This window comes from Juglans microcarpa x Juglans regia, chromosome 5S, assembly GCF_004785595.1.
Source record: "Juglans microcarpa x Juglans regia isolate MS1-56 chromosome 5S, Jm3101_v1.0, whole genome shotgun sequence".
NCBI lineage: Eukaryota > Viridiplantae > Streptophyta > Magnoliopsida > Fagales > Juglandaceae > Juglans > Juglans microcarpa x Juglans regia.
This window is the reverse complement of record NC_054603.1, coordinates 2,719,720-2,791,808: the sequence shown is the minus strand read 5'-3', so window position 1 is coordinate 2,791,808 and position 72,089 is coordinate 2,719,720. Positions and strand designations below refer to the sequence as shown.

At 35.2% G+C, this 72,089-nt stretch overlaps 6 protein-coding genes and 2 pseudogenes across 8 annotated transcripts in view; 3 read left to right on the top strand and 5 right to left on the bottom strand.

Annotated features, from left to right (window-relative positions):
* Positions 1 to 1,152, top strand: part of LOC121267937 (NAC domain-containing protein 2-like) — a 2,355-nt gene extending 1,203 nt beyond the window's left edge. The window contains exon 3 of the mRNA XM_041172035.1: positions 355 to 1,152. Within this exon, the coding sequence (XP_041027969.1) occupies positions 355 to 1,152 (798 nt within the window). The remainder of the gene's footprint in view (positions 1 to 354) is intronic.
* Positions 1,153 to 12,320: 11,168 nt separating this feature from the next.
* On the top strand, positions 12,321 to 16,379 carry LOC121268391 (leucine-rich repeat receptor-like tyrosine-protein kinase PXC3). The gene is made up of 2 exons (XM_041172651.1): positions 12,321 to 15,451; positions 15,560 to 16,379. Exons 1-2 carry the CDS (start codon positions 13,111 to 13,113, stop codon positions 15,883 to 15,885), a joined length of 2,667 nt encoding a protein of 888 aa, XP_041028585.1. The 5' UTR covers positions 12,321 to 13,110; the 3' UTR covers positions 15,886 to 16,379.
* A 1,210-nt stretch (positions 16,380 to 17,589) lies between these two features.
* Positions 17,590 to 20,915, top strand: LOC121267935 (annotated as a pseudogene).
* Positions 20,916 to 21,962: 1,047 nt separating this feature from the next.
* Positions 21,963 to 36,320, bottom strand: LOC121268390 (protein SEMI-ROLLED LEAF 2-like). 3 transcript variants are annotated; one of them, XM_041172649.1, is made up of 20 exons: positions 36,172 to 36,320; positions 35,689 to 35,983; positions 33,761 to 33,835; positions 32,239 to 32,354; positions 31,957 to 32,071; positions 31,691 to 31,819; positions 29,904 to 29,951; positions 28,201 to 28,400; positions 27,909 to 28,105; positions 27,507 to 27,799; positions 27,163 to 27,312; positions 26,637 to 27,059; positions 26,019 to 26,168; positions 24,859 to 24,931; positions 23,848 to 23,975; positions 23,360 to 23,560; positions 23,123 to 23,263; positions 22,933 to 23,046; positions 22,624 to 22,845; positions 21,963 to 22,317 (listed from the first exon to the last, which is right to left on the bottom strand). In XM_041172649.1, exons 2-20 carry the CDS (start codon positions 35,833 to 35,835, stop codon positions 22,153 to 22,155), a joined length of 3,087 nt encoding a protein of 1,028 aa, XP_041028583.1. In that variant the 5' UTR covers positions 35,836 to 35,983; positions 36,172 to 36,320; the 3' UTR covers positions 21,963 to 22,152. The 3 variants fall into 3 exon arrangements, with proteins under 3 accessions (XP_041028583.1, XP_041028584.1, XP_041028582.1); XM_041172650.1 differs by lacking the exons at positions 35,689 to 35,983; positions 36,172 to 36,320 and adding an exon at positions 34,505 to 34,817; XM_041172648.1 differs by lacking the exons at positions 35,689 to 35,983; positions 36,172 to 36,320 and adding an exon at positions 34,557 to 34,817.
* An 803-nt stretch (positions 36,321 to 37,123) lies between these two features.
* On the bottom strand, positions 37,124 to 39,646 carry LOC121268389 (zinc finger AN1 and C2H2 domain-containing stress-associated protein 16-like). Its single transcript, XM_041172647.1, is given in 3 exon segments — positions 37,124 to 37,936; positions 37,939 to 38,143; positions 39,225 to 39,646. Coding segments are annotated over 3 exon segments (873 nt in total). The 5' UTR covers positions 39,324 to 39,646; the 3' UTR covers positions 37,124 to 37,367.
* A 1,025-nt stretch (positions 39,647 to 40,671) lies between these two features.
* Positions 40,672 to 43,033, bottom strand: LOC121268388 (40S ribosomal protein S2-3-like). The gene is made up of 2 exons (XM_041172645.1): positions 42,278 to 43,033; positions 40,672 to 40,995 (listed from the first exon to the last, which is right to left on the bottom strand). Exons 1-2 carry the CDS (start codon positions 42,926 to 42,928, stop codon positions 40,837 to 40,839), a joined length of 810 nt encoding a protein of 269 aa, XP_041028579.1. The 5' UTR covers positions 42,929 to 43,033; the 3' UTR covers positions 40,672 to 40,836.
* A 5,032-nt stretch (positions 43,034 to 48,065) lies between these two features.
* LOC121268386 lies at positions 48,066 to 51,374 on the bottom strand (annotated as a pseudogene).
* A 1,887-nt stretch (positions 51,375 to 53,261) lies between these two features.
* On the bottom strand, positions 53,262 to 61,384 carry LOC121268383 (probable galactinol--sucrose galactosyltransferase 2). The gene is given in 15 exon segments (XM_041172640.1): positions 53,262 to 53,819; positions 53,908 to 53,996; positions 54,232 to 54,449; positions 54,535 to 54,669; positions 54,804 to 54,871; positions 54,955 to 55,469; positions 55,472 to 55,506; positions 56,207 to 56,329; positions 57,326 to 57,433; positions 57,542 to 57,633; positions 57,796 to 57,844; positions 58,057 to 58,147; positions 59,137 to 59,384; positions 59,731 to 59,951; positions 61,174 to 61,384. Coding segments are annotated over 14 exon segments (2,325 nt in total). The 5' UTR covers positions 59,922 to 59,951; positions 61,174 to 61,384; the 3' UTR covers positions 53,262 to 53,456.
* Positions 61,385 to 72,089: the final 10,705 nt, after the last annotated feature.

The following is a 72,089-nucleotide window of genomic DNA, read 5'->3' as shown; positions in this document are numbered from 1 at the left end:
TTATTAATTAAGAATTATCCAAAAAGAATTTGAAACAATATATATTATACGGAAATATATAGTTAATATTTTATTGCATATATAGAAAAGTAATTTATTTGAGGACACGATTAATTAATCAGGGCATATATAATATTAATAATATTATGATCTCGAAGGTTATATCATTTACTAGTTAAAGCAAACATCTACGTACAGATCGACAGTACGTACATATATTATACGTATTCCATCATGAACTAACTGAACTAAAATTGCCAAAAATAAAAAAAAATAAGCAAGTTATTCAATTTAATTCAATGATAACTTTATCTTTTTCCTGATATCTATCGATCTATATATGCATGCATGCAGTTGGATAAGTGGGTTCTCTGCAAGATATATGAGAATGTAAGGGGGCCAAAAGGAAAGTCGACTGATGAAATGCAAGATATTCCATCAAAAACCAGCTGCTTTCCTCATCATGATCATGCAGATCAAGGAGGTCGGGAGCGCTCGATTATTTCATCTCCACCACGCACGTTGTTGCTCATAAATCAAGTTCCTCCAGTACCTAATAATTATGATTTGAGCAATGCGCTTAACTCTCCATGTCAGTTTGATCAGTACTACTCGGGACAGATGATCTCAGCATTTGGTGAACATGATCATCATCACGATCTTCCTATAGCATTCGAAAATACCGGGCTGCATAATTATGCTAATTTGGCGGATGATCCGTTTTTCAACACTAATATAACGAGACCGGATGATCATCATCATCAGTTATTTGCAGCTCCAGTACCAGCTTATTCGGCCAACTCTGCACCTGATTGGTGTGATGTTGATGATCAAGGCCGGCGAAAGGATGACGATGATCGGCGCGGCTTTCAACTATCAGGTCCTGCATTTAATGATCCAGTACTCGATTATGTTCCACTCGGAAATCCAGACAACTTTGCTCATGATGTTGATGATGTTTTAATTTTCTACGATGCCCGACCTAGTTCTGGGTCCGCTGGTGACCTTGATCAATCTGATCAACTTTTGCTTATGTTCGATGCAAGCTGTGATGATAATCAAAACTTTGATTTGGGGAGTACTGCTCTTGACAACATGTTTTCAGAGAATAAGGAGGAGCCAGAGAATACGGAGCCAGATCGAACATCATGATCAGGAGTGCCGGCCCAGAACTACCACATTGTGATTTTTCATTTCTCGATAAATTCTAGGAAATTGCAATTTCACGTACAAGTCCTTGAGATACATATGCAATTACTATAGTAGATAAGCCATTTATCCTGTACCTATTTGTTCAAATTAAGACTTGTAATTAAGATATATTTGTAACCCTGGTATTTGTCTTGTTTTTGACTTGGTGTATAGGTTTTTTTTGAGGCATGGATTTTTGTCTTTCTTGAGTATTTATAATCCTCAAGTTCCTGGTTATAACCATGATTTTCTTTCGCCATAAATAAAAGTTATCAATAAAATTGAGATATTGTCATTTGTTTTTTAAAAAATTAAGATATATAATCAGTTTTATTTAATTTGTATGTTGTATTTAAATTATATATCATTTCTTTACCATTCACGTAATATTTCAAGTGGAAGTTATTTGTTGTACCATATATATGATTAAATGTTACACACACATATATATAGAAATACTATAACCACAAAGTGATTACACAAAAGTAATCTCACAAATTAATGTGGCTTGATATGGTTTGTCAAATTGTAAAATTACTTTTATTATAAAGCAAATATGACGGATCACATAAATTTATGTCAATTTATAGGATTACTTTTATGTAATCCATTTGTGGCTGTAGCACTCCTCATATAGAGAAATATATATATATCGAGAGAGAGAGAGAGATGGCATAATACATTATATTAATGCTAAATATTCTATATTAATATTAATATTCATATGTTAATGTTTTATATAATGGCAATCAACCAATCATTGCTAGACTGCAATGGCCTGATCAGAGGCACGACATATGGGTGGAGATCAAGCTGATTGACCCCCCACATATATTACATGATGAGAATTTTTTTTTTCATTTTTTGATATTTATTATCAGAATTTTTTAGGTAATTAATCATTTTGTAAGTTAAACGGGGAAGAATTACTATATATATAAGCATGCCGGATCATACTTACATTTACTTCATTGAGTTTTGCTATTCATCATCTCCACACACCACACCATACTTTTTTTTTTATTCTTCTTAAACTAATTGAATTTTTCTACTCATCAACTATACAGCACACATTTAATAAGATAAAAAAAAAAATTATATGTGGTGTGTGGTATGAAGATGATAAGTAAAAACTAAAAAATATTACGATAATCAGGAAAACTCAAGTAATATATTCAAATCAAATAAATTTAATTGAGAGCCGTTTGTTTATTTCTTGTTATTTATTTATTCTATATATGTTTTCTCTTCAGGTCATTTCTTTCTATTGGGCTTAGCCCAATCCGATCCATAGCCTTTTGGGTTTGAATTGAAAAAATACGAAACAAGGCTGCCTTTCGCGGGCCACTGCTGACATTCTGGATGACCGTACAATCTCTTCAATACTTCCTTGTTATTTCGGTATCCGCAATAGCGTTAGTACCAACCCCCAAGTACTGCTAAACAACTTCCCAATTTACATATTTTTGGTCAATATTCTTTTCTACGTTGTAAAATTTAATTAAAGAGAAGTAGAAAGAAAATTAAAAGATTATAATATAAAATTAATTTTTCAAGAGTTCAATATCATTCCTTTCGAATTTCTTGTATTAGAGAAATTATCATCAACACCCTTTTATAGGCATAAGAGCATAAGGAATATGAAATTATCGTGATACATGAATTAATGAAATATATTGACGAGTTCAATAGTTTCAAGTGTTGACATGAATCGGCGTCAAGTCTAAGAGGTGGAATCCAAATGGCTATCTATCAAGTTTTTGTATGCATTTATAACAGTTTAGTCTCGTTATTATAATTACACAATTTAATTATTTTCTCGATTATATCCTGAGGAAGGAATCTATTATTCAAAATTTTGACTATATTTAAAAATTAGTTTTTTTAAAAAAAAAAAATTTTGGTTGTTAGATAGATTAATTTATGAATTTTATTTTACAATTTTTATTTCTCAAGTTTTTAACTTTGATCAAATAAGTTCCTTCATTAATAAATAATTAGAATTCCGTCAAAAAGCCACATCATCACTAATAAATTACTATCGCTCGTCATCTAAAAATAAAATATATATATATATTAATACTAACATATGTGAAATTGAAAAATATTAAAAAAGAAAACTTAAACTAATAAGAGAAAGAATAAATTATGTAATTTAATTTAAATTCTAACATATAAATCTATACAATAAAAAACTATGAAAATTCCATGAATGATAGAATGAATGGCACATAGAAAGTGAGAGCTAGTACCCCTTGATGCCCCCAAAGAGGTGGGACAATCCATGATACAAGACTCATAATGCATTGTCTAGTAAAGGTAGAGCCCAATCTCAATCAATAGAGATTCTACAGGGAAATGCCATTTGCTTTTTCAGACTCCCTTTTTTTTTTTTTTTTTTTTTGGTCATATGGATGACAATCACCAAAAGTGGCTTACCCCCCACAGCCATCACCCATGCACATGCCATTGGTAGAAGGTATGGGAGTGGAGTCATGTCCTTTTGAAAGTGGAAAAAGATGTCAAGAGAACACAAATAAATAAAAGGTAGAATTGGATCTATTTTAGACTTTTTATACAAGCAAGAGGCCGCTTCTTTCTGTCCATGTAATCGCCCCTATTATTTGAGTGAAAAACATGTTGCACTTTGCATGGTTTTTAAAGTTCTAATATATGGAAAAATTATAATTATTAATCGATATGTAAAATATATATATATATATATTCTCTTCATATTGTTGACATTATAAAATTTTATTTGCAAGAAAATAACTCTATATATAATTACGACTCTTAATTTTCTAATTTATAGATTGTCCCAGAATAAATCAAAGTTCCAAAAACTAAATAAAATTACCCATCCATATAACTTCTCATCTCATAGTACCTCCATTTCTAAAACCATATTCATATGCATTATGTAATGGACAAAAAAATATTTGAAATTATTTAACTTTTTTCACGAATAATTATTCTCATCAGTCATGATTCACTATTCTACACTTCATACCTTATGAAAAAAATATTATCAGGTGTGAAGTATAAAGATAAATAGTAACTGATGTATAGTAAAATCTTTTTCCCATATACTCAGCACATAATTGAATGGATCATACATAATAAAAAGTATTGTTGTTTATTTTTCTTTTTCTTTTTTATAAGTATAATAATAATAATAATTTGACCCACCAAATTTTCAATTTTGCTTTCAACCTAAACAAATAAATTAAGGGTATATTTTGGGGCACAATTATTTTCAAATTATTTTACTATTATTTTACTATTATTCGTACTCAGATAGTTTGAGAACTACAAAGTACAAATCCCATGTGTCGAAGAACGTATGCAGTACGAAGTGATATACCTAATACGATGGAAGTTGTCCCAACTTTCTTTCCGACCAGCTCTGATGATATTAGTGATGATGGGGCTTGTACGAAAAGATAGTCTCGTGATCCTTTTTATGTAGTCAATGGCTGTGTGCTACTAATTATTATTTCCTGCCACCTTTTAATTAATTTTACTGTTGCCTCTATGTTGCTTCGTACACTGATTAATTAGCACCAATATCAGACCCGTCTACTAAGTTCTTTTTCCCCCCCATTAATAACGCTGCTTTTGGAAAAAAAAAAAAAAAAAAAAAATCAAATTCCCTTATTTGATGCTGTTTTTGGCAAAATCATCTGCCCTCCGATCTCTCTACCGTTATTTCTCTCTTTCGTTGTCGCATTTACATGATTAATTACGTTTGAAAAAATTAATATTAAATACAGTTTTAGAATATATAAGTTTTACAAATTATTTAAAAAAAAATATAATTTATTATTAAAAAATTAATTTTTTTTATATAAATCTTATTATTACTCACTTTTTTAAAAGAAAGGCGCACATACTCTTTATAACTATAATTATTACTTATGATGAAGAAGAAACAAGTGATAAAAGAAAAAGGAAAAATTTTTCTTGCAAAAATTAACAAAAATAAAATAAAAATCATTAGAACCCGCCCTTTGTGTTGGTAAAGTGGTGCCATGATGGCATTGCCATGTCTATAATACCACCTTTTTTACACATTCCTTGATTCTTGCACAATTCCCGCCTTGATCTACGTTTTGGCGTTTCTTAAATTTGATTAAAGTGGTGATTACTTAAAAAGGAAGTACAAGGCAGCATTATTAATTTCTATGACTTACATAAAGTTTAGTTTTAAATTTGGTCTCAAAAAGTTTGATTTTCCCCCACTTTTCCTTTTAGAACAACTGAACAAGGTCACACATGCCCCTCGCCTCGGGGGGAATCAACCCATTAAGCCATCATTCATAGATAAATTAAAATATGAAAAGAAATGATATTTATAGTTTTAAAATTGTAAATTCTTTTGTTTAAAAAAAAAAAGATAAATATGAGATACACGTAAAAAAATAATTTTTTTAACAATAAATTTTATGTTTTCTAAAAGTGAATGCCTGATTGTATCTAATATTATTTAAATATAAAAATAGAACATGATATGCTTAAAAATAGCACCTTATCTTTAACCTTTTTGTATTCTATTTTCTTGTTCAGATTCGAGACTTAAATATTTTTCATAATATTCATTAAATAAATATTTTTTTCACATTAAATTTTATCATTTCGATCACATTAATTGATATAAAATATATTTTAATAATTTTATAAATAATAGAAATATAAAATAGATAGTAATATTATTTTATCGGTAGCGATCCATAAGCAAAAGGTACTGAGAGCACATACCATGATTTTTTCTTTGCTGTCATTTTCCTAAAGTTAATGTAGCCGAAAGATTTTTCTCAGAACATAAATTTTAAAACGTTTTGCTGCTGTCTTTGTCTTAAAAAATTTGTATGTTTTTATTTATTTATTATTATTTACCATAATATATGTTGGTGGTCAGCCTACTTTGCCAATCTGTCATGCAGACATGTCCTGTCCCTGCTTGTCTGCAAGATGCCACGACCTTTGCCCATTACCAGGGCCCCTTCTTCCTATACGAAAATAATTCACTTTGCCTTCCCTTTGATAATAGTCCCTAAATACTTCACACCCAAAGTTCGTAGATATTAGATTCATATCTTACAAGAAGAAGGAGGAGGAGGAGTGAATAGTGAATGACGTGCTTCTTAAGAGATGTTTTGGTTTTCTTGTGCAAAAAAATGTAGAGAAGTACTATATATAAAAATAAATTTATAAACTGATATGATTTTATATAAATTGTTAGATTTATTTTATGATAAAAATAACTTTACAATCTGACGTACCACATCAAATTTCGTTACTTTATAGATTTATTTTCTTAAAAATATAAATTTGATTTTTTTTTTCCTTTTCAAAGTTGGTTAATTAATAATCTTTCCAGAACAATCATTCCCTATATATAGACACACACGATATGTCATCTTTTTAGCCACCTTTTGAATAGAAGACGTGACATTACTATAATGGTAGCACGAGAAGTGACTATGTGCAATGTCACTGAAATGGTTGCTTTCTTTGGTAAGTTGTTATGGGAACAATTTCAATCTTTACTTTCGACATTTTTCTTAGACATAAGGGGAACTGATTGGACAAATTGATTGGATCTTTAACATCTTCGTATGGGTATGCCCTCAAGGTGGGAAAAACTTGTAATTTTCTACAATTATTTGTGTAACCTAATCCTTCCTTGCAAACAATCCATGTGTGAATGGATATTGATTATACAATGTTTTCTCCAACCACCCTTAAGTGTAACATAGACGTGACTAGCACATTCCTTTGTCATGAGAATTCATATTTTCCCAGTTTCTACATTTAGAAATTAGTACTTTAAATCATGTTGTTAGGATTCATTGTCTTACTCTTTTGTGAACATTTAGAATAGAATATTTTTAAATAACTCACCTTTTAGAAATTTAAAAAAAAAAAAAAACATAAAAATTGGCTCCCTAAAATAATTTTAAAAAATATTATATATCATCATTTATTATTATTATTATTATTATTATTATTATTTTGATATATAATGTTATTAAAATGATTAAAAAATAAAATAATATTTTTAAAACAATAATTTACAGCAAAGTTTGAGTACAATGATCATCATATTTCACCAATTGAGCTAGATTGCAACTTTGTTTCCATGAAATATTGGAGATTTTTTTTCCTTCAAGGACTAAAATTCAACACTTTATTGGTGCAAATAATACTTTTAAGGTCATACCCCCTAATAAAAAATTAGAGATTTAATCAATTTCGTGTAAGAAAATTTTGAGAATGAGATTCACGAAATCGAGATTTATTCTATAGAAATGGATCCAAAAGACCCTGCTTTAGAGAGGTTCACGGAATAAAAAAAAAAAAAAAAAAAAAAGAGACTTTCAATTTTTAATGAAAAGTTTATAAAGAAAAGATATTAAAGTATTAAATAAAAAGAGAGAATGATAACGCGTGAGGAACAATTAGACGACAAAGTTTGCTTTCGAAGTGATTTTGAAAATTAGGAAATAAAATAAAAATAATATCGACATTTCAGAGCAAACAAAAACTAAACTATTTGTTGAGATTAATAATTAAAAAGACCACCAAATCACAACAAATTAACTACAACCACAGCTTGGACTACTAAACATTTTGTAGTTCCTAGGTTTGTCCCAATTCTTTCCAGCAGGGCAGTCCTCCTGTCGTGGACTACTGTATTTATATATACGACAGGACGTATAGTTTCCTTCCTGCCCTTCCCTATATTCAAGGACGGTACGTTGTTCCCAATGTTTGATTACAACCCAAGAGTATTAATGCTATTATGTCCTTTACTATACATTCATTTTATCCTACTTATTAAAAATATTAAAAAAATATATGTTTAAAATAAAATGATATTTGAAAATATAAAATGATGGCTTGAAAATATAAAAAGATGAATATTAAAATTTTAGATTTTTTATACTATTTTATATTTATATTTTTAATTTTTTTAATAAATTATGTAACACCACATCGTGATATCATGTTAAGAGAACAATATAAATGGTATAAATTATGAAATACAGTAACACTTCTCTTACAACCCAATACCAATCTATAAGGGTATTGTATTACCCAAAAATTATAAAAGAAATAATTGATTTAAAAAAATTATAATGATAAGATGAGATGAAATGAAATAGAAAACTGTTTCTATATCTAAACGGGCCTAAATGTTCTTAGATTTTTTTTTTTCGTAATCGCGAGAGAGCTACTAATTCTTCTTCATTGATTAATGATTCCTCTTTGTGGGGTTCACATATATGTAGAAGATAAATGATAGTTGCAGTTATAAGTGTGCAAGTATCGTGCAATCACTTTTAAAAAAATGAATAAATACGATATTCACAATAAAAGAAATTAATTTTTTAATAGTGAACCCTATTCTTTTTTAAAGTGATTGTATGACGTTTGTGCACTCTACGACTGTATATAATATTACTCTATACAGCTCTGCATCAATTAAAAAATAAAAGATTAATGTTATATATAAGATTAAAGCATATAAATTTCGTGCAGATATTTAAAAAAAAAAAAAAACATATTATAATGCCCATCTTCATCTTTAACCCATATTATTCAATAGACCGTACTCATTTGATTGGCTAACTAGAGTATTTCAAATACTTTCAAATATTTTTACTATTATTATTTATTTTTATTTATTTTTTACTACTATTAATTAATTTTTACCTACTTCTTACTATTATTTAATATTTTATTATTACTTTTTCATTACGTTTTCACCATTATTCACATCGGACAAGTGCACCTTTTTTTTTTTTTCTTTCAATTATTTTTTATACATTTTTAAATATTTTTAAAAAATACAATAAAAAGATCAATTCACTAATAATAAACTTATTTAACCATTAAGTAAAAAAATTAAAAAAATAAAAATTCAATCAGTCACTTTCATTTCATTTTCCTATTCAATATTACGTAAAATACATGTAGGTGACAAAATCGTGATTGTTTAAGAAAAAAATACAAAAACTCCTACACTAATGAGTTTGATCCGCAATACCTTTTACTTTCTATTAGAAGCTGTTTTTACTTTGTACAGATCAATATTCTCAGCTTACGTTCTCTTCTGATCTCTCATTATTCCTTGTTGCTTAAATTTTTCGTCATGTCTCCACCATCTTTTTTATTATTTATAATCTCTTTAATTAATTATATATTCATGTCTTTTTCTTCAAAGCAGTTCATCTCATCAATTAACGATCATTGGTCATTATACATGAAGAGGAAGGAGGGTTGTGGCCGGAGCTTTATGAAGGCAACCTTTTCTTAAGAAATAATACAAATGGTAAGTGCATAATCATGTAATTAAATCTATTTTTTACAATTTAAAGTTTCCATTCCAATTTAAATTATATTATGCACGTAAATAGTGTGTGGTGCATGTAAAGACCTTTAAATATAATTATTGAATGATCGAAATAAATTGTGCTACTTGAAAACCTTTATATCTGACTATTATTATTTGTTATGTCTATTATTATTTTGACTTTGGCGTGTTTGAATTGAAAAAATTAATATTTTGTTACAAAATGGTTGTAAATTAATGGTTGTGTTCGTATATATTGGTCCTCTTAGAGAAAATGCAGGAGACTATATATTATATATATATATATATATATATATATATATATATCCTTCAAAATATTTTATTTATTTTTTGGTTGGTCCTGTGCACCCTTCCGGGATTTTTAAATGAGCAATGCTACACAACTTCCTCAACCTCTACACATTACATTTTTTTAAATTTTTAATATTTTTTTAATATATTTTTTTGAGTTTATTCTTTTTAAATTGATTTAATTCTTCTATTTATTATTCATATATTAAATATTTGATAAAATAAAAATTAAAAAAAATATAGTGCGTAAAAGTTGTGTGAATAATAATAAATTGTGTAGATTTTTTCTCTTGAACTTCTCTATGCAGCAAACATGGTTTGGAATCTGCATGGACAGATTTGTTTCTTTCTTAAAATCAACAAAAATCCATAGAGACAGTCGGGATTTTTAAATGAACAATACTACACAATCTTCTCAATCTCTACACATCACATTTTTTTTAATTTTTAATATTTTTTTAATATATTTTTTTGAGTTTATTCTTTTTAAATTGATTTAATTCTTCTATTTATTATTTATATATTAAATATTTGATAAAATAAAAAATAATAAAAATTAAAAAAAATATAGTACGTAAAAATTATGTAAATAGTAATAAATTGTGTAGATTTTTTCTCCGTGAACTTCTCTCTACAGCAAACATGGTTTGGAATCTGCATGGACAGATTTGTTTCTTTCTTAAAATCAACAAAAATCCATAGAGACGGTCTCTTGGCCCTCGGGTCTTGCAACTGCATTTTATTTTTATGTTTTTACAATTGTGATTATTGAGTGACCAAGGAAGCCTCCCATAAACCTTCCCCATTTTCTAATTCTCGTATTAATATTTTCTCCTGCAATGTTTAGCATTGAAAAAATTATATATAATTTGTTTGAATGCTGGAAATAAGAACTTTCAATGGAGTGTTATTACTTTAACACTCTAAATATAACACCCTTGTAATATTATGGATGTAACAGATATTGCTTTGCGTACCATATATATATATATATATATATATATAATATATATTAAGGAAAATTGTCATAGTTCATTCATCATATAAACTTATATCCATGACCAGATACATTTTAAAATGTCCATATATCAAACATGATATTATAACTAAAATAATATATTTGGAGCTCCATCAGTACACTATTTCCTTTTGTGACTAGCATGGTTTTCATTATTGTTAATACTCTCTATAAACAAATGTCTAAGAGACAATACTTTCTGCGTAAACAGAAACTCAACTTTACCCTTCATAGAAAAGATAACTTAATCTCTACAGATAAACGTATGAGAGATGAATTTTTTTTTTTTTTGTAATTAACAAAAAAGAAACCAAAAAGGAAAGAGGTAAGATAGATGCGAAAAATGACAGATAACAATTTGGACCAACTCCGATAGAGTTTGGAATCTGTGACTGTTTGTGAAGATAACAGACTTGTCTCTTTTCAACCACATAGGTCAGATTTGAAAGGTTTGATGGTGGTGAGTCCGGTGATTTGGCGTGTGTGTCAAGAAAAGCTGCCGGAATGGGTGGTGCTGTTTGAGGACCACGTGCAAATGTGGGCGACACGTAAAAACCACGTGCGGTGATTTTCACAAAACCACCACTTTCGTTTGAACGATTTTTCGACTTGTGAATCTGCTTGTGTTACCCGTGTCTTCAGGGAGTTGTCAGAAAGCTGTAGATAACCACGTGCGGTGATTTTTCCAAAACTACCACTTTCCTCTAAACGATTTTCGACTTATAAATCTGCTTGTGCCACGTATGTCTCTAGGGAGTTGTTAGAAAATTATAGATTTGTCTTTTTCAACCTTAAAAAAAGTAAAATAGAACTAAGTAAAAAAAATCTTGATAGACAAAGTGGGTGAGTGGAAGAAGGATGTAAGGAGGAGGAGAAAGAGGAAGTCGAGGCCTCCTCCCTCCAACAAAAATCAGATTTAGAACTCTTGATTTTTAACGAGATTGAGAGGAAAAGAGATTGCTAAGGTTTTTTTATTTGTGATTCAATTTGCATACCATATTAAACATTAAAAAATATATTTTCTTAAATTTATGTCATATTAATAGTGTTATAATGACGCTACACTTAGAGTGATATATAGAATTTTCCCATTCGATGTCTCTTGAAATTTGCTAATCTAAAAAGTTTTTCTTCCTTCCAATTTCGCAAAAATTAAAATAATTTATTAGTTTTGAACTCTTCAATTGGGCTTAAATTTTCAACAGGGATTGAAAATATGAAGACTCCATTTTCAAAATGATCGAAAAAGGGATAAATTATTAATATATGTACGAACGTCAACAGTGTGAGTGTGCCTACCACTATTGTTCATAAAAATATGGAGGCTATTCTGAATACTTGGAAATGACCTTTGGATGTATTTAATATCCCATGATACATTGATACTTTGTCAGTGGGACTGTGGGGCAGTGGGAGTGTTTATGTAGCCTTCAATTCATTCACTCATTACAGCCCGTTTCTCGTGAAAGCCTGCGGGCGTGAGAGAAGAATTTCATTCCTGATTTCTAATCTTGAGACCCACAAATCTGTGTGTTTTCTCTTCTCTTTGGGCGTCTGCGTGTGCAAGAAAAAGAAAAACGCCTGGTCCGTGAAGCCTGTGCCAAAGCATTGTCCCCTTTACTCTTTTTTTTTTTTTCCTTTCTATCTAGTCTCTCGTTACCTCCGTTCAAACAATCACAGCAGCCCTGCCTCTCCAGTCATTCTCATGTTTGGCTCTACAACCATGTTCTTTCTCGATAGAACGATTCGCATTCCATACTAGACTCATGTTCCATAATGCAGGTCCTTTTGTATTTCTTTTGTCTGTTTCTTCTTGTTCTGGTTCTTGGAAGCTTTCCCTTAGATATGGGACTCTTTGAGTTTTGGTCCTGAGTCTTGACTGGTACAGTTTTCCCCCCGAAATTAAGGGATTGGTGTGCTCTGTAATTCCTGGGTTTCAACAAAATCTAAATGGGGTTTCTTGAAAAAGTCGAGACGTGAGGCGTCTTAGATTTCTGGGTATTTTTGTTTTCTTGGTGGGTGCCTTCTATGGTTCTCAAAAGGAGTTCAGAATCTCCATTGAAGTGGGTGATACACGCAGTTTGTGAGAAGAAATTTTGAGGAAGAAAATAATCATAAGAGAAGTCGGATTCTCAATATTTTGGCCTTTTGATCACTGTTTTTGAGCTTGGGGAAGAAAATTTGAGTTATTTCACCATAGTTAAACCCTGCGAAAGAAGGCAGCCCACTGATGGCAGTTTTTTGCTTGTTCTCTCTTTTGCTAGTTGGGTTTATATCAAAACTTCAGCTTGTGGGTGCTCAGCTTCATGATCAAACTACGCTGTTATCCATTAACAACGAGCTTGGAATACCTGGCTGGGGAGCCAACTACTCAGATTACTGCTCTTGGCCCGGCATTGGCTGCGGTTTGAACAATTCGATGGTGGAAAGGCTTGATCTTTCTCACCGAAACCTCCGAGGTAATGCGACTCTAATTTCTGAGCTCAAAGCTTTGAAGTGGCTTGACCTTTCTAGTAATGATTTCCATGGATCAATTCCTTCAGCGTTTGGGAATTTATCTGAGCTTGAATTTCTTGACTTGTCATTGAATAAGTTCGATGGTTCAATTCCTAGAGAATTGGGTAGTCTCAACAACCTTAGAACATTGAATCTTTCGAACAACTTGCTTGTAGGAGAAATACCAGACGAGCTTCAGGGCCTTGAAAAGTTACAGGCTTTTCAAATTTCTAGTAATAAACTGAGTGGCTCTATCCCAATTTGGGTGGGCAACTTGACCAACCTCAGAATTTTCACAGCGTATGAGAATGATTTAGGGGGTAAAATCCCGGATAATCTGGGCTTGGTTTCCGAGCTTCAATCGCTGAATCTACATTCAAACCTGCTTGAAGGACCGATACCTAAGAGCATTTTTGTTTTGGGAAAGCTGGAAGTCCTGATTCTGACCCAGAATAAATTAAGCAGTGATCTTCCTGAAGAAATTGGGAACTGCAAAGGCCTTTCTAGTATCCGAATAGGCAACAATGATCTTGTGGGCACCATTCCTAAGGCGATTGGAAATATTAGCAGCCTTACTTACTTTGAGGCAGATAACAACAAGCTCTCTGGGGATGTTGTCCCAGAGTTTGCGCAATGCTCTAATCTCACCCTCCTAAATTTGGCCTCTAACGGATTTACTGGAACTATTCCTCAGGAGCTTGGACAGCTCGTGGATCTGCAGGAATTGATTCTCTCTGGCAACAGTTTGTTTGGTGATATTCCAAAATCAATTCTTGGTTGTAAGAGTCTTAACAAGCTTGATCTAAGCAATAATAGATTCAATGGCAGTATACCAAATGAAATCTGCAACATGTCAAAATTGCAGTACCTGCTCTTGGATCAGAACTCAATAAGAGGGGAGATACCTCATGAAATTGGAAACTGTGTGAAACTCCTTGAATTGCAAATGGGTAGTAACTATTTAAGTGGAGCAATACCTCCTGAGATTGGTCATATAAAAAACTTACAGATAGCATTAAATTTGAGCTTCAATCATCTCCATGGGCCGCTGCCTCTCGAGTTAGGGAAACTGGACAAGCTGGTTTCTTTGGATGTCTCTAATAATAGGCTCTCCGGTAATATCCCACCTTCATTTAAGGGCATGTTGAGCTTGATAGAGGTCAATTTCTCAAATAATCTGCTCACCGGTCCAATACCCAACTTTGTACCATTCCAAAAGAGTCCAAAATCAAGCTTTCTAGGGAACATAGAGCTCTGTGGAGAGCCATTGACACCTCCATGTGCAAGTTCTCATAGTTCTGACAGTGAGAATTACCATCACAAGGTCTCTTACAAGATCATACTAGCTGTTATTGGTTCTGGTTTGGCGGTTTTTACATCAGTAACTGTAGTTGTTGTCTTGTTTATGATGAGAGAGAGACAAGAAAAAGAAGCCAAAGCTGCCGGAATTGAAGATGATGTAACCAATAATCGACCAATGATACTAGCAGGCAATGTCTTTGTTGAGAATCTCAGACAAGCAATTGATCTTGATGCTGTTGTAAAAGCAACTTTGAAGGATTCGAATAAACTCATCAGTGGGACTTTCAGCACTGTTTACAAGGCAGTTATGCCTTCTGGGCTAGTTCTGTCGGTGAAGAGACTTAAATCCATGGACCAGACTATCATTCATCACCAGAGCAAGATGATTAGAGAGCTCGAAAAGCTCAGCAAACTCTGTCATGATAATCTAGTGCGGCCTGTTGGATATGTTATTTACGAAGATGTTGCTCTTTTAATCCATCATCACTTACCGAATGGGACACTAGCCCAGCTGCTTCATGAATCTACCAAGCAACCTGAATATGAACCCGACTGGCCTACACGACTCTCTATTGCTGTCGGTGTGGCAGAAGGGTTAGCTTTCCTTCATAATGTGGCAATTATTCACCTTGATATTTCTTCTGGCAATGTTCTTTTGGATTCTAATTCCAAGCCTTTGGTTGGGGAGATTGAGATATCGAAGCTCTTAGATCCGTCCAAAGGCACTGCAAGTATTAGTGCCGTTGCAGGCTCATTTGGCTATATTCCACCAGGTATCTCTTATGCATTCGATAGCTGTGTGTATATATACTGTTGTTCTGACATTCTTACACCAGCTACACCTTCTCTCATCTTCGATTCTTTTTTCTTTGTCATCATAGAATATGCATATACAATGCAAGTTACAGCACCAGGAAATGTTTATAGCTATGGTGTAGTTTTGCTTGAGATCCTTACTACCCGAGTACCAGTTGATGAGGCTTTTGGTGAAGGGGTAGATTTGGTGAAGTGGGTTCATACTGCTCCAGCACGAGGGGAAACTCCAGAGCAGATACTTGATGCAAGGCTTAGTACAGTTTCTTTTAGTTGGAGGAAGGAGATGCTTGCAGCTCTGAAGGTGGCATTACTCTGCACCGACTACACACCAGCTAAGCGGCCAAAAATGAAAAAAGTGGTGGAAATGCTTCACGAAATAAAGCAGAACTGATGGATGATTCTTTAAGAGGATGGAGGCTCTGGAAACTGGGAAATCCTCATATCTTAAAAAGGAACGAGATTCATATCTTTAATATTCGGCTCGTTTCCAAATTTGTCTTCCACAGATCGAGGCAGTGGCATGCCCTACGTTGTTCAGGGCCTCAGGCTATAGCTAGTTAAATACCTCTTGGATCATTTGTCCGCTTGTTCTGTATCAAAAGGGCTTATGATAAATGACAGCTTCTTGTAATCTGTTTGAGTTGGCCAAACAAATGAAATCAGGTAGTGACTGGGAGTTAATGCATTAATCAGGAGAGTCCTCGAAAGAGTGAAGACTACTCTTGAGTTCCTGTATCACACATTAGGCTAGCAATTGAAGTACTGCTGAAAAGAGCAAGCTGGATGCTCTGATTTTTGTGTGCCAGATGCATGTGATCCAAATTCAATTATTAGTTTGCTACTGATCAAAGTTCCACTCATATAATCGTACCGTATTCCACCCAATTTCTACCCATGTTGATTCTGTATTTTAATTCCGAAAACTTAAAATTTACTTCCATGTTTGATTTTGCCTAAATCGCCAAAAAAAAAAAAAAAAAATCTTGACAAGCCATTGAGCCACATGTTAAAAGAAATTAAAAAATAAAAATAAAAATATAATTAAATACAAAGTGAAAAAGGGTTCTTAAGCCTGTGATTTTTTATTTTATTTTCATTAGTAAGCTCTGGTTAAATTTCAAAGTCATACATACTGTGGTGTAAATTTTAAGCTTCCCTTTGATTCAAGAGGAATGTGCATGCATGATGTTCGAATTCAATTTTAGTTTGAGTGACGTTCCGTTATATACTTATATAGGTTATATATATATATATATATATATATATATGAATTAATCTATCTATCTGCTATTATTCACTACCGACACCCCACACTATAAAAAATAAAAAATAAAAAAATTTATCAGATGTGAGGTGTGGAAGTGAATAGTAATTGATGTATAACAAAACCAGCTTACAATTCTTTACCCATACATGCATGTTGATCCTATAAAATTTCTTCCCCGTTTAACTTAAAAAAATAATCATTACCTATTTATTTATCTAAAAAGTTATTGGACAATAAAAGTTAAAAAATGAAAAACAATTCTCATCATGTAATATATAAATATATATTTATATATATATATATAATATGTAATATTTAGTCATATAGTACGTACAACAAACAAAATAACTTCCTCCTGGAATATTAAATTAAAGGTAAAAAACGAAACATAATTTGGATAGTATGTACATACAAATTTAATGAAATTAATCATATCTTAATTACAAGTTTTAATTAATATCTACGATACAATTGCATATGTTCAGGAATTGTGAACATCTCAAATTCCTCGACAAAAGAAAATTCATAATCTGGTAGTTTTGGGCACTCATGATCTTCTGTCACATTCTCTGAAAACATGACGCAAACATTCTGATCCAAACCTCCAATAACATTATGATCATCACTCGCATCAAGCATAAACAAATTAAGGTAGATCAGGTTCAGGATCAGCAAACCCAGAAGGTCGGGCATTGCTGAAAATTAGATTATCATCAATATCTATAATCGGATGCAGTGCTGCTTGTTCCAGAGTGAATTTAAATTGAAGAGATATTAATATTAGTAATTTGAAGTGGATAAGGATAGTTTTTTTTTGTTTTTAGGAAGATGACGGTACTCTAATTTTATTGATAACTGTCAAAATAGAAGAAAGAACACATCATTTCGTTTAAATAAAAATTTCGTTACTTGCATCTAAAGCGTCAATGCATTTATGCATCTCGAGCACGTGCGCGCATTGTCAGCGCTTCGCATTGGATGACACTACTATTGTGTGTCTACCCTTATGTTCCATTTTATAAATAGTAAAACTCATTCACTTATATATCACTAAAAGTTTCATTGTCTTTTCAATATGGGATATTTGAAACAATCCAACATTCCCTCACTTATTTCAAATAATAAATAAAATTATTATTATTTTAATAAAAAATGTTGCTATTACAATTATATGTTGACACTTAAATATAAGTACCTTTTGGGTTTGAACTTCCAAGTTTTATCAATATGATAGTAGATATGATATCCTTGGACTATCATGTCATGTGACAAAATCAGAAGACCAACACATATCAACATATATTTCTATTGTTCTTTATAGCCGCGCATTAAAGGCCATACGCGTTATCCCAACTTCACGAGTGCTATAAGCGGTTTACCAAATCCTAACAAAAGCGGCCTAACTTTACACTCACATATGTAGAATTCTTCTAGGTGCTCCTGCATAAAAAACATCGTTTATGCAAACTCACTAAGAGTTATACTCAACCTTTCCATTCCACTGCAGGACTAGCACTAATAAATAATTTTGTAATGATGGTCTAATTTAGTGCTATTACATCATTAAAGAGACTTTATTTTTCCCATTGAACCTATAACTTAGAATTCCAAGTTTAGGTTGGGTTACCATCTTTTAGTGATCTATTCCATAGGTTTTAGACCCATCTCAATGGATGTTTTGCGAATTAGATCCTTATTTAGGCCCTTTGTCAGTGGATCTACTAAGTTTGTACTTGACTTTATATAGTCTACTGTGATTATGTCTTCCTCTAGCAATTGTCTCACAGTATTATGTCACCACCAAGGGTGAACACCCACCCACTTGTGAATTTAGATCCATCATCCACACAGTTCTAGTTAGCGTCACTAAAACCTTCAATTATAGATGGATATCCTTCATAATATAGAACATAGGACTTAGTTCCTTTTAAATAACCCAATACAATGAAAATTGCTTTCCAATGTTTCACTCCTGGACAACTTGTGTATCTACTCAATTTGCCCACAACAAAAGTTATGTCTGGACGTGTGCATTAATGCATTACATACATCAAACTTTCAATGACACTAGAATATTCTAGTTGTGATACACATCGATAATTATTTGTTCCAAGCTTCAAAACAAGGTTATATGGAACACGAGATATTTTTCCAAGTAAATGATTAAATATACTCAGAACTTTATCAATGTAATGACTTTGTGATATAGCATAAGCATTATCATTCCTATATATTTTAATACCAAGTATGGTATTAGCAACACCCAAGTCTTTTATATCAAAATGAGATAACAAGGAAGATTTTGTATCTTTAATAATACATGAGCTATTATCATTGAAAAGCATCATATCATCTACATATAAGCATATTATCACAAAATGATTATCGCATACTTTAAAATAAATACATTTCGCAGCTTCATTCAAATGAAAACCACTAGAAAGAACCACATTATCAAATCTTTCATGCCATCGTGCATCTAAAGTGTCAATGCATCTATGTGTTGTGAGTGCGCGCGCGCTTACGTGTTTGTGGTCAGTGCTTCGCATTGGATGGCACTACTATTGTGTGTCTATCATTATTTTCCATTTTATGAATAGTGAAACTCATTCATTTATAAACCACTAAAAATTTCCTCGTCTTTTCAACGTGAGATATTTGAAATTAATAATCCAACATAACATAGATTAGTTTAGAAGGGTTCAACTACAATAATAAGTCGACTGGCGTACGTTCCTATTCATGTCTTTAATTTCGTTGCTCAGGCTAGCTAGCTAGTTATTAGTGCCCTTGGATCATCGATCTGTCCTCGCGCTTGTTCTTTATCAAACGGCTTATGATATGGGAATCATCATATATATAGTTTGCTGGTGAAAACGAGAGTATAGTTTTATCCATTTTTCCCCAGTTTAAAAGGATTGATTGGAGGGGGCGACTCAAGATCAATATGGCTTTCTTGTGTGGGAATTATCATCATATATATAGTAATATCCTACCTACTGAAAACCGGATAGGAGGAGTTATATGATGAAAGGGAAATGATAAACAGATAAAGTTACTAACAGGTTTCCCTTTCAAGCAAAAAGCCCTGCGAACTCTCTGATCTGCTGTTGCTTCTTCATCTTCAAAGAAAACTCTTGGCAATAGCCGGGAAGCCCACAAGGTCCCAGAAGAAAACCATATACGACAAGAAGCTATGCGCCTTGCCCAGCGATTAGTCCCAGATTCTGGTCGTTCACGCCGACAACGTGGGCTCGAACCAGCTCCAGAACATCCGCGGGGGTCTCCAGGTGACTCCGTGGTTTTGATAGGAAAGAACACGATGATGAAGCGTTCCATCAAGATTCATGCGGAGAAGTACGGAAACGAGGCGATCAAGAACCTCAAGGTGGGCAATGTGGGATTGATCTTCACCAAGGGTGATTTGAAGGAAGTAAGGGAAGAGGTTGGCAAATATAAGGTTGGAGCTCCCGCACGTGTTGGCCTTGTTGCACCAATCGATGTTGTTGTCCCCCCTTGAAACACTGTACTCGATCCTTCTCAGACTTCCTTCTTTCAGGTGCTGAACATAGCAACCAAAATCAATAAAGGCACAGTGGAGAATAGAGATCATAAAAAAGGGTGACAAAGTGGGCTCCTCCGAGGATGCACTTCTTTCAAAGCTTGGGATACGACCATTCTCTTATGGTCTTGTTGTACTCTCTGTTTATGACAATGGATCGGTCTTTAGCCCCGAGGTGCTTGATCTCACTGAGGATGATCTTATTGAGAAATTTGCTGCTGGGGTCTCCATGGTCACCTCTATTTCCCTGGCAGTCTCCTACCCAACTCTTGCTGCCGCACCCCACGCGTTCATTAATGCCTACAAAAATGCTCTGGGTGTTGCAGTTGCTACAGAGTATTCCTTCCCACGGGCTGAGCAAGTGAAAGAATACTTGAAGGATCCAAGCAAGTTTGCTGCAATGTTGGCTCCTGTTGCAGTTGCTGATTCTGGTGCTGCCCCAAGTGCTACTGCAAAGGTGGAACAGAAGAAGAAAGAGCCAGAAGAGCAGTCTGATGACGACATGGTTCTCGGTTTGTTTGACTGATTTTCAGTCGGCTGTAGGGTTTTAGTTAATGGCAGATATCGCCTATCACTATCTCCATATTCCTTTATATTTTTATATTTATCTTGGATTTTTATACCATCTCCATATGTCTTGCACTCTTCTAAATATCAGCCTATCAACGATTAAAACCCTGTTTAAATGCCAGTGCAATGTGTAGTTGAGCTAAAAAAAAAAAAAAACCTTTGTATACCAATATGTAATAAAATAATATTATTCTAAATTTGATTTTGACTTTTAGTTTTGATTTGTTGTTAGTCTATCACTATTCCATGATAAAAAGCTGCGGTCGATCTTTTAAGTCGGGTTTGAACTATAGCTTAGGAGAGGTTTGGATAGGGAGTTAAAATAAAATGAGATAAAATAAAAGTTGAGATTGAATAAAATATTATTATAATATTATTATTATTTTAACATTTAAAAAAGTTAAATTATTTATTATATTTTGTGTAAAAATTTAAAAAAATTATAATAATTAGATAAGATGAATTGAAATAAATTTGAAGACTTTTATATTCAAACCCGACCTTATACTCAAGTAGAATTGGCAATGGTAAGGCCACTTAGACCGTTATTTAACTTTTATATTTTGTAATGTGTGCAAGGGTTCACCACATTTAATATGATGAATAACTAGTAATTATTTGTTCTAAAAGATTTTGCTAAATTGAGACATGAAATTTATAACGAGGTCTCATTTAAAATTATTGTATTAAGAAAATTTAATCTAATTATTTATATTTGATTGTGTTATAACTTGTAAGTAAAAGGGACTCATTGTGATAATCGAAATGCAATATTTGATCGAATTCAGTACTAGTTCATAGAAGATAGTGAAGGAAGAATTTGTAAGATGGGTCTCTTATATCCCAAAAGATATTATCTATGACTGAGCCAGCTCATGAATTAAGTTGCATATAACTCCATGGAAACGATGTTTAAAGAAACAAACGTATTAAAAGGATCTAACTCGGAATGGGAACCTCTGAACCATGGCTTGAAACTCTGTACAACTAGAGGAGATAAAATAAGAGCACCTCATCCTGAATGTGGGCATGCATAAGTTAAAATGGAGAAGAATTAAATATAAAAAGGTAACAAACTCATCTCATATTTATTGAAACAGTCGCTCTGCTTCTGCACCTGCAATGTACTATGAAGCAAGCACACTATAATTACTAATTAGCATAAAAAATAGGATACTCCTATACCAGCCTTTGAGCTTAAAGATCAACAGCTAGCTTCTGTTGAGTATTCACAATTCACATCTAACCCCACTAAAATGTCAACAGCCAGCAGCTTTTAGAAAGTGATCATATGGACTTGATGCTGGTAGTTTGAAGAAATGGGGGTGATGCTGGTATTCTGCTGCACACGGCATTGGAACAGGGCCAGGTGATGGTTCACATGAATTGGCAGTGAAGTTTTGGTCAAGGAAAGGATTGCCAGCCTGCATTTTCATTTGAGTTCACAATATTAGAAGCTTCAAAAACAAAAAAAAAAAAAAAAAAAAAAAAAAAAAAAACCTTGTGGATATTGGTAGGAATGTTATAGAAGTGAAGGCACAAGACGGCGCATTAGGGTCTCTAAATCCAAACATACACCTTTTTAGAATTGATAATATTTTAGATGCAAATTGGAAACTGGAAGACTATATTTTAGATGCAAAGGTAAGTGCATTGTGCATATGACCATATATCATGCAAGTACGATTTTAAGTTTTCTGGAGAAATAAAAGTATCTCAATGGAACCCACATCAACATGGGGATAGGATGCCGTCTTCTTCACCTCAGGCTCATGATTATGTAAAGTGACGTTCATCCTACTTTCCTGTTTCTGTCGTGTAATCATCACATTAGACATCTTCTGCTGCTTTCCCATGAGTAGTGTCTCACAATGAAGGGCCATTTCCTTGTAAGGCACATCAGGTGCATTTGAGACCGAAATTCGTCCAGCTTGATGTGCTGTCTCCAAGACCTGCACATATACAATATACTATAAATAATTATTTTGTGGGATTCTCACTCGAAAACTGAAATAAGAGAGCATGAAATGGTAGCATACTGATTCTAGAAGTTGACTGACACTCAAAAGATTGGGAATTTCCATGGCTAACTCTGAATTACGTTTGGTCTGACTTTCATATGAATCATCCTCTGTTGTAAACATTGGAACAACCTGGAAGAAAACAATAATGTCATACAAGTCCCAAGGGTTAACAGACATGGGGCTACAAGATACGCAGGATAATTACCTCCTTAAGAGATTCATTATTTTCTGAATCAACCTGACGTATACTATGTGGATTGCCAATGAGCAACTGGCTTCCCAGTGGACAAACATCATCGGGTGAGAATTCTTCGAGCAGCTGCTCCCTTATGGTGGACAATTCAGACTGCCACAGAGCCAAAATTTATTTACACTACAAGATAACGAGACAATTTTCATTGAAGCAATCCAAGATGCTTAAGCAATTTGTATAAAACTTTACTTCTGGAAAATGATCCAAGCTTTTCAAAATCTCAGAAACAAAGAACTCCCTAGTTTGGTCTTCAGTGATCTCTTTTTCTGAAAGATATTTTGAAGCTGAATTATCATCCTCTTTGGATCCATAAACATTAGCAGGATGGTCGGATCCTGTTTTAACAGCTTGTAACTTGCAATCTTCCACCACATGAAGGAATGGATCAACCTGATCCAAGTAGTAATATTAGGACAGAAATGAAGAAATTTCACTTGAGAAATATTTAGAACACAAGTGAAATGACAAGCAGCCATAAATATTGGCTCTCTTCTTTACTTGACAAAGTAATGCCGTTCATCGGCAATGATTCATACCTACCATTTTATAATTAATTATAATTGACCTCAAGCACATGAACAAGATGAAGAATGCATTGAGTCATTGTCACTGTTCAAGAGGAGGACGACTGGTATTACCAATGATCACGACTTCGTCAGTTTTGACTCAATACTTACCATTTTATCTGTAAGTGCAGCCTTGGCAATACGAACAAGAGGAAGAATATTGTATGCTTTAGATAAAAATAGAATCATTGAAGCTGCCAACGTGAAGAGAGATCTGCGACGTGAAGGTGGTAGTGACCCTGCAATAGAAGTAGGGATACAGCTTGAGCTGAAGCGTAGAGATCCCATTAACAGGAAATCAGGCTAGTTCATTATTTGCTTCATGAGCATGCAAGAAATTGGACAAGAACGGTATAAATAGAATAAAGTACAAGCTAATTGCGCCCAATCACTTAAAAAATGTCCAATCACTTTTGAAGTTTAAATATTCAAATGTATATCTACATCTGCCAATAGCATTGCATAGCTTGTTAGTCTAGTATCCCTATGTTATGCACCAAGTTATAAACGTCACAAGAGCAAGTGATATATGTGCCTCCCAGCTAGTTTGAATATAAAGCAGTGTTTTAAATTTTGTACCGTACCGGCCGGTACGGCCGAAATTTTTCGTACCGGCCGTCCGGCCGGCACAGGTACTATACCTGTTCCGTATTGGCCAAAATACCGGCCGTACCGGTCGTACTGGTCTCAATTTCGGCCTGTGTTTTTTTTTTTTTTTTTTCATTTTTTCAAACTACAAGCTTATTTTTTAACCCCCAATTCAGACTGACTATTTATAATTTATATATATATGTATTTGTATATAATTTATTTATATATAGACTATTTTTTTGGAATATAATTTATATATATATTTATATATATAATTTATTTATATATAGACTATTATTTTGGAATATAATTTTTATATATATTTATATATATAATTTATTTATAGATCGACTATCCCGAAACGTTATCCCGAAACGCTATCCCGAAACGGTACCGGTGCCAAAATATTTCGTTCCAGTGCCTTGACCGGTATGACGTCCGGTACGGTATTCAAAACATTGATATAAAGTCCAGACCTATTCTATCTTGACACATGGAAACGATATAACAATGACGACTTTGAGAACTGACCTTCTTGAAGAGAAATGTTTCGTAACAAAAATGCTAGCTGGAAACTTCGAACTAGAACTTCATTACTGGAATTCTGCAGGACAAGTAAACCTAATAGAAATGAAAAATAAAGCTCACTAAAATCATAATATTTTTAAGTAGCCAACAGAGTAAGTTCATCCACCGTCATTTCTAATTTGAATTCAAACCCAACTAAAGAACTGTTTAAGGCTCAAGTAACAAGATAGTCCCAAAGTATGGATACATGAGACTCCCATCCTATCACAAGATGACATATTACTAAAACTTAGTGCTTAGTTAAGCAATTCCAATGGCATGGTCTCTTGTGATAGGATGAAATTAACATGCCATATATACTCCCATAATACCTAGCAATTTTCTTTAAGGCTCAAAGTTCACAAATGGTCCTCATATTTTCCAAGTTATATCCCATGGCGACCTAGTAATGAAGGTTTAGAGTGCAATTATTGCCTACATTTCAAAAATTGCAGTAAGTACCATCTATTGGTTATGAAACTAAATTTATAGCTATACAAACAATAATAAGTAACCCAAGTAAGGCTTTAAATTAAGCAAATCCCAGCTAACATAGGATTTGTTTTCTTTCAAAATAAAATAAATTTTAACTCGCTGACAAAGGGTTTGTCACTAATTGTACAAATGGAAAGTTTGGCTCTCATTCACGGGCATGTCGACTGATGAACTCCCGACAATATTTTTTTATCGGAAAACAAGATTTTATTAATCATAAGAATAGGCAACAGCTCAAGTATACAGGAACGTACTCTCGACAAGATTAAAGCTACTTTGACAGGTGTTTTGAGGTTCCCAGGCCCCTAGCCAGCATCTAAAGCTACCATGACAATACCCTTGAGATACTCTTGACAAGATTAAAGCTAGGTTGAAAAGCTACTTTGACAAGTATTCCTATAGCTTGAGATATACTTGGCTTCCTTGTTTCACATAATGGTCAATTTGGTTGCGTTAGTATCCCCTGGTTGTGTGGAACACAGAAACATGTGAAGCACTACTAAATTACAATGCAAACATGCTAGGAAGAGGGATTATTATAATCTGAGAATCAATATCTGAAGAGAAGAACATGACCGAAAGCATAGAGGAAAAGCACAAAATCTGTTCAGCAATATTGTGGCAATTACCTTGGCCCGGGAGAAAAGCAATACCAGACTGTATGTATGAGCGATTGCTTCATAGTTATCAGGTGTATTTTCAGGAGAGATGGACTGAGCCCAAATTGATGACAGCAAGAGAGTAATCTGGTGGCTACTCAGCCTGAGGGAATTAGACTCCTGAGGTTTAATATAGATAAAAACATTCAGTTACAATTGAAACTAAAGCACTTTTCAACAACTGATAAATGGTAGGCTGGTAGCAGTGAACATTTGGAACTGATCAAGCAAGAGAGTAATCTTGGATATAGACCAAAGCCTGAATTTGCCAGAGTCCAATACAAACCCAAAAACTAAATCCTTAGCCCCTGGAGCCAAAATATTGCTCTCAACTGATGCCTAGGCCACTAAATGCTGAGTAGTATTTTAGGTAGCAGAGACGAATCAATGCTCTAAAGTTTTAATCTATGCTCTTTAAGGAGACTACCTTCTACTTCTATGTGTCATCCTACATTTAAACCCTTGTCAGTCTTAAAGCTGAAAATTACGCCATGGCTCGATGGGACAACCAGGGAAGGCTAAAACTAGAGCCCTGTGACATAATAGATTTGGACATCTAAGATGGTAAAGAAATTTCCATAAACTTACAGTCTCTCTATTTAAACTCATCACATTATTTCCTTCAGCTGTCATGGGTACAGAGGGACTTCTCATACTGCAGACCCGACTGTATGATGGCTTCAACATATTTTCCATCCCATTATTTATTGGTTGCTCCTCACTAACACTATTATCTTTGCTATCTTCACATACACTTTTCGTCAAAGAAAACTTCTCCTTCCTTAACTTCTCAAAAAGAGCAGCTGAAGAAGAAAAGACACAGACAGTTCTTGACAGTGTCCGTGGAAGATCAGAGGCTGTCTTTGACTCAGAAATAGATGAGGACGGACGAGGGAAAACTGAAGATGGCACAAGAACAATCGAAAAAGTGCGATGAGCTCCAATTCGTGTTTCATGGTCTGGATGGACCATAGCTGGAAGTAACTGGTGAAACAAAGCCTCAGGGAAAGCCTAAGACAAGACAGAAATTTTAAATTTTAAATGCAAAATTAGTTTTAAAATAAAAAGTAGCTGAAAATGAAATTTGCATGATCTTATAGTTTCTGCTTCTTGCCTTATTTTGATACGATAACTTGGGCAAAGAGGCTACAATTTCAGCTGTACGATAAACAGCTGAAATTGTAGTTCTGGCTATCACTGTAATAGTTGAGATGTTCTCCAACATCAAGGCCATAACCTCAAGAATTGGGCCTGCTTCTCCAACCTGTTGGCAAATTGCTACTAAGTTTTGTTTGAAAAATCTACCAATGATGGCAGATATCAGAAAAATATAACGTAAACCCATTAAAGTATTTTCAGTGAGAAATAAAAAATAAAAAGCAAGCATAAAAAAAGTAGTTGTAGCTCAAGTTCAAATTATGAATCTTCAATTTAAAGAACTATGGAGATTACTAATACCTTATGTGATAACTGCACGAGGCAGTCATCCACTGCTTCCCCAAAGCTTCTATTCCATTTAACGATGTCAGCTCCCAGATTCTCATCATTGAGTAAGGAGTGCATGCTCTTTCGCAAATACCTCATGGCATCACTTAATGCACCAATTATTGCCATAGAAGGCTCAACCTTTGCATCTTGAGCAAGGGACGTGGCAACCCGGACGATGTCAAGCTGCATGTCAGGTTGTTTAAGGACATTTCTATGATCAAGATGCTTAATTAGTGTGGAAAGCAAGAAATGTGTATTTTGCCCTGAAAAAGGTACAGAAGGTAAAACTCAGGAGATATTAACCATCAAAGTACAGCTAAAAAATTGAACCTGCATGGAACCTCCAAGTGCTAAATAAGTAGAGATAAATACCAGATTTATCCATTAAAAACTGCAATTCCTTGAGGACTGGGAGGGCAAGACCATGTTCAGGAGACCACAAATTCCCATTATCAAAGTATCGGAACAAAGATTCCAGAACACGCCGCATGGTTGTAGCCTCCTTGGCTAGCTTTGCCATGTTATACAAACTGATCCTGGACCAAAAGCAAGGGTTCTTGGCATCTTCCCTGGGGAAGAAACCAAAGAGAAATCATTGACAGGTGAAGGATTACACACAAAAAAGTCTCAAACATTTGAAAGATTTGGTGCCCAAAGAAATTACACTGTCACATTCGCTTCGCCCATCTCATTCACAATTGTCTGCCAAGGAGGACCCTTTGTTGTGACATCAGGTGAAGAAGAGAGATCACTTTCATTTTTTAGCACTTCTTCCACCGAATGATTCTGACATTCCTTGTCGTGATCCATGTTCTCTAACTTTTTAGTGCGACTTTCAAAGTTTTCCAATACTACTGAAACAACCTGTTTTTATTGAACAAAAAACGAACAAAAAAAATCCAAAAGATGACATGGGTTATTAACTAGAATTTAGTCCTTAAACAGTAATAAATAAATTACACCTTTCAAGCTGTAATTTAGTCCGTAACCTAAGAATTTTTAATAAAGCTTTATTGGGAAAATGGCTCTGGAGATATCATCTGGAGAGGGGATCATTGTGGAAGGAAACTATTGATGCTAGATATGGGGTCGATTGGGGTGGTTGGTGCTCTAAGGAAATGAGAGGGAGGTATGGTGTGGGTTTATGGAAGTACATAAGGAAGGGATGGCCAGGTTTTGTAAATCAAATACGCTTTGTAGTTGGTGAGGGCACTTGTATCAGATTTTGGCGGGACGTGTGGTGTGGAGATTATGCATTGGAAAGGGATTTTCCGGCCTTATATCATATTGCAGTTAACGGGGAAGCTTCAGTGGCGGATATGCGTGTATACTCTCATGGTGTGCAGCAATGGAATGTTCTTTTTATTAGGGATTTCCATGATTGGAAATTACCTATAGTTTCAGAATTTTTCAGCTTATTATACTCGATGGAGTTTCCTACACAGCGAGATAGTATGAAGTGGCGGCTTAATAACCACAAGATATGCACAGTGAAGGCGTATTACAGCATCTTAACAACACAACTTGGTAGTATTCAGTTTCCTTGGAAGAGTATCTAGAGGACCCGTGTGCCTTCGAAAGTAGGTTTTTTTGTATGGAGTGCTGCTCTTGGGAAGATATTGACCACAGAAAATTTGAGAAAAAGAGGTTGTGTAGTGTTGGATTGGTGTTACATGTGCAAAAAGAATGGAGAATCTGTGGACCATCTATCATTACATTGTGAGTTAACAAGGGTGTTGTGGGATGAACTCTTTCTAAGGATTGATGTTGCTTGGGTTATGCCTGTGAGGGTGGTGGATTTAATGGGTTGTTGGCCAAACATGCAAGGCAGTCATCAAGTGGTAGCAGTATGGAAGATGATTCCGTTGTGTATTATGTGGTGTATTTGGACAGAAAGGAATGCATGTTGCTTTGAAGATAAGGAACGCTCAATGACCGAGTTGAAGAATTTTTTTCTCCATACTCTAATGTGTTGGTTTTCCACTATTGTATTACATGGGGATAATGTTCAGGAATTCTTGTCTTTATTTTACCGTCTTTAGAATGTAGTTAGGAGTTCTTATGTATACTTCCTGTGTACAATGACTATGTCTATTTCATTCATATATATAATATCTTTCTTTTACTGATAAAAAAAAAAAAAAAATTTCTGGAGATAAATTTTGAAGAATGCGGAGAATGTAGGTGATGTAGGAAAGATGAGAGGAGACTATAAGCTTGTGCCACCCAATACTGGAAATAAGTTGTGATAGTAGTGCCAAAGTAAACCATATAGTAGGGATATGGGACATCCAGATTTAGGGAAGATATAACCACACCACTTTGAAAAACTTGGACTAAGATTGGAATAAGTATGAATCTGCTTACATTCTCAAACTCCACAGAAATGTGAGAGTATTTGCCCATAAACCAAACCTACATACCAAAGCAGATAGTAAAATTTCCACTAAAATATAATAATATAGAATACCTAGGGTATATATAAATTTCTATTGGACAAAACAAAATTGAGATAGAAGATATGCTTATGTCATAATTTCAATATATTCTCAAGGTAACATGATACAAAGGATACATGGTCCAAACAAGAAGAAAACAAAGAAATGTAACATGAGTGGGTGGAGTAAGTCCAATAATTACAGTGAACACAAAGGTAAATGAAAGAAACAGTTTAGAACAGCCATTACATAAGCACAAACACAAAGAATGCAGCCATAAGGCACATGCTACCAAGAGCTTGTTCTCAATTTTGCATGGTTAAATAATATCATGATCAGGATCAGGCCATCATTAATCATTCAGAAGATTGATAATTTCTATCATATGCATGAGGCGAGAACCACACTTTAGTAATGCATACTGATTGTGGTGCATTAGAAACCTTCATCATTACATCTTATAGAGACATGTAATGCTTTAAAAAGAACAAGGAAAAGAACCCATCAGATCAATTTTCGTTCTCCAGTCCCAGAAGTCGTCATTCAACATATCATTGAGTAGTATTTAAATAAGAGCATTGATTTTTAAATTTTTCCAGCTCAAACCAATGCTAGCGGTGCACCCACTTGAACTCATGTCTCGACTCACAAGCTGTTTATGTTTTCCATATCAAACACTCCCCTGAAAACCATAATGAGTGGCAAGAGTCATGTCCTAAAAGGGAAAGAGTCATGATCCTAAAGGCCACCAACAGCTACAGTCAGCAGCCACAGTCAATATCTAAAGTATTACCAGTCCCGTGCCCGACTAACAAAGTATCTTGAGATACATTTTCTACATGTCACCCCAGATCCTCATTTTCAATCAATACAGAGGGTATTGATCTAAAACATAAGTTATTCGACCTTACTTTCTGATCATTAGGTCCTGATCTGCCCCTGGCAGAAATCACCTCTCCAGGAGTAGATCAACACCTACACATATCATCACAAATCAATACTGCGCCCAAGAAAAACAAAATCCTAGTGGAAGAAGGGCTACCTGCCTGATCTCCATGTTTGAGTGTTCCAGCTATTCGCTCTGACTGTCATCACAGAGACACATGACAACAGATGCCATGTACAAGAACTAAGAGGTTGTAAGCGTATTTTTTAATGCAAGTTTCATACAAAGCCCAGACATTCTCTTGGTTACTAGGATCAGCCTAAGTCAACAAGGGCTTCCAAAGAGTTATCCATGTTGTCTCATCAAATAGTCTTAGGATTGAAAAGAAAAAGTCTTACATCTTTTTTTTTTATAAATTTTTAAGACATCCACTTATCCAAAGCCATTGATCCATCATGTCATAAGTCATTAAAACCCCCATTGGAGACCAATACAAAGTTGATTCAAACATGCACTGCACTAAGAAATATTCCTTAATAAGAATTTCAAAACTGGAAAAATGGTTCACAAAAAAAAAAAACCTAAAATCCATGCATTAGTTTAATTGCAAATATGTCATCATTAGCTCAGAATTGCTCCCTTTGGTTGCTTAGAAATTAATGAAATAGAAAATAATTTAGAATTTTATAACCATTAGATCTTCATTGTTTGAAAGTCACCCGTATCTTCATTATTTGAATTTATTTGAAATTCTCTGTTTCCTCAGACCAAACAAAGGATGATGACAATACTGTGTTTGAAAATAAACTAGCAGTTAATAGATAGAATACCATTGAAGAAAGGGCTTGGAGACCAGCTGAACGTAGACACTGTTCCCTTTCATCCTCCCCTACTTCTTGAGCTAATTGAATCAATTTTGGAATAAAGCCTTCTAAGTTAAACATATAAGTCCCGTCGTGCTGCCAAAGTCAGTATGATGAAATATGAGTTTCAAGTTTCTGTAGGAAGAAACCTGATATCTGGAAGTGAATTACATGTCAAACATTTAGTGAATAAATTATCAAGATTTAACTGAAGGGCCACTCAGGGCACCAACCTGATTATTTACAAAGTCAAAAAGAGTATGGCATCCTATAATTCGCATCTCATCTTGCCGTGTTTGATCGAGCAGAGTGAGCATGATGCTTAGTAAGCTACTTGCAAACAGAGGCCTGTGAAATTGTCAACCTTGGGTGAGTCGACTTTAAAGGTGGTCTTGTAATTTCCAAAAATTGACCATTTCATTTCTGATTTACTCCCAACCAAATAATTCCAACATAATTTTATGAGTCCGATATCTAAAAAGGAAAGATGCAGAACAGAAGAAGGATAAACTCACATTTGCTCCTTACAGGAAATTAGTAATTTCCTGTAAATACACATTGCAATTTTCACAGATTGAAAATTCTCGTTTCTCAATTCCTTGTAACACCTTTGCTCAAGAGAATTTGTAATCTGATCACGAAATTTAATACTCTCATTAACAAAGCCACAAATTTCAACTATTATATAATGTGGTTAAATTTCTCGATATAATGTGGTTTCTACAGAATACAAAAAATTACATAGATAAACTCTGAAACTATTTTTAACATTTTGCTTGCATATTTCTAGATTGATTTTCAGATCATTAACAGGAAATTTTATCAGATTGGTAAGCAACTCATGCCATGGGACTTGAACCCATACCCTCAAACTTCAGCACATCTTCAACAGAAGTGCATTTGACCTCCAAAGGCCATTGGCAGCATGAAATTCCCTAAACATTTGTTCCTCCAGAAAAGCATGAATCACCAATGGCAATAACATAGAAAGTAGGAGAAAGGCATGAGGATTTAACTATCAGATTGATCTCACTGTAAGGCAAATGAAGTAACAGTGAGATATTTTATGTCTACATAAACTTGATCAGACCTCCACCTCAATATTAATCATGGCACATATATCTCAGTTTGATGCAAGATGATCTAAAACTCTCTCATCAGAATCGAGGAGTCTCCTTAATTGCAGTTGATTTTCTAGCGTGGTGTCAGCGTCTACAACATTTCTATCAATTCCCCTACCCTATTGGATTTTTTTTATATAAGCAAAATGATATCTTATTATTACGGAAGTAGGCATAGCACCAGTATACAGGTTCTCCCCCGCCCCCCGCGTGCTGGATTTGTACTCATGTCTAACAACAAGAAATCAGTTTAGTTGGCATTAAAACACCCGCTATTGGGTAATAATTGGCCATCGATGAAACTTGATCAATATTGGAAGGATCTAACTTGAGTTTGGATATGGTTTAACATATTCCCAAAATCAATCTCAGATAATCAATAAGTCAGCAGAATATGGCAATCCAAGTTCATTTCATGCAGGGGTAACCCATTTTGCACGGTAAGTTTGCAGTAAATGACCATAGACCTTACAATTCTGTAAAGTTTGTCGAACCCTAATCAAAAGTCAATTTCTTCTCTTTGAAAGGGCTGTGACATTTTTTCATGTCGGTGATTCATTAGCCATTATCCATCACTCTTTTTCTTTAGTTTCTTGTGATTCATCTTTGATCACGTTTTACTTTGTGCTTCACTAGAGAGTTAATAATCTATGATGAGTTCCCAAGAGAATTATAAATTGCAAGAAAACAAAAGGGGGAACAAAGCTTATAAATATTATCTCAATGAACTAGAATAAGTGTTCGGAATATATGACCTGAATTCATCATATCCAGGAGCAATAACTCTTGGAGAACCTTTTCAACTACTACTAGATAATAAGGATTTCTACAAGCCAGAATCGAACACCAGCTAGTTTCAACTTACACAGTAGGCCTCTATTAGCATCACACAATGCTTTGCAAAAACAAATTTTACCTTTGGGATACGCAAAGGATTTTTGGAAGCATATTCACAAAGTTTTCCTATCTTACGATCATTTGGTCCTTCCTCCTACCAAATTGTGAAGAACAGATAATAATAGTCAGTATACAGAATGATACTACACAAAGAAAGATTGCATGATCAAACATGACAGAGATATACTCATGGTTGAGAAAATTGTGATCAAGCTACAAGAGAACCACGCTAGTAAAAGAAAACTGTTTCTTTTTTCCTTTTTTACCAATAACTAATCAAGTATTTTCATTGGAAATAGGAGAATTCCAATGTACACTGTAAATAGGGAAATCATTTGCTCATTCCAGACGTATCGCTTATTTTTTGTTCTTTCCTTTTGCCATGTCATTACAGATGTGTCATGCTACTTAATTGGAGTTAGAATAAAAACTTACTGCATGACTTACTGAGTAGTAACAATACAAAAAGTTCAAAATAGTTGAGAGAAAAAACAGACAGGAGGATATTTTTTACAGGGAGCAAAGTAACTAAAATTTGACGGTGTTAAACTGAGAAAGTAACCAATCAAGATGTATGAGTCCCCTAAACCTAGTAAGTGGAAGTGGAAAATTTATTAGTGCAGTACAAAATCAGGGGGCCCTGCATCAGGGTAACCTACAACACAAACCAAATTTCGTACATAATAAAGAGAAAAACAAATGAACAAACAGAAACTATCTGCCCAAGTTTGGAGGGTCATAAGTATGAGGGGATTTGAAGTACCACCAAACAACCCCAAGGGGTGGCATAGTGGTCCTGGGGCAGCTGTAGAAACCTGGTGTTCCTGGTTCGAAATTCCCACATTTCGCACATTTGGGGCCATTGGACTGGGGGAATTTCCCCTTGAATTACCGGAGGGTACTTCTACGGGGACTCCTTGCCTAGTGCTTGTACACCCTAGGATTAGTCTGGAATTTGTTCCCGGATACCCAGTGCCAACAAAAAAGTACCACCAAACCAATTGCATATGTTATTGATATTAATAAAGGGTTTATTATTCCATTGCGAATACAAAGGCTTTCTAGAACATAGGGGAAATCACCTTCCACTAACATATCCTGAGTGAAAACCCCTAGAAGGTGCTAATTTAAAAAGCCTTCACTTACATAATAAAAATTGGTTGGTCAAAACTCAAGCAACTAGACTAATTTTTTTTCATATATGCAGTCTATTAATTCAGACAACACGTTGCCTGGTGGCCAGGACAACTCCACTGAAATCAATGCCTCTGTCTATTTAGGAGCTTAAATCATGGAGGCAACTAAACGCTTTCTATTTCTGAAACCAATTACCTAAAGTCCTAAAAAGAAATAGGAAAAAGAAAGATATTTTGCACTCTCAAACTGCCATTGTGTTTTCAATTTGTAACATAAACTACCAAGATTGACAATGGCTAAACCACCATATTTTTGCAATTTTCAACGTCGGTTAAAATCCATTAATTGAGATGATGTTACAAATAGTCAAAATTAACCTGTTTAGTAGTTTAAGGTGCAAATTTCAAAAGCAGTAGTATTTTGGTGTGCAAAGTGCAATTTCCTAAAAAATAAAACAATTCATATTCTAATATTGCTAACTTGCCATGTATTCCTCCAAAAGAAGCTAATTTTTCACTTAAATTGCAGTCCACTAAAATAAAAAGCATTAATTCACCTAGTGCGTGATAATTGGGTGAACGTGTGTCTTGAACATATCAACCAAAAGACTACCATTTGAACAAGAAAACTCTAAGCAAACCCATACCCTCTGAGCACATTAACCACCCCAAGGCCCAGCTCAATAAAAGCAGTCAGCACCAATACCAATTTAGACAATAAAAAAGCAACAATCACCTTCATGGTTCTTTCCTGACCATAATCAAAGATGACAATTTCATGAAACATTAGAGACAACCAAAAAATACTGACCTGATTGCGAGGAAAAATATCGGCGATGAGCTTCTTATACCTTTTGACAGGCTGTCTAGACCTCGCCCGCAATGACGGGCAAAAGAAACAAAGACTACCGCATACAGGCAAAACTTGCCTCGAAACCACACCCGAAACAGCGCTCATTTTTCGGATTACCAGTAGGCAGGGAATTCAAGTTGGCCTCAAACCTTTTTCTTTCCCTTCAATCCAACAAAAAACTCCGATCTTCGGTGCCGGAGAAGGGAGAGAAAGGGTCAGACACCAGCGGGCAGCTCTCAATCCAATGGCCAGCCTGTAATTCAAAATGTGGGTCTCTCATGACCTCCAAATATATCGAAACCCAAAACAAAACAATTCAAAAACAAAACCTTTACAAAAGTAAACAAAAAGGGTGGTAAGAAGATTGCAAGAATGTATCAAATCTTGACAGTTACAGATAAAAAAAGGTATTGAGCTTTGATCGAATAAAGATTAGATTACCTCCTAACAATGCCTGAAAGAGCAAGCCAGAGGCTGGCAATCCCTCTAAGCCCTTAAAACAAAAGTACCGGAATTACAGGATATACTACCGCGTGCGGATCCCAGAGATCATGAACGTTGTTATTGAGACGTTGCAAAATGAAATTTGCCATGTCCCTGTGTTATGTTTCCTCGGTTGGAGAGGTAAAGCGAGTCGTTTGATTTGTGGGGCCCACGAGGACTTGGCAGGTGATGTTCCATTTTGGAACTGAAGACGTACTGTCAATGACAGTTAACTTTACCCGCCTGGTTTCAAGGATTTTCAACCGAACCACGCGTTATTTGGATTTATATGTGAGAGAGAGAGAATTTCTTGGAATTTTTTCTTAATAATTTTAATAATTGGAAAGTTATAAAGACAGATTTATATGTTATGTCTATTATTTTTTTATTATAAATAAATTATTTGGATAGAAAATTGTACAGAACCTTTAATACTTATTTTGAAAAGTCAACAATAATCATTTATTAAATTGGGCTTTATTTACAACATTTTCTTTTAATTTCCTAAATGAAACGGATAAAAGGGTGATCGGAGTAATTATTTTTAGTTTCTCATGACAATCACAGAACCGAACATGAGTGGCTTAAACATTAACACAAAGCACAGATACCGCAGATGCTCTCGAGCACAATGAGGTTAATTTGCTCATTCAATTTCGTATATTCTTTCTTCTTTGCTAGGATTCCATTTAACATATATGCATACATACGTGTGTGTGTATATATATATATATATATATATATATATATTTATATAATATTTTGGAGTAAGGTCACAAAGGAGAAAAGGCCTAAAAACAGTTATCAGAGTTGTGAGAGACCCCAGAGTCAGCAAACAGAAGATGCCGAACCCATATGAGGATCAAGGCACCATATCCCCTCACAAAATTCAGATACACGTGAATGGAAATTTGCGATAAAAACTTCGTTTCCACTCAAATAATACTACTACTCAGCACACTTCACAGCAAGGTCATTGACACAAGATTGGAGAAGAAAATAATTTGAAGTACCAGTTAATTCCAAATAATTTTGACTTCTTTTCAGTTCTATATCCTCGGGAAGGCATTTGCATTTCCAGTCTTAAATCTATGCAATGCGCAAAAGACTAAGACTTGACCAAAAAGTAGACTTTGCTGTTTCGGCAACCATGCCTAAGCTTTTGAACTACCACCATGATCCCTCTCAACATGCTCCACAAGAGAAACTGGATCACGAAATCCTCTACTACACTTTGGGCAGACATCAATTGTCACCTTCTTCACCCCAGTTCGGCTGCTACTCGTTTCATGGACTTTCTCCACATGCTCCACCAAACTTGTGACCGAGGAGAACTTCGCACTACACTGTGGGCACTCTTCTTGTCCAACTCCACCGCTACTGCTGCTGCTCTGTCCCATCCCATCCCTTGCAATCTGCAACTTTTGACTTAATTCAGTGCTCAATTTTGCCATACCTGCTTCAGCCGAGGCTCGAACTGTTGAAGCTGCATTAAGAAAGCTTGTAGTCCACTTGGAGGAAGATGATGTGGGAGCTCGGTTGGGTTTTGACTCTTCTTTTCTACTCCTACTTAAAAGACTCCTAAATGGAAAACCTGCTTCTGGCTTCTTTGGTCCAGAACATTTGTGGTCAGGTCCAAACCTGTGTTTCAAACAATGGTCTACCATGCAGTCCCTGCACTTGATTGTGTTGGAGAATGTTAGGATCTCTCTGCAACCAGGGACGGGCACTTCTTCTTCTTTGTCACTTTCTCAAAATTTGACGGGTCACACTCAGTGTTGACATGTGTCTCCCAAGTAATGTTTGGGTCTTCATCAGGAATTAGCCGAACTCCTTTAGCACAGAGAGGGCAGATAACAACAGTGACATCCTCTCTGTCAGCTTTTGGACAACTGTGTTTAATGTAGCTACGATGCTCCAAACAGAAAACCTGTTAAAAATGCCATATTTTAGTACCAGGCACCAATATTTTTTTTTATCGGCACTGGGTGTCCGGGAACAGCGTCCCGACTAATTTGATCCATAATTTGAGAAAAATAGGCAGTGCAAGAGATCAATCCATAATTTGAGAAGATCAAGCAAAAAAAAAAAACATGAAATTACATGTGAAGCTAATAAAACCACATCGAAAACAGACATGAAGTAGCAACAATCAAATGCCACATAAGAAACTCGAAAAGATTCGGAAGATAGAAGTACACATGAAAAATGAATTACTGGCTTAATCCGACCAGGGAGGATATAGAAATCAACAATAGCTATGGACTTAACCAGACTGAAATAAGGCTTGGTTTGTGAACTGAACCTGTTGGATGAGGGACAAAACCCAGTTCCTTTTGGAACTGGACCCAAGCCTTCTACAATACTAGCAGCCCTAAAGAGAAAGCTATTTGATCAACGACATATATCGTCTGTAAAACTACCGTGAAATCAAAGCACTAGAATGATTCCTTTCAGAATAAATGAATAATGGTCATAAGTTCATAACCATAGCTCGCTATAAAAGAGAGACATCACTCCCACAAGCTGATCCAAATTGCCAAGTGAGAGTAAATTGAAAACATCGACCACCGACCGATGTGTGCATGTCATGTCGCTGGCCCAGTAGCCATGATTCCAAACTAGATACAACAACAATTTCATCCTACCACTTCACAGCGTTTCCGATAACCTCTCAACATGCTCCTATTTCGAGGGTGATGCTATAAAATATGAAGACCAAAGAATCATGTAACAAAGCCTGAATGTTGGTAAGAGCAAGTGCCTATGTTTATTTGATCTAGCATTCTACAACAATAAGACATTGATCATTAAGCATTGGAATCAACCACTTCTAAGTCAACCCTCGATATGAATTCTTTTTTCCCCAGTAATGTAACCAATCATAGTGGAGAATCTAACAAACTAGGAAATGAATTCAAATACAAAAGAACCTTGAAAACTTAAATTTAAAAATCAAATTGAAAGCAAATTCAGACGCTGATTCGAGAAAGAAGAGAAAGTAGCTGTACCTGGCTGCAGCGATCGCATTTAAACGGCAAGAAATCGATCTGCTTGCAATCTTCGAAGGTGCAATGCTTCCCCAGATCTGGGAATTCCGGAGTTCCCATCGGAATCCGATGCCTTCGGCCACGTGAAAATGGAACAAACAAAAGAAAAAATAAAAAAAACTAAAGGAACAAAAAAATCAGAAGTAAAAGTCGTCGTATGCAAAAAACCGAATAGATAGGGAGGGAATGGGAGTTTGAGTTTTCCCAGGAGTTGTTGCGGGATTCAGGAATTGGATGTCGGGAAGCTTCCGCGTATATAGATGGAGGCCGTGGAATCGAGAATACAGTGGTTGGAATTGGAAGTCGTCCCAAATTCATCTAGACTTGATTATTTCATTTCTATCCTATTATTCCATTTCCGCTATATAAATTTGACCAATAATATCACATTTCTCTGATATTTTCCATTAATAAGAGAGGAGAGCGGTCTCCGTCCTTATTCATTCAAGTAATTTTAAAATTTTGAAAATTAAAAAAAAAATGGTAATTGTCAAATGCTATATGGTTGTGCTAAGTATTAATTTTTAATGATATGATTTACATCTCGATTTTATTTTCGTAGTGCTATACATTATATTTTTATTCGATAAATACTACTTATCATTTTTATACTACACATCAATACATAATTTATTATTTTTATTCTTCAATTTAAATACACATATTTACATATCAATATGTATTTAAATAAAAGAATAAAAAAAATTATATATTAATATATGGTATATTGGATGATAAGTAAAAAAAATTTAATAGTATATGTATATTTTTCAAGAAAAAAAAAATTACAGTTCAAGAATCAGAATGGACATAGGGTAAGTCGAATCAATAATATTTTATTATTTAATCGTCTGAATTGCATCGTTTGGAAGAGACAACCTATCTCATCTTCAAAACTATAGTTTCTAACATTTTTTGGACAATTGCTCTCGATTTATAACGTCAAATGTTTCGTTTTTTTCTAGTTTTTTTAGGCTTTTTTATTTTCCCAGAAGGAATTATCATAATGCATCCGGGCCGTAGGGCAGAACGTTTCTTTCTTCAAAATATTTCCTTTTAACAACAGATGAAAAAAACAAAAAAACCATGTTGCCACTTCGATTACAAAATTATGATACCCTAAATCATGTCCGTCATGTATTGAGATGGCCAGACCTTCAAATCTGACTTGGGATTACAAGGTGAGGAAACTCATCACCCAATGCCTTTATGAAAAACTGAAACAAATTATCCCAGAATTTTCTTGAAACCATACGAGAATAAATCCCTACAAAAGCTTGGGGGGGTAGCCACACTAAAATAGTCAGACTCGAAGAACAGTCCACTTTTAACTCATCAAGGACCATACAATTTTTTTTGGCCAATATAGTGCAATGTCTGGATATTACCAAGAATTAAAGAAAAAATATAGGCATAAAACCATCCAACTCAAAAAACTTTAAAAACAGTTAAAAAGAGTATAAAGAAAGAAACATATAATCCCTTAACTGAAATAGAAAGCATCTCTTTTAACTAGAAACATATACTAAAGAGGTCCTCTAACACCTCACTGCCGTTGTATCTAAACCCGGTCTCAAGCCTCAACCCTCTCAGGCTCCTCTAGGATTAGCTTGCCGACTGGTTTTGCCAACAGATCCGTATGCTCTTGGAATGGAGACTTTATGAAGCGAGTTTCCCTCCAGAATTCGGGTGTAAGGAACCCATAGGTTTTCAGCAGGCAATCAAAAGTTGCCTGTGGAGAAAGAGAGAAAAAAAAAGATCATGATCCATTTATTTATAAATAGCACATTAGATCCTCTAAATTATCTTTCATGTCCCCAATTAGCATTTAAATGTTATTTGACAACCACACCCATAAAATGGGGAAAAATTAGTATTTCTATGAGCAGAAGGTCCTATTGGTATCAATCAAATTAGCACTGTGCTTGTAATAAAAACCAGACTTCACTACTCTTACGAATAAAACTTCTTGATTACCTATAAATAAATAAATAAATAAAAACAGATTTCACTAACAGGAACTAAATGCCTCTATCTGCATACAAGAAAATGCCGTTTAATAAAAAAAAGTAGCATATTCAAGGCAGTAGTGATCCTTTCAAGAACTTAACCTGATAGTTCTCAATTGAAAAAATATTATTTTTTGGTCCAGAAACAAATTATGGCTGAGAAGCTTGATCTGATCTGATCATAATCTACTCGGATATCAACTAAAAGCTTTGAACTTTAGGTCTTCAGATCTTACTAAACCTACATTATTACAGGAAAAAGAAACTTTATAAAACTGAAGAATTCGTAATTTGAAGAGTGCAAACCACTGAACCGACTATCACGGAAACAGACTCTCTCAACCATAATTCCAAGATTGCATATCAATGATATCACAGACAAGCAAAACCAAAACACATACAAATATAAGAACTTATAGGAAGTTAAAAAGATTAAAAACAGGGCTAACACACAAATAGAGAATCAAATAGTCCATTCAATTTAAGCAAAAATGTATTAACAAAGTAATGCCCAGAATATCTCACACAAATTCCAGTGCCAGCCCTCACTAACACACACAGACATTCATTTACTGTTTTATGTGTAGGTGGTGAAATTGTATCACGCTTTATCTCACTAGTGCACCCCTCGACTGCCTCTCATTTACATACTTTCATTTCGGCTTCTATCTCACCATGTAAAAATCATCAAGGTCCAACAATTTAAGAGAACAATAAAACATATTTAAACAAAATAATTACCATTAAATTATTACAGACCTACGTAAATTAAGGCCATAAACTGCAATCGGAAGATGCTTTAACATTTAGCAATAAATAATATACGGCAACACCTTCTTTCAAAGTAATTCATTTCAATCCAAACCCATTAAATACCTAAAAGGACCGAAACCTAAGACGAGTAGAGATTCCACGAATTAAAAATCATAAAATAATACACATATTTTTCTTATTTTGGAATGCCCGGGAACAATTAAAATAAATCTATAAATGAAAGAGACGAACCTTCACGAAGTTTCCGAGAGTTTTAGTTGACCCTCTCGACGAGGTAAATACATCGTCGATCCCGGCGAACTGCAGGACCTTCTTGGGAACCCTAGCTGCCACAATCCCGGCCCCTCGTGGCGCAGGTACCATGCGTACCGTGACGGACCCACACTTCCCGGTCACCTTACAGGGCACTGTGTGGGGTTTCCCAATCTTGTTCCCCCAGTAACCCCTCCTCACGGGGATCACGGAAAGCTTAGCCAGTATGATGGCACCACGAATGGCCGTGGCGACCTCCTTGCTGCATTTGACGCCAAGTCCAACGTGGCCGTTGCAGTCACCGACGACAACAAAGGCCTTGAATCGTGTCCTCTGACCGGCCCGGGTCTGCTTCTGAACCGGCATGATTTTCATGACGTCGTCCTTGAGGCCAGGGCAGAGCTGGTCGACGATCTGGTGCTCCTTGATGGCGAGGGAGTGGAGGTAGATCTGCTCAAGGGACTTGATCTTATCGGACTTCACGAGACGGCCGAGCTTCGTCACCGGTACCCACTTCTCCTCCTCGTCACGGCGAGGACGACGACGGCCACCTCGTCCACGATCTCCTCTTGAGCGACCACCACCGAACCCTCTACCAAAGCCACCGCGTTCTCCTCCTCGCTCAGCCATGGTTGACAATCGGGAATGAAACTGGGGAAGCAAGGGGATTAAATACTCGGAGAGTGTCAGGGATGGAGATAGTGTGACAATAGAAACCCGAGTATACGAGAGGCTTTTATACGTGAAGGGGGAGAGGGGCTAGGGTTTTAAGGATGGATTAGGGTGGTGTTTGGTTACGAAGGTGAGTGAAGACTGGAGTGGGTTAAGTAACTGGCTCTGTCACTGTGGGGGTTACTTTTTCCTATCTGGGATCTGTTTTTCTTTCTTTCTTTTTGGATGAAGTCCGTGGACCGAGAGTGGACTGCGTGGCTGTTCTACGCATGCAACATACAAAGTCCTGAAAGATCTTCGGCTGGGCTTAGTTTTAGGCTTTTTTTAGTATGATGATGATCAGCAAACCATAGGTAAGAGCGGAGTTTACTTGATGTCTAGATCACTCAGATTCTACTCCATATCACAAAGTAGTTAGGTTGTGTTTGGATATTAAAGTGATTTGAATTGGGTTGAGTTGAGATGATAAAATATTATTAGAATATTATTTTTTAATATTATTATTATTTTAGAATTTGAAAAAGTTAAATTATTTATTATATTTTGTATTGAAATTTGAAAAAATTATAATGATGAGTTGAGATATATTGATGATCTAAATGAAGTATAAGAGAAGTAAGGTCCAACTTAGTAAGTAGAACACTCGGCTCCCCGAGTCCATAGTAGGTCCAATCGTACTCAAAAGAAGAGTTTGGTTATTGCTTTATGTATGCAAGTCCAACGTTAATGTTTGAGAGTTGGGCACATGGAAAAGAGGTTCCTAACTAAATATTTGGGGTACAATCGGACCAGTCTAGTTTGACAGATCATGGATCAAAGATTTTGGTCCAATCCGTCTGAATCGGTCTATGAATATTTTTTTTCTCTTTTCTTTTTCTGATAGATAAATTAATATAAAAAATTAATTAAATTAGTAAAATTAAAATTAAGTGAGCTCTTTAATATGAAATATGTAACTAACTTATTAAAAAAATAATTAATTATATTTATACTTATGATGTTAATTGTTAACGCCTAAAAATGACACAACAAGCCTAGAGGGGAGAAAGATACATTCATGGCCCCGCTGAGGTTGTTCTAGGCCTTGATTGGTGTTGTTTGGAGCCCCCAATAGTAATTCAATGTAATTGTACTGTGTCCGTGCATACATTCATGGTGGTGAACAGTAAATAAATGCAGAGAAAATGAATAGAGGGAGACATACAGATTTACGTGGTTTGGTACTAGATCTACGTCTACGGGGGTTTGAGGACGGGAGAATCAACTATAATATGCTTGTTTATAATCTTTCATGGTCTTTCGTCTTCACTGTACAATGGAGATCTGAATTCTATCCTCTGATTTTTATCCTTTTACTGGAGTCTTTGTAGTGAGGTCGAAGAATTTGAAGTCTCAAAAAAGCCTGGCCAAAAGCCCTTGAAGTCGTATGTGTTCGTCCATTTTATCTCCTGCCCCATTTGCTTTATGTCACTTCACTCATTTTCTCTCCTAACACTCTGCACTCCCTCAGCTCTTTATCCCCTCCTTCCCTCTCTTTCTTTCCTACTGATGAGTCTCCCCCCATTGGGCTAGGCTAGGAAATATCATGAGTCTGTTATATTTTATCTCTTACATTAATAGTTACTAACTTAGTACTTTAGTATTCATAATAGCCTATATTAAAATTCTAACATTTTATCTATGATTAATGAATATTAAAAAATTTTATTGTCCATAGATTATTTATGCTTACTTGCAACTTAAAAAAAATACCTAATTACTTTAATTATGTATAAATAGTAGAGTATGTATCTACATATAATAACATATATTATCATATGATATATTAATTAATTGATAACATATATTATTTTATATTTTATATGGTGAATGGTGATATATCATATCAAAGTTACATAATTAATTAACGTATATAATTATTATATAAAATAATATATTATATATAAAAAGGAATTTAAAAATTTTATAGTTTGAATGTACTCGTTTAATTCTCAATGTTAAGACAAATTGTAATCTATTGTTTCATTCAAATATGGTAGTTGAGAAGGACGAAAATTAGATGACGTGGCAGGATCTTGAGAGCATGAGTATAAATGATAATAAAAACAAGGACCATGCTACAGTAACCATTAGGATTTTTCTTTCTTTTCTTTTTCATATATGTATTTTTCTTTCGGATGTATAAATATCCACATATTCATACAAGTTGACCAATTAGAAACTGGTCGTCGCTCTTGAGCGTGGGGAATAAAGTTCCCCGCGGGTCGCACATCTCTAGCCAGGACAAACCTAGTTGCGTACAGAGGAGTGAAGAAAGACAACAACAAAAACAAAAACAAAAACAAAACAAACTAGCTAGGCAAAGTCACGAGAAGAAAAAAACAACAACGACAATATTTATTTGGTTTCTCGGAGTCACAAAATTTCATGAAACAGAATGCACGTGATATTGTTGAGACATGTACTTGGGAAAAGAGATCAACGGATTCCGCTTGGTTTACATTATTACATAAACACATAGCAATTCCAAAATCTTTTGGAAAAAGCTATTTTGTCCATCAATTCACTACAATAAAATAAATTTTTGTGATCATTTAATTATAATGAAAAAATTATTTGTGATTAAAATAGACTCATTTTAACTATAAATAGTTATTTCGCTTGAATTAACTGATTATAAATAAGCAGTTTTCTTACAGTTATTTTTATCGCTCTACTTGACTGTTGGAGGAAAAAAAATTATTTTTATTTTTTACTTAATGATTAAGAAAGTGATTTTTAAGTGTATTGGTATTTTTTTTTTAAATATTTAAATATATTAAAAAATATGAATAAAAAAATGAAAAAAACAAACAAACAAACTCTTTCCTTCATTTTAGTTTGTGTTGCAGGAATGTTTCTTCAGTTTCTCCCATTTCTAACCTAATCATTCACAGTTTCATTATTGTTAAGCATAAGATAAGGCCGGTTTTATTGAGGAATAATATCATATTGTGTCTGTAAATAAGGTCATGTATATGTTTATAAAAAATGGATAATTCTCTCTTATAGAACTAATTTTATGAGACGAGTTAGGTTCAGAAATTTCTTCAAGTTTAGTACACAACATTTTCCTTTTTCTATCCCAATCCCCTCCATTCTGCATAATCTATATATTTCTGTCTCCCTACTTTCTAATTCAGTACTTCCTTTTAGTACTATTTAAGCCACTCATTTTCACATGTGCAGTACATCCTTTTTCTGATTACTAATCACGTGTACATGTTGCTGAAATCACGTATTTGGACTCTCTTTTTCTGCTTCTTCAATATTATAAAGAAACCATGGCAAAAGATCAGATAGAGAAACATTAGCTCACACTCATGGTCATGGTTGTGTTCTTGGGGACTCTACAAGTAGGGCTACATGATCCGCAGCCTCCACTAGTAGGGGCACCAACGACAGAGGTGGAGCCAAAACACTACACGAACAGATCAATCGAGACGCTGTTGGTAGTTCTAGCAGCGATCACGATTGTGGGTGTCATAGCAGGCATCGTTGCTCGGCTGTGCGGTGGACGGCATTTCGGAAGAAACGGGGAGAACGACATAGAAGGATGGGTAGAAAGGAGGTGTAGGAGCTGCATCGATGGTGGAGTTCCAGCTGCAGCCCCTCTAGAGGAGGCAAAACCAACCTAGCAGAAGAAGCAAAAAAATGAAGGTGGAGATTATGGCTGAAATCCAACATGTGAGTGCTCCTATTCCCAGCTTATCACAGAGCTTTAGCTCAGTGAAGACAAGGCATGCATCATCTAGCTAGCTAGCATGCATTATATTATTAATTTTTTTACTATAATTAGCAAAATGATGTATGTCCCTTACAACTCATGATCATTGCTTTCCACATGAAGTGGGTTTTGATCAGTCTTCCTTTTTTCCTGGATGAGAGTTTCATTTTTCCTTTTTGTTACGGGATAAGTGTCCAGCTAGCTCCACTAATGCATAATTTCTTTCCTTATGTAGCTAAATTTCAGCATTTTATGAACAGATTGTGGCCAACAACGCGAGCATTTGTCGGAGTTGTAATTCTGATCCTTTGCTAACGTACTTGAATAACGATAATAAACAATAAAAAAGATGAATCAAAGGACAAGAGAGATCGAATTAATTAATTGTGAGATTATATTATAAACTTTTTAGATGTAGAAAGTAGAAGGCCGATGTAAAAGGTGGTTCCCTAGTACGTACCATGTATTTAAATCCCTACACTTATTCTGGTTTATTCTACATTAACTCTTAAGAGAAATAATAGTTGTAGTCATGAATAAGCGTCGTACAATCACTTTTAAAAAAATAAATAAATACGAGACTCATATAAAAAGTAATATTTTTTTAATAATAGACTCTACTCTTTTTCAAAAGTATTGTCACAAAAGGAAAAAGATATATATTCTATATAGCAATGCTGATTTTTTATTTTAAATTTTATCATTTTTATTATACGTGTTGTGTTGATGTGATAAATTTTAAGTGATCGATCGTTCTCATAAATTAACCAGTTTATACATAAATAGTAGCCACGAACAACATCATGGCACGTAGCCATTGTCAATAAAATGATAAAATATAAAACTGAAAATGACAATATATATATAGATTATAAATGGCAAGTCAGTGTGATCATATTGTACAATAATGGCTGCTTTCTTGAGGGCACCGTGGGGATACAATTCCTTTGTCAGCCAATTTCACGTTACGGCAGAGAGCTTTTGCTATTTTCCCTCCACCACCTTCCAAGTTAATATTTTGCAACAAAACCCAAAGCTCTTGCTGCAATCGAATTTAATGGCCACATCAGAAGTGCTTGTCCCCTGAATGTTCTCATAAATCACATTTTCTACTTGAACAGCTGAGTGCTGCATGCATGCGATAATTAAATCATACATATATATATATATATATATATGTATGTATGTACGTATGTTAGATATATATTTCTTGTTGCTAGCTGTATATACATACATGATGATGTGGACTTGTGGGACAAAGACATGATCGATCTTTAATTACCTGTTCTTTGCATGCTTGGTCTTGGTCACAGTAGTTTTGGTCTATTATTATTGGGTTAGTCACATTATGCATTTCAACGTTCTGGAATTTGATGTTGCTTGCACTTCCTGACCCCTCCCTGATCAATGTTAAGACAAATTAATTAATTAGATGCATGGACTCATGATTGAATGTAAAGCTAGCTATTATATAATTAATTATAAACAAATTAAAAGACTAGCATGCATATATCAAGTACGTACGACCTGCCATGTCTTGATCCTCACTCCATTTGTGGTTCCAGAAAGCTTAGCTCGATCCACGAATATTTCTGATACATGAGCTTCCGAATTTCCAGAGCCCAAGCTTCCGATACTGATCATCATGATGATCAGATGGTCAAAATAATATTAGGACATATATAATTAATTGATTGATATCATGGAAGTAGTACTGGCCAAGCAAGTTATTCATGTACAGTATAGAATTTGAAACCTGATTCCATGACCTGGTCCACAGGCTATGTTCGTGGCTCGCACCTTTCGGGATCCACTTACAATAGAAATACAATCATCACCTTCTCAAACATATATAAGAAATATTAATGATGATCAATGAATCAAATTATATATATAAGTACGTACTGACGTGCAATATGAATGGCTTTAATTACTCCAATTTAATTACTATATTAATTTAGTCATATATATATATATATATATATACACACACACACATGCATACCTGTTCGTATAACACAGCTTGATATGTGGATGTTTTGAGTACGTGTAACATGAATTCCATCTGTGTTGGGGCTTTTCTCTGGAGAAGTTACAATCAGATAGGAAGCTCGAACGTTCATGCATTTTTCAAAAGAAACATGAATTTGTTGCGCGTTTTGGATCTTCAGGTTCTTCACAATCAAATTTGTGCATTGATTGAAGGTTATTGCCTGCCAATTACGAAGATCGATCAATGAAGGAAATAATTTTAGTGGTTTACTCATGTATATGGTTTACTCATCTATTATTTAAAATATGACACATTAGTCAGTATAACAAACAATATTTATTAGTCAATATTGCATGTATTAATAATGTAACGCTAGCTAGCTAGCTGCTCAAGAATCAAGACATATATATATATATATATATATATATATCAAAAAGAATTTCCCCAATAAATAAAGGAGGAAAAAAACATACCGTTGGTGCATTCTTGCAAGGCTGCCACATGCAATGAAATATGAATAGGAATCTTCATCAGCACTTTTGATTGGGGCAAAGAATTAGGAATTACTTGATGAAAACATAAATATAATTATTGGGTTCCTAATATATACACACACACACATGACACACACACACATATATATATATATATATTTACACACTAGAGAATGGCCCTGGGTGCATTAGCCCTGGGCCGGATGCACCTGACATAATGATTTAAATAATAATAAAAAGTGAAAAAGTCAGTAGCTTATTTGTTTGAGAAAAGAAAATACAATATTAAAGAAAGATAAAAAAAAATTAAGACTAAAAAAAATCTTAACTTCAACAAAGTATGAATATTGGTTTACATCTATATTAGATTATCTATTTACTCTATATATAATAATAAAATATTATTACTTTTTTATTTTTAAAAAATGAAACAAAAAGAAAGGAAAATGAGTAAATTGTCAGAACAAAAATGACATGAAAAATAGACGTCAATTCATGTGCGTCGCGAGGCTATTAAGGACATTTTGGTAAAACATGCATGATCCTTCATTAAATTCTACAAGGGAGCCATAGGTCAAATGATCAGGAGTTTTAAAGACATTTTGGTAAAACAGGACTTAACGAATTTAACAAAAAAAAAAAAAAGTTAATGGAAAAACAACAAAAGTTACTATTCATAGTTAGATAATTATTTATTGTAACAAAGTAGATATATAGCTAGCAGCTAGCTAGCTTGGCATGCATACCAGAGTTTTATTGATTTTGCATGAGTTTTGCCACCACATTTTCCCATTGCCATATCGATGGTTCCACCACCTTCGACGAATAAATTTTCAACTCTCTCAATCAGCAACCAGTGCCTGCCATCTTGGCTGTAGTCTGATTGATCCTCAGATGCTTCTACGGTTCCAGAAATCTGGCAATTTTAATATATATATATATATATATAATTATTACTCATATAATATTGATATATACTTCTTGAAATCTTTGAAAAATAGATTAATTTATGATGTCTGATATATACATGATATTATATAATATATATATATATATATATAAATATATATATACCTGCATAGTAAGATCAGATTTGCAAGGACCTGAGAATCTGATTGGCTTAAGACCATATTTTTTATGAGGCACCACCAGAACAACAACTCCTTCAGATGATGATGAGCACGCTACCTCCCAAGCCTTCTTAAATGCCTGAAATTATATATAAGCTAGATTAACCATGGACGTTATATCTAAAGAAAGTTCCCATATATAGAAAGGAAGATCAGGATCATGATAGTTAATTTGCATGCAGAATATGCATATAAATATATTTCAAATTAATATTTTTTATAAGATTTTGATGTAGGCATATATGCTTACATCAAAATCTTACAGTTAATTAGTGTCACTTTATAAAAAAGTAGTCCATTAATTTAAAAGAAAAGTGATCAGAAATATATATTCATGTGTATATATGTATAAATACTTGTTAGATTAGCATTAGACGGCTTGCACGACTGCCAATTATATTGTGTATTCATGTGCTCAAAGCATCACGTACGTGATTGGTCGTAGTCCAATAAAAGGAATCACTAAAAGACAGCTTGAAGGAAAGACCATCGTACGTAATTCAAGCAAATTAAATATACAATAATTATTTGTATTTTTAGGGTTCTTAATTATATATAAATCTAATTAGATGAGTACGTACCTCTGTGTCGTCATGATGAGTACCATCATCATCACCTTGAGCTCCATTAATAAAATCGTTCACATTAATTACTGTTTTAACCGACGAAGAAATGCTATCCACTCTACGATCAAGCCTCTTCAAACTCATGAGGACATCATGAGTTATTTCCTCGATCAAGTCCTCCTTAAACTCGTCGTTCAAAATGGTACTGATCATGAAGTTATACGAAGGATATGCTTGAGAATCATACCCATGATGAGATTGATCATGATCATGAGGACCATAAGGACCAAGTAGGTGACGATCGTCTTCCAGTAGTTCCTGCGAAGCGCTGCTATAACATGAAATATTATTATTGAAAGAGATCATCATCATCATGATAAACAAAAATGGGAGCAGATGATGGTCATGTCTTTGTTGCCCCATTATTAATTCGCCTTTAACTTGTGTGTGGAAGAGGAAAGATACTCCAAAGCGCAAGGAATTATCTCGATGAGAATCATGAGATGGTTATGGCTTGGTATTGAAGTGAGAAGCACGTCACGATCATATGATCAGCTTTTGTATTCATTACATATGTGTTATAAAAAATATATATATATATATATATATATATATACACGCGTGCGAACGGCCTCAGGTGCATTAACTCCGGAGTGCAACTGACATAATGATTTAAATGAAAAAAATGTGAAAAAGTCAGTAGCTTTTTTATCTGAAAAAAGAAAATATATACAAGGTTAAAGAAAGACAAAAAATAAAGATTAAAAAAATCTAAATTTCAACAAAATACGAATATTGACCTGCATCCATATTGGATTATCTATTTACTTTCTATATAATAATAAAATATTATTTAATTTTTTATTTCAAAAAATTGAAACAAAAAGAAAGGAAAATGAGTATACTGTCAAAATAAAAAGGACATGAAAAAGAGACGTCAATTCATATGCGTCGTAGGACTATTAAGGACCTTTTGATAAAACATAATCCTTCATTAAATTCTACAAGACAGCTACAAGTCAAATAGTTAAAAGTTTTAAAAATTTTTTAATAAAACAGGACTTAATAAAAAAATAAGAAAAGTTAATAAAAAAATAATAAAAATTATTATTTATAATTAGATAGGCAGTTATTATAATAGAATAGCTAGAGAGAGACGATTTATATAGGTTCCTGTGATCTACATGAAAAATGTTCGATCCAGGTACGATTTGAGATGAAACGATATCTAATTGGGCATTCAGATTCTGAATTTTGCTAGCTCCAACGCATGCCGTTATAACTTGCATGCATGCATTGATCAGATGAATATTCTAACCTTTTCAGGTGATAATTCCAAGATTTTGGATAGCTAGTAGTACCACTGGATCACTTTAGCATTATCTGAAATATTGCAAGTAGATACACATGCCATGCAAGTAGATACACATGCCATGCAAGTGGCCATTAAAGTCTACACATCTTCGCTGGTCAAACTAGCCATTGACAACCCATGGGCTGACTTCCTGATCATCTGGCCAGGATACAAAGCCCATGTGGAGAGACGCAGATTAGTGATTAACATTTTTGTGTTGAGAACTCGCTGCTTGGGTTGAGAGGCATTTAGCCACAAGGATTACACGAAAATAAATTATAAATTAATGTAACTTGATTTGATACATCAAATTATAAAAATTATTTTTATTATAAAATAAATCTAAAAAGTATCATGAATTCACGCCAATTTGTGAATTTACTTTTATATAATCTCTTTATCTTTGTAGCAGTTCTATATAAGCATCATCTACACTGACAAACAATTTGGAGTGCTAAATCACACTCCAAAGAGTGCATGAAGTTCATCGTTAAAAAAATAAATTTTTTTTTTTTTTTATATAGATCTCATATTTATCTATTTTTTTCATTGAGAGTAAGAACATTTTTTTTAACTATGAGTGCTTCCTAATCCCCTGCAAACATTATTCGTGTTGTAGTTTTTTGTTTTGTTTTCATTTTACATGGTGTAAATAAGCATCAAGAAACTAGAAATTTACAAGCACTGATTATTAACTAGTTCATCACAAAAGTTTATTCTTTGAGCACTCCACTAACCCTGGACATGTGTCTGGTTGTTTTTCCCTTGTTCCTTCTGTTTAGTACCAACTGTATCAGTAGCTACAAGTTTGATCCCATGAGTTTTGAAAGACGGAGCCAGGCCATGGAATCAGTGTTTCAGCCTTTAGGAAAGCAACATGAATGCATGCAATTAGACAACTTGTAGATACAAATATGACTAGCTATATATCTTCAGGTTTCATACTGTCAATCATTGCTGAGAGCTCTCAACCAGCTTGTAATGGAGATTTGGGATAAGCATTTTTATTAAAAGAGAAACGGACTACGAATATAGTTCGTCCGAGTTATTCCAATGCAAAGGCTTTTACCCTCACTCCCTATCTCTGCAGTACATACAGACCATCAGAACATGTGCCAACTCCATCCTCTCTCCCTAATAGTGGGATGGTTCTAGTTGACAAATATCATAGCATTTGAACTACTTAAACTTGGATCTCTAGAGGCCATCTGTACATCTCTTTTTCTGGGATTGGGATGTTAAAGGTTACCAAGCCAATCGCAGAATCATAGTTGAAATCAGTCTCAGCATTTCCCACTGTGCACTTCAATGGACGCTGGGAAGAGTAAGCACCGAACCGTCCACATCCCCTGACTTTGAGGGCAATTGTTGCAGTTGGAGATCGATTCTCACCAAGAGAAGTGGTCAGTTCTGAGGAAACTTCACCAACAAAGAGCTCGGGTTTCCTGTCCGAAGCTACATGGATCTCTACCTGCTCCAGAGCACCGCCAGTGTTGAACATGTCAAGCAGGCCTATTGGCGCAAATGAAATGCTGGATGTGATTTCCTGTATCACAGAGAATCGGAATATTCAGTATTTTTTGGGAAGGCTGAGGAAAAAAGAAAAACTAGAAAGGGTGTTCACAAAGGCTCACCTTAAGAGGACAGAAGTGGTAAAGTTCATACTGGAGAACTTTCAGTGTCACTGGCAGTGAAGCACCTTTTGGCAAGCGAATCACGTCTCCTAAAATTCAGGATGTAGAGTTGGTTAGAACTTTTCAGAAACGAGTATTGTAAAATAGAATTTTACCAAGAGCTCCTCATTTTGAAAAGATATATGAGCCCAATTTGCTTTTCCCATTGACTTTAAGTTTTGTTATGCTATGCTATCATGCATCAACTTGCTCTCCATGGCGCCTATGGGTCTATTTTTCTTCAGAGACACCAGTCAAAAATAGTTGCCTCAAAGATGAAATTACCTGATCCATATGCATAAACTACTGTCTCCCCATTCCAATTGGCACCAGCAGCCTGATCCATGAGTTCAACATCAGCAACCTGGACAGAACAAGTGAGTGTACCGGGAGATGCATCATGGATGCGAGTCTTCTTTTCAATCTTGCACCATCCTGCACCTTGACAGTTGAACACACCTACTACTCCAGAGCATTTGTTCATGTTCCATACTTTGAGCAAGCTGCCAAAAAAATGTTTAGATGAGTACTTTTGGTGAATCTCTATATGTTGGCTCAATGCAATGGTGACGGAAAAGAGTAATAAACCTGGTTCCATCTCTAGCTGGATCAGAAAAGAGACAGTCACGGGTGGGTCTACCAGGTAGCTGAGCACGGAGAACTGAACCATCAGGGAGGACCAGTTTCTTCAGAAGTTCAAAGTTGTGATTGCCAGGCTTATCACTATGAAAAATAAGTAAAGAGCCTTGGATTAAAAACTTCTTATGATCATATGTTATAAACAACACAAAAGTATTTCCCATTACAATTATCACTTTTTTATTTTCATGTATAGACCACAAATTCATGTGCAATACCTAACATATATTGGGCATCCACCAATTGCACGAGCAGCACCATGATAATCCGCTGCTGGGTGTAGACTCTGCAAACATCAGCTTAAACCAATCAGGGCCCAGGCTTGAAAAACAAGCAATTAAAGGCAGAAAATGATTTATTTTTACTTACATGGAACATATCCCAGTCAGGTTGCATAAATTCCCCGAGGAAGAGCGAGTTGTAAGCAACAGAGGAAATATGGATAGTGTGGGAAGCAGGGTCCCGAGGGTAAAAGTCATCAGAAGCTCTCACAACAGCAGTCTGCTTGGCACTATACATCCCATCTGTGTTGTGACACATGCAAGCAATGCATCCATTCTCAGGGAAGTTCCGAGCAATTGAGGCCTCTAGGGCCTGGACGTAGCTACGTGTAAGAGAAACCCTTCCACCATGGCCAGCACCCATAGTCTCAATAATGTTCTGCACATCAACTTTTACTCCGTCTACTCCACACGAAGCCAAGTATGCATGAAGCTCATTATAGAAGTTGAAAACCTTCTTCGGATGCACCAGGCCCAGACCATGAACAGACAAGCTGTCCATGACTATGTCTGGTTGGTTGCCTAGTACACCAGGGGACTGCACTGGGTACGCAAGAGCAGTCTCATAGTGCTCCAAACCAGCAGCCGCTGGTTTCACTCCACCCAGTAACCAGCTAGAGCATGCCAGACATACACATATCTGCACAAACAAACAACAGAAATTACACTCATGACATGAGTAAAGTACCCTATTTCCTAGGAATGTTCTTTCCTTACTAAAGGAATAAAAGCAAATCCAACCTCACTGTACTTTTTGGTCCATTAAAACACTCATCTTCAAAGTTCTCGAATGAAATACACTACAGGGATTGAACCACTTTTTGAACAATATTATACTTCAAAAATATTTAACTCTTTCCTCCTTGCCTGGACAGATATTCTGTTCTAAACTACCTGTGTAGGAATAGTTACTGGTTATTTAACTCCAGTCATAGAAATAAGTAAATTTCTCCTCTAGTGTCCAGACTCCAGAGTATGACCGCAAGTTTTAGAATTAATTAAAGCTATAGCATACTGAGAAGCCATGAAATAGAAGATGTATAATGCACATCTTTTCAAATATAGAAGATGTATATAACTTTTCAAATCTCCTCAATCACTGGGGGTTAATTGGAAGAAAATCAAATATTTTTATGAGTGGCTATAATGCGCAATGAGACGCTTAGAAAACTGCAAATTACTGCTGCTAAATTAACCAATCTATCTAAGATTGTAGCAAGTAGAGCAAGTAGATTTTGGCCAGGCCATTTAGGAGAATGGTTTGCAGCTCTGATCTGTTTTCCGGGATGGTACATATGTGATATGCAACAATACTAACAGAAGATCATGGTATCACTTACTTGACGTTGTGATGTTGCTTGGATTCATCTACAACTTGCTTCAAGCCTGAGACCTGGTCCTTGTTCTGGCCATTCTTTTGAAATTTTGTATTCTCTTTTATTCCTGTCAGCCTGCTAGCAAACCTGCATCAAAAAAATTATTCAATGAATCAATAACTAACCGCTTTGATCAGGACAAAAAATCCAAGAGGGAAAAATGGATGCAAAAGAAAAATGACAATAGATCCAACTTATACTATACTATGTTATGCATAAGCAGACAGAAAAAAGACCGAGCCAATGCCAAAGTTCTACAAAAAATTGCAGCCTTTAGGTAGGGTGAGCAAAAATGGATGCAAAATAAGAATGACAATAGATTCAACTTATACTATACTGCGTTATGCACATGCAGACAGAAAAAAGACCGGGCAAATGCCAAATTTCTACAAAAAATTTTAGCCTTTAGGTAGGGTGCTCAAGTTATGAATATGTTCAGGACATACTGATTAAAATAGTTGCCTCTCAGGACTCATAACAGTGCATGTACCAAAGCTAGACCCTTCTGTCAGCTTCTGCTTAGAAAGATTGGGATTACTAAACCCTCATCCATGCCACTCCACATCTCCACCCACGGGCTGAAGCTATCATCTATCCACAAGTGGAAAACATTGGCCACAGGAAAATGAACCCCTTGATACCTATTGGGTTAAAACTCTCTGGTTCTTTGGTTACGCTTCACAATTCTAGTTGGTGGTCTAAAATGGGGTTCATATGTAGAAATTATACTGGCTGTCTCGAGAAGCCCAACATCGAGAAGCCCAACAGAGATCAACATAAAACTGATTACTGTCAAATCTTTATAATGAATTTTCTTGTGCCAGCTTAATAGCACCTCCAATTGAAAAACAAGGAGTCTCAAAACAAATAAAACGGCAACCCAATGCTTCACAGCTCTCCTATACTACATGACACTGACAAGAAAATTACTAAAATGAAGGGAAAAATTACCCAATATGGAGAGTCCTTGTTGGGAAAAAACAAGAAAGAAAAGTAATCATGTTATATGCCACTTCACTCAAAGTGTGCATGCATTGGGGGGAGAGAGAGAGAGAGAGAGAGAGAGAGAGAGAGGGATCTTACTGCGCTCCTTCTTGTACAACAGTATTAGAATCCTTGGATTTATTTTCAATCTGTTGCCAACCATCATCTATAATTAGGAATTTTGGAGGCGCCCCTCCCTCGGATAAGCTGCAATTGTTCCAGGGTACAACTCAGTGACTTAACATTCTATGCTTGTTATTTTTGAACTTTCAAAAACAAGTGTGGCAAAGAAAAAGCTCCTCTGCACTGAATTACCTTTTAAGCCCTTCTACAACACCCTCAGCAGTGACATCAGTATAGAAAGCATCCCATGTGCACCAGCCAAACCAGTCGAGAAAAGAAGGCAACTGCATAGAATCAGCGCAAGATTATCAAGAGATTCATCCTGACATATCTTATAATTAACGGATCAACTTGCTTTTCATTCGAACTTTTATTTTCAATAATTTCTGCACTCGTTAAGTTTTGCGTTATATCAATTGACCATAAATAAACAGAGGTGTAATTACCTTTTTCTTCTCACGATGAAGAAAAGTTTGCATGTGTTTTTCTAGAGCCCTGTTTTAAAGAACAACTAAGGAGTCATGATTCATTCTCTAGAAAGTAGGAATAAAAAAGATTGTCCTAATCCAAGATCCTTCTGATATTGTTAACAACAGAAAAGCTGAAAAACAATTAGCTTTCAGTATATTTTTGACATGATGCAAAAGGAAAGAAATCGATCTAAATGCAGGAGAAGAAAATCAGTCAAGGGAACTTAAAGGACTCACTTCACAGCCTGGGTGATAACTTCAAAGGGATTAGTTCCAGCATGCATGTAGACAAGGTGAAGGCCTTGACTTGTCTCAACAGCACTATCTCCTGCAAAACCAAATCACACACCACAAAAAACAAGTCGTTTCCATTCTTTCGACTACTTTTTCTTCCCCAAATGCTATAAACTCCATTAATTGATTCATTTGAATCATAGAGTCATTCAGTTTCTCCAGCCGGATTGTGTTTGCATTAGTGTCAGCTCCACCCACATATGACTGAATATAAGCAATTTTCCAGGTTAGACATGTTGGCAATCTGAATATAAGATTTCTTTCTAAGTTAATGTCGACACTCATATAATAAAGAGTAAAGTGAGATACACAGTTTTTAAGCGTGTAAATGTTATGATACCGAGGGTTAAAAGTTTAAATTAAATTAGTATCTAACAGTTTTTAGAAGATTGTTGAATCAATAGATGAGTTTTTAACAATTGATATCATAATAGAAATCTTATCACGGGCTCAAGTCACAGAGGGAACAATATAGATGAGTGAAGCTGGCCAAAATTAATATCTGACAGTCTTATGATCGAAACCTGTCTCTAATATCAATGGTTAAAAACTCAACTATTGAAGATCACTTCTAATATAATCCATTATTATTCTTATTTCATTACGATAACATAATATTATTAATCAATTTTATTATGATAACCTAACATTTTTATGATCATTAATTGCAAAATGTGTCAGTCTGCTACTCTGCTCACATTTCTCACGTCATTTGCACCGAAAATAAGTAAATATGATTAGTAAGAGGCAACCCAAGATTGTTTGGGTGGGGGGACCCATACCAAGACTAGTCGGAGTGGACCAGTCACATCCCACTACATATACAGTCCACGTCAGATAGATAACAGCAAGCTAGAATATGCATTATTCTCAGCTCCACCCCACATATGACTGGTTTGTCTTCTTTATTGGCAGCGGGATGGGACTCGATAACGGAAGATATGGCCTTAAAAAATAATGGTATGACGGGAAAGGTGTGTAGTGCCTACACCAGATACTTTTTGATGGCCATGATCTACTCACCACTTTCAAGGCAAATCTCTATCTCATTATTGTCGTTGCCTTGCAGAACAGCACGGAACTGGCCTTCAAGGAGCGGGAGGAAGACAGTGTAGATGGTTGGGGTGTCATCTCCGTTGCCTCCCTCATTGTCGTCTTTGCTCTCTACAAGCATGAATTGGGTCTCCAGAGGAACATCTCTCCCAGATGTCCCCATTCTTTGAGTCATCCACCACAGCTTGAACCGGAAACAACACATGAATCGAAGACCCCTGCCACACAAATCAGTTTGAAATTTGTAATGCTTCAAATTTTAACCAATATTCATCTAAGTAACTAGAATCCAGATGAGGAAAAGTGCGCATATGCTCAAAAACTTGGGAGTTAAAATGAATCATGGCATTGCATAAAATTAATATAAAATAAAGTAATATCAAATTGATATTATGAATTTAACAAACCGTTCTATTTCATTTCATTTTGCATTGAATTATTATATCATTATATGCTAGCAGAGTTGACAGCAAGTATTCAGATCAATAGCAGCAGACGATTTATTCTACTCATAAAATCCATGAATGCATCATAGTGGATTATCAATGAAGGAATAGAACTTACTCTAAAACACCTATGGGAAACACATGGAGGCTTTTGCTATTGGAAGCCGTGGCACCAATGAAAGCACCAGCGACAAGCCCCAAACCTGAACCTGGAGTCAGCACAATGTTATCAGGCACTCCAGTTAATATGGTCTTTCCCTGAACCACAAGGTTCCCATCGTTGATGGAGATCTTCGGTGTGACCGTCATTTTTGAGCTGCTTAAGTACTACTGTCCCACCATATATAACATCATCAGTGAATGAAACTGCTAACATAGCATAAAACCAAAGAAAACAGACAGAAATGCCACGAGCTCGATCAAACAAAGAAGCTGAACTAATATCACGATTAAACGACATCATAATTTTTTTTCTTTCTCAACATTGAGGTATAATAACAATAAAAGAGACGAGAAATTGTCGAACGGAGATTATATATAGTATGAACCTGGGGGCTCGTAATTCCTACGGAAGCTTATCGGTATACTCGGATATTTTATAATGTAGAAACTACACCATTTAAGTAAAAGAAAATTGAATTAAAAAATTCCTGCTTCGTCTAAATTAGTAAATACACCGTTCTTTTTCCTACTATTTCCGAAAAAAGTCCAAATTTTTGCTATCGTTTCTTTTTTTCTTTTTTAGGTTCGCGCTGAAGCTACAACTAACAAACAGAAAGGGAAAATGATTTTTGAACAGGGCATCGGTGGACCACAGCTTTCTTTTTCGGCTTTCAACTTTAAACTTTTGCTCAAAACAACGAATGATACTGAAACGTTAGAAGATATACTTTTCAATGAACTTGAAGGTTGTGATTTTTGTCTCCTTTAGTTCTTCTTCGTTTTTCGGATAGGAAGTTCTAGAGAGACAAAGATGACGATCAGAATTTCAAAGGACTATATTTACAAGTTCCGCTAATTATGCAGAACTTCGAGTATAGACACTGTTGGATTAATTGATCTATTCAATGGGGATTATTCGATATAAGTTGTTTGTGATCGTCCGGTCGACGTGATCTGCGAGAAAATGGGGGCAAAGAACTGCGGATCTAGTCAAGGGGATATCTTTAACAGACAGTTATTGAAGAAGCCTAGCTAATCCCCACCAGAAAGTGCACATCTATGTAATAACTACAAGAACCTTGCAAGCACGAGTATTAATTCATCTCCTAAACGCTTCGGAGTTCAAATTCCTTCAGAGACAGAACCGAAAGCTCACTAACGCAGAGTCCAAAACAAAATCAAAGATAATCGCAGAAAACTAACGACGAAACTCAACGATCAGCAATAACTCCCAGTATCATCTCATTTCTCATACGAACGCCCCTCAACTTCAACGAAAGGGTTCGAAAATCATCGGCCACCGCAGCGCTACGGCTCGAATACCACAAAACAGCATGACATGAAGTACAAAATTTAAATTTACTCAAACAGTTCACCTAATAGCTCCTCTAAAACTCACCAGGTAGATCCCTCGCCGCCGCGTCGAAACTCTACCCTCTTAGCCGCTCAGAATGCGCTTTTTTCTAAGAGAGAGAGAAAGAGAATTCAAAAGAAAGAACACCTGAGCTTGTAATGCTCTCTGAAGGAACGAAGAGCACCGAAGCAGCACCCGGTAAATACGCTGTTTTGCTCACGAGTCACGACTCGACGAGTGAATGAGGTGACGAGTAAAAGCGGAAGAGATCGGTTTATATAGTATGTCGAGCGTTAAACCTCGTGCATGTTCTGGGGTACTCGATCTTTCCAGATCCTGACACCTGGAGTCAAGGCTCCTGATTGGGGTTCTATCTGTTCAATCACTGTAAAAATACGGGTAGGATATTTGTGTTTCTTTGTCGTTTATTTAAACAAACCCATGAGCACCGTGCAGGATGGTTCTAACTTCTACATAGAAAGCCAGCCGGGGGGCCTTGAAAGTTACTTGTTTTTCATGTTCTTTCACGGTTTTACTCGCTCCTCTGCAAATTGAACATGCTGATTTTAATTAATGCAGTGATACACGGCAGCCATGTTGCCATTTCTATTTTGGTCCGCCAGCAATTCTCCAGGTTAGACATGTTGGCAATCTGAATATAAGATTTCTTTCTAAGTTAAGATCGACACTTTTATAATAAAGAGTAAAGCGATATACAGTTTTTCAGCGTGTAAATGTTATGATCATGAGAGTTAAAAGTTTAATTTAAATTAGTATCCAACAATCTTAAAATTTTTAAAATTAAGATTGTTAAATCAATGGTTAGATCTTTAATGATTGATATTAGAGTAAGGATGGCGTTACAGTTCAAGTCACGGAGAGAACAATCTATAAGCTGGATTAAAATACTTTAATACTATATAGAAGTATAGTATTAAATCATTAAATACTGATAAATGAGTGAAGCTGTCCAAAATTAATATCCAACAAGCATAAGCTCGAAACGTCTCTTATATCAATTATTAAATACTCAAATCACATCTAATATAATCCATTATTATTCTTATATTATTACGATAACATAACAGTATTAATCAATTTTATTATGATAACCTAACATTATTATGATCATTACTTGCAAAGTGTGTGCAGTCTGCTCACATTCCTCACGTCATTTTGCACCGAAAATAAGTAGATTGGGGGACTAGTCGGAGTGTACCAGTCACATCCCAGTGCAAATACATATGCAGTCCACGTCAGATAGATAACAGCGTAGCTAGAATATCGTTCCGTGCTCGGCTTTGTAGCGTCCTGAGTCAGCTCGGTGGAGCCAGGTTCATGAAAATTGCTGCGATTTTTCATATAGTAAAGTTGGTATCTTGCTTGGTGAATGAAAGGAAATGAGTCAAGCAAAGCAAAGCAATCACGGCATGTGGGACCCGGAAACGTCTGACTTATCTCTGACTGGGACAGATATCTGGCATATTCGCTTCACGTGAAGCCCTCTTCCGAATTTCTCCTCGACATGCATGCTGTTCTTTTTCCGTGAACCGTGAACCGCGAACCCGTGAATCGTGAACGTTACCCGTTTCCTCCAGGGTAAAAGCTAGCTTAATTTGAGACCTTTTTCATGTGCTTGTTTGCATTCAAGATATCCTTAAGAGCTCAACCTCCTTTCTTTTTTTCTATTTTTTTAATCATCATTTAAAAGCACTAGTAATGAATTCAACTTAGCCAAATTTTGAGCAGCTTGAGAGCAATTTTGTCCTTTCCTTTCTAAAGGGTAAGGCGATTATCCTTTCCTCGTGGTAAGGTAAGGCGGTGGGTACTTTTTTTCAGCAAAACAACTCTGAATATGAGAAGCACTAAACGTTAATCATCTAATTTCATCATGGAAGATGAATTAGAGAGACTGTGGGAGGATTTTAATCTCACAAAGGAAGAAAAATTGGAAATCCCTTTAACAGAAGAAGATACCAAGAGATCAATACTGAGGGGTAAAAAAAGCTTGATTATTTTGCTCCTTATGGAAAAAAGCTTAAACAGGGAAGCATTCAAATCAACTATGACAAAAATATGGAACCCAAAGGGGTGGATAGCTTTCAGTGAGGTGGGGCATAACAGATTCATAATCGAGTTTCAAAAGGAGGTGGATATAGAACGGGTGCTTAATGGGAGACCTTGGTCTTTTGACAAATTCTTGATATGTAGTCAAGAATTTGACAGCAACACACCTCCAAAAGAGATCAATTTTACACAAGAACCATTTTGGATTCAAATACACGGTTTGCCTCTTGTAGCCATGACAATAGAAGGAGGGGAAAGCATTGGAGCCTCTGTGGGTGATGTTATAACTGTTGATGTAGATGGAGAAGGTATTGGATGGGATAAATTCCTTCGAATTAGAGTGAATTTGGATATCACAAAACCATTACCAAGAGGAAGAATGATAAAGTTGGATGGGACTCAAAGATGGATAGAATTCAAATATGAAAGGCTTCCTGTTTTATGTTTTCAGTGTGGCATTCTCATGGCATTCTCAAGCATCCAGATCGTATTTGTGCAGTTACAAGAGCTAGAACTTACACAAAGATTATAGAAAAGGCTCAATATGGTCAATGGCTTAGAGCTACTTCAATTAACTCTGTTGGAAGAGGAGACAGAAGATATGGGGTTAGAGGAAACAGAAAGCAGGGAATTCCAAATCAATTACATTCCGAGAAGGAGGATATCAGGGTACTGAGAGTCTACCATGATACAATCTCATCTCTGGGGGATGACCAAGGTACTGAAATTCCTCAACCTTCAGATTTAGTTTTACCCATACCTGTAGCAAACAACCAGAAAGATATGGAGTCCCAACAGGAGTTTGTTTTGAACACTGAGGCTCTTCAACTTGGGCAGAAAGGGTATCAAGAGGAGCAATTTTTGGAACCCCATGAACACACTAACCTATCCCTGGAGGATCAAGGTAATCAGCACAATTTGACCAAATCTGTTTCTAACTCTGACAAAGTGACCAATATGGAATCCATAAATATAGATGCTAGTTCAATAAAGAAAATGGGATGGAAAAGAAGAGCAAGAGAAGGCCAAGTGGAAGGGATGGCGTCTCTGGATATGGAGACAAGGGGTAGGAAAAGAGATAGACTAATAGGTGAATGTAGTGTTAATCCTAGCCAATCAAAAAAATCAAGAGAAGAGCTCAAACATGAATCGAGTTTAAATCAGGATTGGATGCTAGAGGTTGTGGAGCAGCCCCACCAGCATCAATGAAGTGCCTTAGCTGGAACTGTAGAGGGCTTGGGAACCCTCGAACAGTTAGAAAGCTTCACCTTTTGGTGAAAACAAAGTGCCCAAATTTTGTTTTTTTTAGAGAAACCAAGAGGAAGAGGGAAATGATTGAAAGAATTAGAAATAATCTGGGCTTTGATAGAAGCTTTGTGGTGGATTGTAGAGGCTGTAGTGGGGGTATAGCAATGATGTGGAAGTCTTCCATTTCAGTAGAACTGGTGTCTTACACTAATTACCATATTTCTGTAAATATTTTTGATCCTGAAGTTGGGAAAAATTGGCTATTAACAGGATTCTATGGCAATCCTGCTACTGCTCAAAGATAAGGGAGCTGGCAGCTTTTAAGGATGTTAAAGCCTGTGGACAATAGAGCTTAGATATGTATGGGAGACTTTAATGAGATCCTATAGCAACATGAGAAAAAAGAGGTTCTTCTAAGACCTATGCTCAAATGGAATCTTTTAGACTAGCAATGGAAGAGTCTGAGTTATATGATCTAGGCTATCAAGGTATTAAATACACTTAGGTTAATAACAGAGGAGGTAGTCATTTTATTAAGGAAAGACTAGATAGAGCCCTTGGGAATAATCAAAGTTTCAGTATGTTCTCTTATATGAGGGTGTCTAGTTCAGCAGTTTGCAGCTCTGACCATAATCCTATCCTCATCACTTTAAATAATAGATACACATATGAAAGAAGAGCTAGTAGCATCTTTAGATATGAGGCTAGTTGGGGTCACACTGTAGGTTGTAAAGACTTAGTCTCAGAAATTTGGTCTGGTACTTCAGAGAACCAAAATACCATTGAGGCTGTGTTAGACAAGCTCAACAAGTGCAAATTCAAATTGGTCAACTGGAGCAAAGAAATAGAAAAAGCAAACAAATGGGATATTGAAAGGATATTAACTCAGTTCAGAGGACTACAGGAAAGGAATATGGGCAATTATAACATGGAAATTCAAGAACTTCAGACAGCATTGCATATGAGACTTGAGTTAGAAGATTTGAAGTGGAAACAAAGAGCAAAGCAGAAATGGCTAAAAGAGGGCGACAAAAATACTAAGTTCTTTCACACATGTGCATCCCAAAGAAGACATACTAACTGTATTAGAAGCATTTGTGATGGGGAGGGGCAGACACATACCTCTACACAGAACATTAATCAAATCTTCCAAGATTATTACAAAAGTTTGTTCACTTCCTCGGCTCCTTCTGGTCAATCAGAATGCCTTCATCCCATGCAAATATCAGTCTCAGAGGAAATGAACAAGATGCTGCTCAGGGAGTTTACCAACTCTGAAGTAAATGAACCCTCTCAGTTCTCCTGGCCCAGATGGCTTCTCTGCAAGTCTTTTTCAACAACATTGGTATATAGTTGATCAAGATATTTGTGATGCAGTTCTTTTAGCTCTAAATACTAATGTTTGGCTTAATTATATAAATGAGACTTTCATAGTTCTCATTCCCAAAACCAAATGTCCAAACAAAACTTCTGAGTTTAGACCCATAAGCTTATGCAATGTCATTTATAAAGTCATAGCCAAGGTCTTAGCAACCAGATTAAAGTTCATACTCTCAAATATAATTTCTCCTACCCAAAGTGCCTTTGTAAAGGGAAGATTAATTTCAGACAATGTTTTAGTTGCTTTTGAAACATTGCATTCTATGCATTGCAAAATAGGAGGTTCAGTGGGGTATATGGCATTGAAGATGGATATGAGTAAAGCCTATGATAGATTAGAATGGAGCTTTATAGAGGTAGTGTTGGTGAAGATGCGGTTTGCAAGAAAATGGATTGATCTTATCCTTACATGTGTCACTACTATTTCCTACTCCTTATTAATAAATGGTAATCCTCAGCCAGCTTTTACACCTACAAGAGGAATTAGGCAAGGTGATCCACTATCACCCTACCTTTTTATTTTATGTGCAAAGGCCCTTAGTAGATTACTTGATAATACAGAAGCCTCTGGTATGTTATCTGGAATACCATTGGCTAAAGGACAGATCCTTATAAATCATCTTTTTTTGCAGATGATAGCTTGGTGTTTTGCAAGGCTTCATTTCTTGAATGGAGAAGGTTGTTACACTTGTTAGGGCTCTATGAAAATGCTACAGGTCAGAGGTTGAACAAAGAAAAGACTTCCATTTTCTTCAGTAAAAATACAAGACCAACCACCAGAGATATCATTACTAGCATTGCAGGGGTCAAAACTTCTGAATCATTTAAGAATTATTTAGGACTAACTGCAATGGTAGGTAGATCCATATTTAAAACTTTCAATGGAATTCTGGATAGAGTGAAGAAAAAAATTAGTAATTAGAAAATGAAATTTCTCTCACAAGCAGGGAAGGAAATACTTCTCAAATCAGTTATTCAAGCCATACCAACTTACTGCATGGGGGTTTTTAAACTTCCTAAAGGATTACTGATGGAACTCAACAAGTTGATGAGAGAGTTCTAGTGAGGACATTAGGGGATGGATAGAAAATTGCACTGGATTAATTGAAATCAAATAGGAAAAGCAAAGGACAAAGGGGGGCTGGGATTCAGAGAATTTGAAAATTTTAACTTGGCCATGTTAGCAAAGCAAGGGTGGAGGATATTACAGTTTCCAAACTCTCTTGCATCCAGAGTACTCAAAGGTAAATATTTCCCAAACTCTGATTTTTTTAATGCCAAATTGGGAAACAGGCCTTCATACACTTGGAGGAGCATACTACATGCAAGACCTCTGCTTCAAAATGGGATCATTTGGAGGATAGGCAATGGGAAATCAGTTTCTATTTGGTCAGATAAATGGTTGCCAAGACCTGTTTCTTTCAAACCTCAATCTGAAATGAGAATCATAGGGTCAGAAGCTAAAGTGATGGAGCTTATAAATGAAGACACAAAGGATTGGAAGCTTAATTTGGTTAAAGACATATTCTCCAAGGAAGAGGCTGATCTAATAAGCCAAATTCCTATAAGCCAAATTCCTATAAGCCATCGCAACAACCCAGATCAGATGGTGTGGAGAGGAACAACAATTGGTATCTTCTCAGTCAGAAGCGCCTATAACTTATAGAATGATTTTCAGAATAGTCAAAAAGGTCAATCTTCTCTTAATAATCCTAATAATAAAGCATGGACCAGAATCTGGAATCTAGCAATACCTTCAGCTACCAAGAATTTTCTTTGGAGAGCTTGCATTAACATTTTACCTACCAAGGCCAACCTTAGCAAGAAGAAAATTCTAGATGATCCAATGTGTCCTATGTGTCTATAAGTACCAGAAACAATTGAACATATACTATGGGAGTGTGCTACAACAAATGATGTTCTGGAACAATGCTCAATAAAAATCCAAAAAAGTCATAGGAATTATAGCAGCATGAAGGATATATTGGAAGAAATGCTCAAAAAACTAAATAGGGATGAGATGATTGAATTGGCTGTGGCATTATGGAAAATTTGGTGGAGAAGAAATGAATTTGTTTTTAAAGAATATGTAATATCTCCAAACTCAGTGATGTTCCTTATTAAGCAACTACTGCAGGAGCTCAAACTGTCTGAAACAAAGGTCTCCATCAACCATTTTGCTTCTACCTCAGTTGCCACAGTATGGGAAAGGCCTCCACCAGGGTTCTATAAGATTAATTGGGATGTTGGGGTAGATAGAACTCATTGTAAAATAGGAATAGGGGTGGTGGTTAGAGATGAAAATGCAAATATTTTGGCTACCATGAGGAAGAGACAATACTTATTCCCAGATCCTCTTATAGCAGAAGCATATGCAGCCCTTAAAGCTACCATCTTTGGTATTGAATTAGGCTGGAGGAAAACTATTTTGGAGGGAGATTCCAAAAGGTTGTGATGGCAGTGCAGAATCAATCTCAGGATGATACTTACTTTGGTATGTTAATTTCTAATATTAGAACCAAGATGCAAAGCTATGAAGAGAGTTCTATGAACCACATCAAAAGAGAAGGGAATTTAGTTGCACATGCACTAGGGAAGAATGCCTTAAATGTGGATGAATGTATTGTGAACATAGAGTAAATTCCTCAGTGTATAATGTCTTTGTTATAGAGAAGTTTATCAATGAAATGATTGTATGTTTATCAAAAAAAAAAAAAAACTTAGCCAAATTTTGGCTAAAATTTAACTAGATTGAACAAAAATTCACTATAATAGACTCAATAAATGAACAGTAATTTTAATCCAAGATTTATTCAGTGTGCTAAATTTGGTTAGCCCCTTGGACTGGCTAAATATTATTTTCACCATAAATAATTTTCTTCCCGCTACTTACTGAATTCCTCCCACATAAGAAGAAAAGATAAAGAAAAATTCATCTTACTTCTGCGTAAGAAGAGAAAGAAGAAGGAACAACAGATTCAGTTGATGTGCTTTATGCCAAGTGTTGAGGAAAATAAATTATATCCGTTATGAATAATATGACATTAGAAAATTAAGGTGTACTTTTTTAATAATAAATAAATATTCAAATTACAATTAGAATTAAAATAAATAAAAATGTCAAAATTAATATTTTAATAGAATAGTGATAGATTTGGAGAGTCTATTATTTGATATTATTGAAAAGTAACTAATTAAATTTATAAAAATAAATTCTCTAACCAAGTTTTATTGATTCCACTGCTAATACTCTTAAGTACTTAACACATGAAAGCTAGCTATTGGAGTTTATATTGGGGGGGGGGGGGGGGGGGGGAAACCATGCGTAGTATATAACTGATCACACTTAATTAATGGTGTCTTTTTTGCAAAGTGGTTGTCAAATTTCAATCATGAATTTTTATGATCGTGCTCAATTATTCCAAAAACAAAAGGTGGAGTCGTTTCAAATCGATTTAAGAAATTACTACTGAATTTAATTATTAATTTATTTCGTCAATTAGTAATCTTGGGATATTTGCTATTATCAATGCGGTTTTCTAATTAATATATTTTAATTTGAAAAGAATAATATTTCGGACAGCAATCTATTAAGGCTGTCATGTTTGGTTGTTTAATTAAACTAACTTATCTTAACTCAGTTCAAATCAATTATTGATAAGACATATTATATTTTCAATTTTCAATAAAAAAAAATTAAATTCATCCCAACCTATTTCTTACATTTCAATCTAAAAAGTTAAATTTATCTTAATTTAAAATAGTTAAACTCATCTTAATAAAACTTATAAAATATTATTATTTACAACTCAAAGCTGATCTGAACCCTCAAATTCATGCGAATTTCTTATTAATTACGTTTAAGGAACAAAAGAAAAACCAGAACCTCAGACAAAAGCAAAAGCAACAACACGACTTTAGAGACGACACCGGTCTGTGCGGTGAAGGTGGCCATGGAATCTTATGCAACACTAAACTAAGAGAGAGGATGAACTATAATAAAGTACATTAATTAACAATAATATCTTCTCAAAACAGGTGTCGTTTTCGTTAATTATTACCTTCAAAAAACAAAAAAAGAAAGAAGAAGAAGGAGACTGGTCATGCATGAATGGGCGGTTTCAACCCAGGCCACGAGGCGTGGTTCTTGACACTATATATTGGCTGGAATATTTTGATTACTTTAACAAAAACAATATATGTATTTACGAAAAAGAAGCAAAAAATACAGCAGCATTAATATATATATATATATATATATATATATATATATATAAGATCAGTAGTACGCATGCACGTAAAAGCAAATTCAATATCATTTAAGAACATGATGATCATGATAATAGCAACGAACAAACAAACATGTTGAATCGATGATCGTTTTAGCCGATTCATATATATCAAAAGTTTGAACAACAACGCGGTACGAATAAAGAGGTAGGACTCGAATTACGAACGTAGTTGAAAGCTTGATCTACATCGACCTACTTTGACTGAGAGTACTGATCTAGATCACCTACTCTGTCTGTTTATGTACTATTAATTGACGGCAATTCAAATCTTTTGAATTGAACAAAGAAAGAAAGTGATCGTGCACGAAGATGTGTGGCTTTGTTGTGTGTTGGATGCGCAGATCGCGCGAAGTGCGGATATAGGCTGGACTTAGAGAGATCGAACACGTACGACATATATAGTATAGTATAGTAGCATGTTATTTTCAATTGAATTTGTCGTTGATTGTGGGCTGCAGTACTGCACGTGGTTAAATTTGTTTTTTTGTGGCAGTAGCTACTGCATGCGGACTATTACGCACATTATTTGCAGCCCTAATTGACCATATTCTTACACACTTGTCTGGTCGGGATCGAGCATGACTTCCGTAGATCCGCTAATATAAATTGTGTTTTATTGATTTGAAAGTCTCGTGTGTGGTCATGATATAGACACGTATCCTGCGTATCGACTCGATCTAGCTATGTATTGACCGCCCAGAGCGCTCTCTCTCTCTCTCTCCTGACATCTAAAGGAGTAAAAAGCCACTCAGCAAATGACTTAGCATCTCTATAAGTTTCTGTACTGAATTCTTAACTAATTCACACATTAACGTGCTGAAAAGATGGAAGGCTCTCGAATATATTTATAACAGAATACAGGATTTTGTCAATATTTTGTTTATGTAATTATGTCTGAAATACAGGCATTATAGAAAAAACGAACATTTGTGAATGATTATCTGCAATGAGAATGACTATTTACGACGAAAACAGACTCATTTTAACAGAAAATAATCATTTTCATAGAAAAAACTTGGCCACAAATAAATAATTTTCTTGTAATGAGGCCAAATGTACCTATAAATACTGTATTGTTGCTGTTGGTATTCATTACGAAAGATATACCAGTACAGATATGATTCTCACACAGCCTTTACCTTCTTTGAATCATTTCTTTGAATAGGTGTAATGTCCTGTTTTTGTTTCTTCATCATGGTATCAAAGCCCTTAGGACCTCCGTCCCTTTCCAAACTTCAATCCTCCATGGCAAAACTCCCTCCTTCCAACCCCAATTTCACTGTCTCCACTGGCCACACTATCAAACTTTCATCTACCAACTATCTCCTCTGGAAATCCTAGGTAGTACCATTTCTCAAAGGCAATCAATTATTTGCCTTTGTTGATAGTTCCTGCCCAAAACCTCCTCCCACTATCAACGATGCCCCAAATCCCGAGCATGATAAGTGGATTCTTAATGATCAATTACTTATTTATGCTCTTTCTGCCACTCTCACTGATGGCATTCTCGCACAGGTCACGAACTGTTCAACCTCGCATGAGGTTTGGACAACTCTCCAAGGTCTCTTCTATGCCCACTCTAATGCTCATCTTATGCAAACTCACATTCAATTAGCTACTCTTAAAAATGGTAGTGACTCTATTACCGAGTATTTTAACAAAGTCAAAGCTATCTCTTATTCTCTCTCGGCTGCTGTTTGTCCCCTCTCCTCCACTGAGTTCAATGTCTATCTCTCGGTTGGCCTTGGATCGGACTATGAATCCTTGGTCACGTCCATTTCCACCAGACCCGATCCCTTATCTTCTTCTCAAATATTCGATTACCTTCTTAATCATGAGTCACGGATTACTCATCAAACTCAGTCTGTGCTCTCTGGAACTTCTATTTCTGCTAGTTCCACCTCTATTCAACCACCTTCCTCACCTTCTTCACCAAACCAAGGCCATGGTCGTGGCTCTCGGAGTGGACGAGGT

Coding starts and splice junctions, on each gene's coding strand:
- LOC121268391 (XM_041172651.1), top strand. CDS start 13,111: ATGGCAGTTTTTTGCTTGTTCTCTCTTTTGCTAGTTGGGTTTATATCA. Junction 15,452..15,559: donor ATTTGGCTATATTCCACCAG/GTATCTCTTATG, acceptor TTGTCATCATAG/AATATGCATATACAATGCAA.
- LOC121268390 (XM_041172648.1), bottom strand. CDS start 34,748: ATGCAATTGGTTTGGTGGTACTTTTTTGTTGGCACTGGGTATCCGGGA. Junction 28,401..29,903: donor TTTCTGTGGAGTTTGAGAAT/GTAAGCAGATTC, acceptor CAATAAAAACAG/GTTGTTTCAGTAGTATTGGA. Junction 23,976..24,858: donor AAACATTTCTCTTCAAGAAG/GTCAGTTCTCAA, acceptor CTTCTATTGCAG/GGTCACTACCACCTTCACGT.
- LOC121268388 (XM_041172645.1), bottom strand. CDS start 42,928: ATGGCTGAGCGAGGAGGAGAACGCGGTGGCTTTGGTAGAGGGTTCGGT. Junction 40,996..42,277: donor CTCTCGGAAACTTCGTGAAG/GTTCGTCTCTTT, acceptor CTTTCTCCACAG/GCAACTTTTGATTGCCTGCT.